Source organism: Pelobates fuscus, chromosome 3 (genome assembly GCF_036172605.1).
Source record: "Pelobates fuscus isolate aPelFus1 chromosome 3, aPelFus1.pri, whole genome shotgun sequence".
Classification (NCBI taxonomy): domain Eukaryota; kingdom Metazoa; phylum Chordata; class Amphibia; order Anura; family Pelobatidae; genus Pelobates; species Pelobates fuscus.
Genome location: NC_086319.1, coordinates 250631211 through 250703299, shown reverse-complemented (window position 1 = coordinate 250703299; position 72089 = coordinate 250631211). Strand labels below are relative to the sequence as shown.

At 40.2% G+C, this 72089-nt stretch overlaps 1 protein-coding gene across 1 annotated transcript; it reads left to right on the top strand.

The window, feature by feature from the left end:
- Positions 1–31976: 31976 nt before the first annotated feature.
- On the top strand, positions 31977–56476 carry SMO (smoothened, frizzled class receptor). The gene is made up of 12 exons (XM_063448321.1): positions 31977–33355; positions 38634–38839; positions 45343–45552; positions 46224–46396; positions 46573–46792; positions 47597–47720; positions 48440–48532; positions 49115–49223; positions 50449–50634; positions 51035–51183; positions 53154–53288; positions 54567–56476. Exons 1-12 carry the CDS (start codon positions 33106–33108, stop codon positions 55154–55156), a joined length of 2445 nt encoding a protein of 814 aa, XP_063304391.1. The 5' UTR covers positions 31977–33105; the 3' UTR covers positions 55157–56476.
- The last annotated feature ends 15613 nt before the right edge of the window (positions 56477–72089 follow it).

Sequence of the window (72089 nt, the reverse complement as noted above, 5' to 3'; positions counted from 1 at the left end):
ACCTCACTGGCCACCCATAGGGTAGAAATCCCCGGGCAAGACCCACTTAGGCAACTTCCCTACCGTATCCCCAAAGCTGTCAGAGAGGGGGTGAGATAGAAGAGATGTTAAGGCTAGGAGTCATTGAACCCTCTGATAGTCCCTGGGCATCCCCAGTAGTCCTGGTACCAAAGAAAGACGGGAGCACCCGGTTCTGCGTGGACTACCGGCGATTAAATGACAAGACAGTGACGGATGACTACCCGATGCCCAGAGTAGATGAGCTACTAGATCGCATCGCCAGGGGACGGTATCTGACCACCATTGACCTCTGTAAGGGATATTGGCAGATCCCCCTGGCAGAGGAAGCTATCCCCAAGTCGGCCTTTGTCACCCCGTTTGGCTTGTACCAATTTCGAGTCATGCCATTCGGGATGAAAAACACCCCAGCCACTTTCCAACGCTTGGTGGATAGACTTCTCGATGGCTTCCAGGATTTCGCCTGTGCATACCTGGACAACATTGCGATCTATAGCGAGTCCTGGGAGGAGCACTTGAGGCACGTAGGGACAGTACAGGATCAGATTTAGCCCACCGGCCTGACCCTGAAACCAGACAAATGTCATCTAGGCATGGCAGAAGTTCAGTATTTGGGCCACCGGGTAGGGTGTGGGAAGAGCCAGCCAAGGTCAAAGCGGTCGCTAACTGGCCCACACCCCGGACCAAGACCCAAGTCCTGGCCTTCCTAGGGACAGCCGGGTATTATAGACAGTTTGTACCAGACCACAGTCACCCTTGACTGACCTTACGAAAAATAATTTACCCCGACAAGTCCTGTGGTCTCCCACCTGTGAAATTGCCTTTCAAGCTTTAAAAGATGCCCTTGTACATGGCCCTGTCTTGGCTGCCCCAGTTCCTAACAAACGCTTTATCGTCCACACAGACGATTCCATATTCGGACTGGGGGCAGTCCTAAGCCAAGTTGGAGAGGATGGAGGAGAGCACCCTGTCGCCTACATCAGTCGAAAGTTACTACCTCGGAAGTGAGCTATTCGGCAGTTGAAAAAGAGTGCTTGGCTTTGGTGTGGGCCCTGAAAAAGCTCACCCATACTTATACGGGTGATAATTTACATTAATAACAGACCACAACCCATTGGTGTGGCTTAACCGGGTCGCAGGAGACAATGGACGATAACTGAGATGGAGCTTAGCGCTTCAACCCTATAATTTCAACATACAGTACCGCCCGGTAAGCTAAACGGTAATGCTGATGGGTTGTCCCGACCGACAGAACCTTGACATCCTCCAGTTGACCCGAAAAAGGTCAAACCGGGTCTGCCGGAGTTTTCCACAAGGAGGGAGCATTGTGACAGACCCTCTGTCCCTGATATTTGAAGTTTAAACATTTTGTTCATCTAACCGTGTATCAATTATACTGTTAAAGGGACTCTCCAGCCAAGCAGTTTTACTCACCTGGTTCCAGCGCCGGGAGCCTCGTGAAGCCGCGCCCCCTATTTAGTCAAAATGACGAAATAGGCGGGCGCGAGCAGGGAGCAATCAGACGCTTCCATTTGGAAGCGTCATTGCTCCCTTGTGCGCATGCGCGGCTTCGCCACACATGCGCACATACTTCAGAGGGAGGCATTCATGCCGTCCTCTGAAGTCCTGAGCGCACTACCGCGCATGCTCAGCTGACAGCTCAGCTCAGACTGACAGCTCAGCTCGCGGTCTTTGCCTGCCCCCTCTCCTCTCTGACAGGCTGGAGAGAGAAGGCGCGCACACAGTGCCTTCTCTCTCCTGCACACGTCAGACGTATTTTCAAACGTCTGACGTGTACAGGGCCTTTTTAGGGCCCTGCATGATAGGAAGTCCCTCTAGTGGCCGTCTGAGTGACGGCCACTGGAGGTATTCCTATCAATCAATGTAAACACTGTATTTTCTCTGAAAATACAGTGTTTACATTAGATTGCCTGCAGGGAGCTATAGATCTCACCTGAACAAATACAAAAAGCTGTAGTTGTTCAGGTGACTATAGTGTCCCTTTAATACCTTCCTTCCCACCCCTCCCGCACCCTGTTTCCTCTCCTGAAACTGCCATCAAAACGCTAAGTCTTCAGAAAAGACTATTCTACCAACCTACATTTCTACTCCTACCCTTACCTTGTGTCACTATACCCCACTCCCTAGCATGTAAGCTCACTGAGCAGGGCCATCAACCCTTCTGTTCTTGTGCGTCACTCATCTGGTTACAATTACGTGCTTGTTAGTCCACCCATTGTACAGCACTCCGGAATTTATTGGCGCTATATAAATAATAACAATAATTATTGCCGGACTTATTCCTAATTGAGTATTTGAATTGTCATTCAGCTCTAAGGTTTGAAAACATTTTGCAATTGATATTTGGGAGGTATTCTGGTATTAGAAGGCAGACATTATTTTAACATGTAAGCTTGCATAAGACGTTCTTTCAGACCAATTTCACCAAACACTTTCAAGAACTTTCTACATACTATCAAATGGATTCCCTGTGGTTTACACAGATCTCACCTGCCCCATACCTGAACATAATTGCAGTTCTCTATTCTACAGACCCATACCTTTTATTCTGATTACGTAAATACGTTTTTGCATGAAGGAGAAAAATGAGTCACTCCAGTTGAAGCTTGTCAGATAGTGGTGAAGGCTGGCAACGAGCTATGGGCAGGGTAAGACATGTTTTAAAAAACACAGTTGAGTGAAAACAAGAGTCCGATAAGTGTGCTTCAATTTTAGACTTAAACTTTTCAAAAATATTGCGGTCCATTGGCACGCTGCTTCTTTATTTATAAGGTATTTATTTATAGGATTATACGACAGAATTGTGTATTATGTCAGATACAACACCACTTGCACTATGGCACTGCCTCTTGCACTATCCATCCTTTAAACAGTCAGGGTTATTTAAAGTGCGAATTTGAAGTGAATTCAAAGTGAATTTAAAATTTAAGACCAGAGTAATTAAATGGAAAGCATAGCTGCAATGGAGATTTTTTTTCCAGTTCGGTTGAGGTCCCCGTCACTTCCTTATCTGTTTTAAGTAACTCATTAGTCATTAAAAAAGGTTCATAGTAATGAAGTGTGTCCATCAAGGGTGCTGTAGTGCTACTCATTATGTCCTGTTACAGCTGTATTTCAGGGCATGGAATTACCTATAAATGGGGACTTCTGCTATCTTGTGTGGCCAGAAGAGGAGACAGAGGCAGACAAGATGGGCACCTGGAGAGATAATTTCAGTTAAAAATATAACAGGCCTTTTCTAACAACTGAAATAGTTTGGGAACCCAAACAAAGAGCCCTGGTCTACACAGTAAACATTATTCTAATTTTTATTACACACCAGGCTTTCTTGAACACAAAGCATGGATCTAATATGGACATTAATTGTCCTGGTGAGCCTGGGGTTCTGAAATAACATTGTTATTTATGACCATATGTCCCATGTTGTCTATACTTCTAGCTATTTTTTTTTTTCCTGTAAGGGGGGTGTTTTGTTTATTTGTTTTTTTGTTTTTTTTCGAAGATTGCACACCTGGAACTTTGTAAAATAAGTTCATTGATAAGTTGTTATTCATTGGGTTCTTACTTCTACAAAACCCTCTCCCTGCAGAATTCCTGAGATTCCATCACTTTCTGTGAGGGTGAAAGTCTCCCTGAAGTGAATTTCTTTACGAGTTGGCAGATTTGGCCCGGTATCATGGGTGTTTTTCTTTTTCCCTTGGCTGCATTCTGCCAAGTTTGATCCAAACACAGAGGAGGATTAGGAGCTGGAGCAGGAGGCTGTGTGTGGTCCTGCTCTGCATCCTTTCCTTGTACCTCCTCCTGTCTCACAAGCAAAAAAAAAAAAACACCCACCCTCATAACTGAAGCAGCTTCAGCTATGGAATTTAACCCCTTTGCTGAAAGAAGATTTCTCTAAATATAGCGTTGCAGTAAGATGAAATCGAGAGAATAATATATTGTCTTAATAGTTTTTTAATCAATTGCTTTTTTAAAGTGAAGTTTGGAAAGACATGTTTATTCATAAAGGGTTACGCTGACCCATGAAAACTCCAAGTGATTTTTGCAAATGAGAAATAATAGATAACTTATCCCATATCTCCCAACTGTCCCTATCTATGAGGGACAGTCCCTATTGTGGCCCACATCCCTCTCTCGATCTTTTCTGTCATATTGTCCCTCTTTTCTAGGAGCTCTATATCAGTGTGTCTGAGTGTTTATCACAATGTCAAGGTAAGTATAACAATCCTACAGGCAATGCTTAAACTTATGCTATCCAAATGGAGAAACAAAGGACAGCAGTGTATTACTGAACCTAGCAATACCCGAGCTTATTGCCATGCCTTTAGTAGGCGAAATACCAAGGTCAAGGAACAAAGCAAGGTCATGGATTGCAACGGTTCACAATAACAAGAAGCCAGGTCTGGTCAAGGAGTACAGATAACAGGGTAGTCAGACAAGCCAAAAAAGAAAACGAGGAATTCACGGGATCACAAAGAAATCAGAACAGGGCACTGAACAGATAGAAGGTTGAGGTATTTACATTTCCTTAAAAAGTAATGCCCCCAAATTGTGAGTGGGTATCGGCAATGTTATGGTGATGCTATGACTAGTGATGTCATAAAAGGGGTGGGGCTGAAATATATGGCTCAAGTGTGTGATTGCAGTGGTGCTCTCTTGGATTACCCTAGGGGCAGCCAGAAACAGATTGAAAAGTCACCCCGACACTCTCAGTCTTTCACTGGCCACCCATCTCAAGTACAGCTTAAAATAATGTACGTAAAATTACACATGATGGGCAACCAATGATGGGCTGAAAGTGTCAGATAAAGTTTTGAGCCTATCACTGCCGCCCCTTTGCTGCTTGAGCAAAAGCTTCCACATTAGCCAAGCACCAGGGGAGAGACAATGGTATAGGCATCTGGGGACATTATTTCCTTAAAAGTAGACTTGAACAAAGGCTTTGCTAGGTTTAAAATAACACCTGGGGCTGATCACCTGATTTAGTATCAGCTGGAACTGGAAGAAGCACAGTAATAGATATAAACAGGAAATATGATAGAATGTCATATTCCCTGTATCGCTATCACTGCACTGCTTCCTCTCCTGACCGACTCCTATCATATTGTAGGGTGCACAGAGAACAGTGCAGCCGGTCAGGGCAAAAGGATACAGTGCCCTATATTCGAGGCTAAATTCCCCAGCCCTCCATTTGCGACAACCCTGGACTAGAAGATAAGATGTTTTCATAGGACTCCAGACACCATAACAACTTAAGTGTGATAAAGTGGTTATGGTGTTCGGAGTATTACTTTAATTTCTACTCTACTTATAGCCAATAGCTACGGCCAATGCCATGAGATTCTGTTATTTGGCAGTCTTTTTTATTTGCAACTTCTCCCTGATGTACAAAACAGGCCAATGATATTGTAAAAATACATGATGCTTAAACCCAATTCTTTGAAATATTTTTAAGAAGGTTGCTTTTTATTTGTGTCTCTCACATTTGTAAATGTACTTGTATTTGCTTTGGCCAGAATGTTCTTTTCCAAAAACTTTATTCTTGTTTGTTATGAGAGATATTTGTATGATGGCTATTATTATTACATTTACATTATTATTACATTATTATGTCATCATCATTAAGAGTATTGCATACAAGTTCTTGACAACTGCAGAGACAATGATGGATAACAGGAGAGGAACATTCACTAAAACCCCTTCATTATCTTCCCCATTAATAGAAATCTGGATTTGATTATGCTTCACATACGTATGCGTGAGAAATATTCCTGCTTATTCTAATTTACAAAAACAACAATATATGTGAACACAACCCAGTGAAAAAATGAATAGTTCAAAACAAACCAGGACTTCCCTTAATATTTTTTAGGTGAAGTTTTCCCGGTAAATCCCTGAAGACTTCCTCTTGTCTTCAATAGATATATGCACATAGAGTAGGGGAATATCTGCTAAATACAGACACAATGGAGAAACATAGCGTTTAACTGTGTAGGGGACAGATATTGGTATGTAATCACAATTGGTCACTCACAAATTTGTAGAATTAAAACAGCCTTAAGCAGTATCTTTTCTTTCAGTGTCCAATGTGGTGTTGTCCCTCCTCCCACGTTCATCGTAAAGTAGATGTATGTATCTCAAAAGAGAAGGATATATACAAAGATGTAGTGCACTTCTAGAGTAAAGTAAAAAAGTATTTAATGACTTACATTGAAATATAAAAACAAACAGCTTGTCACCATACGTCCTACGCGTTTCGTCCCAAGTCTGGACTTCCTCAGGGACTTGGTGCAGTAAAGTGCAGTGAAAAATAGCAGCATGCTGCTATGATGCTGCTATTTTTCACTGCACTTTACTGCACCAAGTCCCTGAGGAAGTCCAGACTTGGGACGAAACGCGTAGGACGTATGGTGACAAGCTGTTTGTTTTTATATTTCAATGTAAGTCATTAAATACTTTTTTACTTTACTCTGGAAGTGCACTACATCTTTGTATATATCCTTCTCTTTTGAGATACATACATCTACTTTACGATGAACGTGTGAGGAGGGACAACACCACATTGGACACTGAAAGAAAAGATACTGCTTAAGGCTGTTTTAATTCTACGAATTTGTGAGTGACCAATTGTGATTACATACCAATATCTGTCCCCTACACAGTTAAACGCTATGTTTCTCCATTGTGTCTGTATTTAGCAGATATTCCCCTACTCTATGTGCATATTCTAATTTACCTCTGTAAGTGTGAGCTCTGTTTGTACAGAAAAATCCATCTTCAGAGAAAAATAAATTATTATTTTTTAAATACATACTCATGCACATGCACACACCTCTCAGAAATGCAGACAATATTAGAAATCAGAAACTCAATAATGAACCTATTTAGATTATCTCAAGAGAAAACTAGATAAACTATAGTCCAAATAGTTCATCAGGAGAGATGGAAATTGGAAGAGATGAAAGTCAAGCACCAAGATTACCCAAATCCAATCTGAGTATTAGCAGAGGAAGCATCGTGGGTTTAACCAGGGCCAGACTGGGGATACAATAAAAGCAGCCCTGGAAAAAAACCTATGCCAGCCCCATAAATCACTGCGCCATGTATTGTCACATGTGTGTATATATATATATATATATATACTGAACAAAATTATAAATGCAACACTTTTGTTTTTGCCCCCATTTTTAATGAGCTGAACTCAAAGATCTAAGACTTTTTCTATGTACACAAAAGGCCTATTTCTCTCAAATATTGTTCACAAATCTGTCTAAATCTGTGTTCGTGAGCACTTCTCTTTTGCCGAGATAATCCATCACCCTCACAGGTGTGGCATATCAAGATGCTGATTAGACAGCATGATTATTGCAAGGGTGTGCCTTAGGCTGGCCACAATAAAAGGCCCTCTAAAATGTGCAGTTTTACTGTATTGGGAAGGTCCGGGTGGGGTTCCGAAAAACCAGTCAGTATCTGTTGTGACCTCCTTTTGCCTCATGCAGTGCAACACATCTCCTTCACATAGAGTTGATTAGGTTGTTAATTGTGGCCTGTTGGTCCACTCCTCTGCAAAGCTGTACGAAGTTGCTGGATATTGGCCTGGAACACGCTGTCACATACGCCGATTCAGAGCATCCCAAACATGCTCAATGGGTGACATTTCCGGTGAGTATGCTGGCCATGCAAGAACTGGGATGTTTTCAGTTTCCAGGAATTGTGTACAGATCCTTGCAACATGGGGCCGTGCATTATCATGCTGCAACATGAGGTGATGGTCATGGATGAATGGCACAACAATGGGCCTCAGGATCTCGTTACGGTATCTCTGTGCATTCAAAATGCCATTAACAAAATGCACCTGTGTTCGTTGTCCATAACATACGCCTGCCCATACCATAACCCCACCGCCACCATGGGCCACTCGATCCACAACGTTGACATCAGCAAACCGCTCACCCACACAACGCCACAACGCTGTCTGCCATCTGCCCTGTACAGTGAAAACCGGGATTCATCTGTGAAGAGAACACCTCTCCAAAGAGTCAGACGCCATCGAATGTGAATATCTGGATCTCGTGTGTATTGTATAAATTGGCCCCCAGCAGCACCCAATTTATGCATGTTAGGTGAGTGCACCCCCCTGGTTTCATATATATATATATATATATATATATATATATATATTTGGGAGTCTAGCCAACTCCTTGGTTTTGCACCCCTCCCTGTCACAGGTGCCTCATCCCACGGCCATATTTAGCTTTGTACTGCAAAGAGCCTCAGATGGATTTTTTTTCACCCAAGTAAGTGGGTTAATGTCATAAGAGCAGACATTACCCCCAGATAAGCTCACTGACACACACATGCTCCATACAGAAAAGCTCACTGACCCACACATGCTCACTACAGACAAGCTCACTGACACACATACATGCTCACTACAGACAAGCTCACTGACACACACATACAATCCCACTCACAAGCAGGCACACACACACACACACATAAACTTACTCACTAGCAGGCGCACACACACACAAGCTCACTCACTAGCAGGTGCACACATATGCACAAGCTCACTCACTAGCAGGCATACACACACAGAAGCTCACTCAGTAGCAGGCACACACACACACGCTCACTCACTTGTAGGCACACACACACAAGCTCACTTACTAGCAGGCACACACAACAGGCCACTCACTAGCAGGTGCACACACACACACACACACACACACACACAAGCTCACTCACTAGCAGGCATACACACACTATCTGGCTCACACACACACACACACAAACTCACTCACTAGCAGGCACACACACACAAGTTCACTTAAGAACAGGCACACACACACACACACAAGCTCACTCACTAGCAGGCACACACACACACAAGTTCATTCACTAGCAAGCACAAACACACAAGCTCACTCACTAGCAGGCACACATACACACACACACACAAACTCACTCACTAGCAGGCACACACACACACACAAGCTCACTAGCAGGCCCACACACACACACAAGCTTACCTGTCACTGGTAGGTGAAGTTGGCATTTTGTGTCCTCTTCCTAACAGCAAGGTCAGCAACGTGCATGGGGGCGAGGCTTGCGTGCGGGAGACAGGGTTTCATTCAGGAGGCCAGCTTACGTGTGGGGGCGGGGCATGCGTCCAAAATCAATTTACATTGTGCAGGGAGACTGACAGGTCTCCCTCTGGCTGCAGGCAGCCTAATTGTATCCGCACCAGGCCCAAGCTCCTCCCTCTTTACTTCTCTCGGACTGAAAGGCTGGTACAGCCCGAGTGAAAAATACTTTACTTACATGAACCTGATGATTTGGGCTATCTGCCAGGTGCTGCGGCCCACCGGGAAATTTCCCAGTATCCCAGTGGGCCAGTCCGGCCTGGGTTTAACGGTTCCCAGAGCGAGTCTCAGAATTCTGAGGGCTACCTGCAAGAGATACGGCTTGCTAAATACACTTAAAACAATTACTAAAACTAGTATCAGACTTATATAAACATGCGTATAGGGCAGTGTATTACTGAACCTAGCAATACCCGAGCTTATTGCCATGCCTTTAGTAGGCGAAATACCAAGGTCAAGGAACAAAGCAAGGTCATGGATTGCAACGGTTCACAATAACAAGAAGCCAGGTCTGGTCAAGGAGTACAGATAACAGGGTAGTCAGACAAGCCAAAAAAGAAAACGAGGAATTCACGGGATCACAAAGAAATCAGAACAGGGCACTGAACAGATAGAAGGTTCAGGTATTTACATTTCCTTAAAAAGTAATGCCCCCAAATTGTGAGTGGGTATCGGCAATGTTATGGTGATGCTATGACTAGTGATGTCATAAAAGGGGTGGGGCTGAAATATATGGCTCAAGTGTGTGATTGCAGTGGTGCTCTCTTGGATTACCCTAGGGGCAGCCAGAAACAGATTGAAAAGTCACCCCGACACTCTCAGTCTTTCACTGGCCACCCATCTCAAGTACAGCTTAAAATAATGTACGTAAAATTACACATGATGGGCAACCAATGATGGGCTGAAAGTGTCAGATAAAGTTTTGAGCCTATCACTGCCGCCCCTTTGCTGCTTGAGCAAAAGCTTCCACATTAGCCAAGCACCAGGGGAGAGACAATGGTATAGGCATCTGGGGACATTATTTCCTTAAAAGTAGACTTGAACAAAGGCTTTGCTAGGTTTAAAATAACACCTGGGGCTGATCACCTGATTTAGTATCAGCTGGAACTGGAAGAAGCACAGTAATAGATATAAACAGGAAATATGATAGAATGTCATATTCCCTGTATCGCTATCACTGCACTGCTTCCTCTCCTGACCGACTCCTATCATATTGTAGGGTGCACAGAGAACAGTGCAGCCGGTCAGGGCAAAAGGATACAGTGCCCTATATTCGAGGCTAAATTCCCCAGCCCTCCATTTGCGACAACCCTGGACTAGAAGATAAGATGTTTTCATAGGACTCCAGACACCATAACAACTTAAGTGTGATAAAGTGGTTATGGTGTTCGGAGTATTACTTTAATTTCTACTCTACTTATAGCCAATAGCTACGGCCAATGCCATGAGATTCTGTTATTTGGCAGTCTTTTTTATTTGCAACTTCTCCCTGATGTACAAAACAGGCCAATGATATTGTAAAAATACATGATGCTTAAACCCAATTCTTTGAAATATTTTTAAGAAGGTTGCTTTTTATTTGTGTCTCTCACATTTGTAAATGTACTTGTATTTGCTTTGGCCAGAATGTTCTTTTCCAAAAACTTTATTCTTGTTTGTTATGAGAGATATTTGTATGATGGCTATTATTATTACATTTACATTATTATTACATTATTATGTCATCATCATTAAGAGTATTGCATACAAGTTCTTGACAACTGCAGAGACAATGATGGATAACAGGAGAGGAACATTCACTAAAACCCCTTCATTATCTTCCCCATTAATAGAAATCTGGATTTGATTATGCTTCACATACGTATGCGTGAGAAATATTCCTGCTTATTCTAATTTACAAAAACAACAATATATGTGAACACAACCCAGTGAAAAAATGAATAGTTCAAAACAAACCAGGACTTCCCTTAATATTTTTTAGGTGAAGTTTTCCCGGTAAATCCCTGAAGACTTCCTCTTGTCTTCAATAGATATATGCACATAGAGTAGGGGAATATCTGCTAAATACAGACACAATGGAGAAACATAGCGTTTAACTGTGTAGGGGACAGATATTGGTATGTAATCACAATTGGTCACTCACAAATTTGTAGAATTAAAACAGCCTTAAGCAGAATCTTTTCTTTCAGTGTCCAATGTGGTGTTGTCCCTCCTCCCACGTTCATCGTAAAGTAGATGTATGTATCTCAAAAGAGAAGGATATATACAAAGATGTAGTGCACTTCTAGAGTAAAGTAAAAAAGTATTTAATGACTTACATTGAAATATAAAAACAAACAGCTTGTCACCATACGTCCTACGCGTTTCGTCCCAAGTCTGGACTTCCTCAGGGACTTGGTGCAGTAAAGTGCAGTGAAAAATAGCAGCATGCTGCTATGATGCTGCTATTTTTCACTGCACTTTACTGCACCAAGTCCCTGAGGAAGTCCAGACTTGGGACGAAACGCGTAGGACGTATGGTGACAAGCTGTTTGTTTTTATATTTCAATGTAAGTCATTAAATACTTTTTTACTTTACTCTGGAAGTGCACTACATCTTTGTATATATCCTTCTCTTTTGAGATACATACATCTACTTTACGATGAACGTGTGAGGAGGGACAACACCACATTGGACACTGAAAGAAAAGATACTGCTTAAGGCTGTTTTAATTCTACGAATTTGTGAGTGACCAATTGTGATTACATACCAATATCTGTCCCCTACACAGTTAAACGCTATGTTTCTCCATTGTGTCTGTATTTAGCAGATATTCCCCTACTCTATGTGCATATTCTAATTTACCTCTGTAAGTGTGAGCTCTGTTTGTACAGAAAAATCCATCTTCAGAGAAAAATAAATTATTATTTTTTAAATACATACTCATGCACATGCACACACCTCTCAGAAATGCAGACAATATTAGAAATCAGAAACTCAATAATGAACCTATTTAGATTATCTCAAGAGAAAACTAGATAAACTATAGTCCAAATAGTTCATCAGGAGAGATGGAAATTGGAAGAGATGAAAGTCAAGCACCAAGATTACCCAAATCCAATCTGAGTATTAGCAGAGGAAGCATCGTGGGTTTAACCAGGGCCAGACTGGGGATACAATAAAAGCAGCCCTGGAAAAAAACCTATGCCAGCCCCATAAATCACTGCGCCATGTATTGTCACATGTGTGTATATATATATATATATATACTGAACAAAATTATAAATGCAACACTTTTGTTTTTGCCCCCATTTTTAATGAGCTGAACTCAAAGATCTAAGACTTTTTCTATGTACACAAAAGGCCTATTTCTCTCAAATATTGTTCACAAATCTGTCTAAATCTGTGTTCGTGAGCACTTCTCTTTTGCCGAGATAATCCATCACCCTCACAGGTGTGGCATATCAAGATGCTGATTAGACAGCATGATTATTGCAAGGGTGTGCCTTAGGCTGGCCACAATAAAAGGCCCTCTAAAATGTGCAGTTTTACTGTATTGGGAAGGTCCGGGTGGGGTTCCGAAAAACCAGTCAGTATCTGTTGTGACCTCCTTTTGCCTCATGCAGTGCAACACATCTCCTTCACATAGAGTTGATTAGGTTGTTAATTGTGGCCTGTTGGTCCACTCCTCTGCAAAGCTGTACGAAGTTGCTGGATATTGGCCTGGAACACGCTGTCACATACGCCGATTCAGAGCATCCCAAACATGCTCAATGGGTGACATTTCCGGTGAGTATGCTGGCCATGCAAGAACTGGGATGTTTTCAGTTTCCAGGAATTGTGTACAGATCCTTGCAACATGGGGCCGTGCATTATCATGCTGCAACATGAGGTGATGGTCATGGATGAATGGCACAACAATGGGCCTCAGGATCTCGTTACGGTATCTCTGTGCATTCAAAATGCCATTAACAAAATGCACCTGTGTTCGTTGTCCATAACATACGCCTGCCCATACCATAACCCCACCGCCACCATGGGCCACTCGATCCACAACGTTGACATCAGCAAACCGCTCACCCACACAACGCCACAACGCTGTCTGCCATCTGCCCTGTACAGTGAAAACCGGGATTCATCTGTGAAGAGAACACCTCTCCAAAGAGTCAGACGCCATCGAATGTGAATATCTGGATCTCGTGTGTATTGTATAAATTGGCCCCCAGCAGCACCCAATTTATGCATGTTAGGTGAGTGCACCCCCCTGGTTTCATATATATATATATATATATATATATATATTTGGGAGTCTAGCCAACTCCTTGGTTTTGCACCCCTCCCTGTCACAGGTGCCTCATCCCACGGCCATATTTAGCTTTGTACTGCAAAGAGCCTCAGATGGATTTTTTTTCACCCAAGTAAGTGGGTTAATGTCATAAGAGCAGACATTACCCCCAGATAAGCTCACTGACACACACATGCTCCATACAGAAAAGCTCACTGACCCACACATGCTCACTACAGACAAGCTCACTGACACACATACATGCTCACTACAGACAAGCTCACTGACACACACATACAATCCCACTCACAAGCAGGCACACACACACACACACATAAACTTACTCACTAGCAGGCGCACACACACACAAGCTCACTCACTAGCAGGTGCACACATATGCACAAGCTCACTCACTAGCAGGCATACACACACAGAAGCTCACTCAGTAGCAGGCACACACACACACGCTCACTCACTTGTAGGCACACACACACAAGCTCACTTACTAGCAGGCACACACAACAGGCCACTCACTAGCAGGTGCACACACACACACACACACACACAAGCTCACTCACTAGCAGGCATACACACACTATCTGGCTCACACACACACACACACAAACTCACTCACTAGCAGGCACACACACACAAGTTCACTTAAGAACAGGCACACACACACACACACAAGCTCACTCACTAGCAGGCACACACACACACAAGTTCATTCACTAGCAAGCACAAACACACAAGCTCACTCACTAGCAGGCACACATACACACACACACACAAACTCACTCACTAGCAGGCACACACACACACACAAGCTCACTAGCAGGCCCACACACACACACAAGCTTACCTGTCACTGGTAGGTGAAGTTGGCATTTTGTGTCCTCTTCCTAACAGCAAGGTCAGCAACGTGCATGGGGGCGAGGCTTGCGTGCGGGAGACAGGGTTTCATTCAGGAGGCCAGCTTACGTGTGGGGGCGGGGCATGCGTCCAAAATCAATTTACATTGTGCAGGGAGACTGACAGGTCTCCCTCTGGCTGCAGGCAGCCTAATTGTATCCGCACCAGGCCCAAGCTCCTCCCTCTTTACTTCTCTCGGACTGAAAGGCTGGTACAGCCCGAGTGAAAAATACTTTACTTACATGAACCTGATGATTTGGGCTATCTGCCAGGTGCTGCGGCCCACCGGGAAATTTCCCAGTATCCCAGTGGGCCAGTCCGGCCTGGGTTTAACGGTTCCCAGAGCGAGTCTCAGAATTCTGAGGGCTACCTGCAAGAGATACGGCTTGCTAAATACACTTAAAACAATTACTAAAACTAGTATCAGACTTATATAAACATGCGTATAGGGCAGAAAAACAGAAGCAATTTACAGTGTAACATTTACCATTAATTTAAAGTAAATAAAATAAACAATCTAAAATAAATGTATAAAGCAGCAATCCAAGTCTAAAAAAGGATACACATACGTTTTTAACTCCAATTCGAGGACATGGGATGAATTTTCTCAGGCAACTTTTCATGGACAATAATAAAAAAAAAACTGAGTGCAGAAAGTTCTATGACTGCCTTCAGAATCTTCTTCCACCTTCTTTATCTGGCCTGCAACCTATCATACAACAGCAAGGCCTGACAGAAATTATTTGAATGTCCTGCAAAAAAGACAGAATGCAACATAATGGAGAGCACAGCAAAATAAACAATGGCTCAAACATGAATATAAAAATGGAACACAAGAATACTATAGTTATTTATATGAGAAAGAAATATACAAAAATAAACATAGTAATATAGTGATATACTTTGCTAAGGCCTCCTATAGTTTGTATGCAAACCGTTATGTTCCTTTCATTATGTTCTACACTTTTTTTAAATTGCAATGACAGTAACCATTTTCATTTGTTCTGGCTTTATAAAAACATTACATATTCAGGAGAATGTGGACGCCCGATTTTCAAACATTTTATTTTAAAACCATGGTTATTCATATGGAGTTGGCCCCCGCCCCCCTTTACTGTTATAGCAGCCGCCACTGCTCTGGAATATTTTCCACAAAATGAGAAAATTCCTGTTGGGACCTGCATATATTGAGGTAAATTAACATTACTGAGGTCACACATTGAAGTTTGATGATTACTCGGTGTTCCTACAGGTTTTTGATGAGGCAGACGTTGGTGTCTGTACTTGCCAGTAAACAACAGGAAAGGACCTTCTCCAAACTGTTGGACAACATGGGATCCATAGGCGCACTTAGATGTAATTTAATTGCTGAACCATTTGGGTATCCTCCATTTAAACATAATGGAAAACAGGCAAGACCCTTATTTCTCCATTCCCAAACTTTATACTCTGCTGTCAGACAGGAACCAATGGTGTCATGTAATTTTATAACTTGAGAGAACATGTTTTAATGTTTAATAGTGTAATTGTGGAGAGTTTTATACCACTTCTGTTACAGCTGGGCATTTGACATGTCGATTTCCATACTGATTTTTTTTCTTAGTTATGCCTTTCTGCATTATGTATGTGTGTAGCCCACCAACCCACTAATTATTTGATCCACTGTTATTTCTTCTAGAAGTGCCAACTGCGAAGCAACGGTATTTACAGTTGACAGAGGCAACTCTACCAGGTCAAAAATCTAAAAAAATTGATTTGTTGAGATCTTATGATGAAGCAAGTTTGAAGGTCACTGAGCTTTGTGTTTTAGGCTTAAACCAACAACATAGATACCGTACCTTGCACTTATAATACTTAACTGAAATGCATGTGGCATATAGTTTTTTGTTTTTTTTTAAATCTTTATTTTGTTTGTGCATGAGGAGTTACAGGCATATATCAAGTGCCAAAACAGCACACATGGATTAAGCACCAGTATTGACAATGTGGTACTCACAAAACTGCACTTTTTTTTTTTTTTTTGTACGTTGTAACAATCTAGTAACAATTTTGACATGTAGTAAAAATTATGTTAGGACAGTTAGCGCATCTGAGTTTCAAGCTAAATTCAAACACAGTATTTATGAGGTGCAATAAAAAGTTGATCGCAGGCGTGTTATATTTGCTTGTAGTCTCCTACATAACATATAGTGGAATGATCACCCGGAGAGCAGGGATAATAGGCGTAACATACAGGCTTATACTGCTGGAACAGGTCGCATAGTTGAACATTTCTGTGATTGCAAAACTTTCATCTGTACCCATCTAAGGTATGTAGTGCAAGACCTGAGCTGTTGCCGTTACAGTTAGACTGTGAGGTCGCTTGTCTGGTCTGTTTATGTCGCTTTAAAAGAGTGAGTAGGTCTACCGCTTAAGGTTAAGTAGTTCGTATGTAGTGCGGCATGTATGTCGCAAAAAGCATAGTGATGTGTTTAACCACGGTATCAGGCTAGTGAACGCAGCATCGCACTACGCTAGACAGGTGACAGTAGGTTAAGGTTCTGCCCGCTATTGGGCACGATTTACATAGTGTAGCTAACGTGTGCAAAAAAGAAAAAAAAAAAAAAAAAAAAAAGGAAAAGAAAAAAGGGTAACTGTGCCTGGACACTTCAGTTATTACTCTCTTGGCCACTAAACGCAGTGAGACATAGCAGGATGAAGCCCCCTGTCTTCAAGTTCACTGCGAGATGCAGTTAAGCAATATATTAAGTAAAATAAAAATTAAAACACATTGTGCCTGTACGGTACGCAGATTGTTATGCTCTATATGTGACATAAGGATTGCTATGGCTTCATACACCAAAAAAAACAAAATGGTACTGTTCTAAGCTAAAGATCGAAAACATAGCGAGGGTGGGTTGTCTTGTAAATCACAGGCTAAGTGACAGGCTGCGGGCATGCATTTTGGTTGATTATATAGCATATAACATATTCTTACATCCAGTTGTGCATTATGAAAAAGCAATTTTCGAATAGAGGAATACATGTTAGTTTTAGCATTTGTGCAAGAGTAGGTAACATTTATGCTATCTGAGTTATAGGTAAACATGCTATGCTATGGTAATAGGTCGTAAAGATTGCGATAGGAGTATACTGTGCATACAGGATACGAGACAGGCATGAAAACAAATCAAATTAAATAAGCATTTGTGTCTCTTGGCGTTTAGCTAATTGCAGCACTTTAAGAACGCCTGAAACTATCAGGTACATTTATGTGCTAGCCTACGGCTGTGGTCTCATGGGGACTGAGCGTGGAACATTCAAAGTAATATAATGCAGTTGTAACTATTAAAAAACAAACAAAAACAAAAAAAAAAAAACAGTCCACTGTCAGAAGAGGAATCACAATAAAAAAAAAGAAAAAGAAAAAAGGAGAAGAGTTCTATTCGAGCCAGGCAGTGATTAGACGGGCCCAGAAGGAAAGTCATTTGCAGTTCCTCACGTGTTGGCCATGCTTGCAGGCACTCTGGCCGGTAATCTGGGTACGAATTCCGCTGCCCTGGCCGGGTCCCAGGACGGTGGGTTCTTGGGTCTTTCCGCCTGTACTGGTAGCGGGTCCGTGGGTAGGTCCAGCTGCCTCAGAAGTGCCGGTGCCTCAGTTATACAGCGTGCTGAGAGTGTGGTGTCCCCCTTAGTGACCAGCAGGGTGTGTGCCGGGCCCCAACGGTAACGTATGTGGTGAGCCCGCAGGGTGGAAGTTAGCTGTTGGAAGGTCCTTCTCCATGCTAGGGTCGCCCCCGAGAGGTCTGCGTAGAAGGTAAGATGCATATCTTCGAAGAGGTAGGGTGAGTTGTTGCGGACGGCTGCCAGGACTGCAGCCCTGTCCCTGTAGGTCTGAAATTGTATCACGACGTCTCTCGTGGCAGCAGTCGGCGCTTTGGCGGGTTTTGGGACCCGGAAGATGCCGTCGATTGTTCCAGCTTTTACCATCTTTGGTTGTAGTAGGGCCGTGAGAAGCCGCCGGACGACATGAGGCAGCTCAGCTTCGGGTATGTTTTCACTGATGCCCCTGACCTTGAGGTGCTTTTGTCGTCGTTTATCTTCGAGTTCTGCAAATCGCATGTCACTCAGAGACATTTGTTGTCTTATCTCTTGTACCTCCTGCTGGAGCTGACAGAGTTGACCAGTGTGGGTGCTTGAAGTTGTTTCTACAGCTCCCAGTCGTCCAGTGAGGCCCCGCAGGGTGTCCCTAAGCGATGCGACGTCCGCTGAGATTTTGGCGTGGTGGTCCGCCATGAGGTCCCTGATGGCCTCCATGCTTACTGGCGTGGGTGCCGAGCTCGGCAACTGTTGTGTCTTCGCTGGCGGCGAGGGTCGGCTTGTCTGGATGTGTTCCCCCCCTTCCTCATCCGACGTCTCGGTATAGAAATCCGAGCATCCGCCGTGTAAGGACGCCATGTTTGAACCCGCGGCTCCTCGGGCCTGCCGCCACATCTCGTCGATGTTCATGCTGGCCGCAGGCTTCTCAGGTTTGAGCTTTTTGTTTTTCTTCCCCATTGGGAGCGTGTGGACTTAGTGATAGTTCTGGGGAGTTTCGAACCTTTAAAGGTGGGTATATTGGGTCAAATTCACTATCTTCGCTCAGAGCCGAGCCGACATGCGACCGCTCTCGTCCGTTGCTTAGCCGGTCCCCTCCATGTGGCATATAGTTATCCAAAAGATATAGAATATGCATACGTAAACTATATTTAGCAGAGCTCCTATTTCCTGGCTGGATATCTCCGCTGGAATTCTCTCTTAGCCGGAAGATGCTCTGGTTAGTGATCATATCCCCTTTTCCCCAGTAATCAGACGACACATGATTCTATTGACAACATTGCAGTATGTTATACATAGACCCCCAGCATGGGGTCCCCAACTCTGATTCATTAAAGTTGTTTGGATTTTACCAAGAAATACTTCTCCCTCCTTTTTATCCCCTTCTGTGTTTTTCCCAGCACACAGTTGATTTAGTACTGTGTTGCTTTCCCACCACCAATATCTTTATTTTGTTTTTTATTTTATCTTAATTAATTTTTATTTTTTATTTTTATTCCAGCTCTATTACATTTACTGTTTCTCAGTAAATTATATCATACTAACATAGGGACCACACTGCTGTGCATTATCTATATTCAGAGCTTAGTGTGTTTTTCCATATGCTACATTTTGTGGACAATTTTTATCTTGTTGGACTTTTAGACTGGTGTTTAATCTATGCAAATACTATTTGGACTATTTTATTCACTACTATTTTTGGAAGTATTTGAATTTGAGCTAGGTTTCATATGTTTTACTCTATATTTTAATTTTGCTAGTATTGGGATTTAATTTAGCTCCTGGAACCTCATCATCTTATATATTTATAAGTGACATTTGTGTATCTATTAACCTAGAGAGAATTGGTGACCCTCTTTCCAGTTTGAGAGCTAATTATTGAAAACTGTTATTACTTTTATTCACTGTGCATTTAAATTTTATGTACTTTTACTCCCTCTACCATCCGGCCTGACTACCTATTCTTGTGTTTTTAGCACTTTTTTACTTTGTGTTTTTAACATTCATATTTGTATTCTGTGCCTTTTTCTTTTTCAAAGTTCTGACTGACCGATATAAAAGTTCTGGCTGAAATGCGTTCCATAGTGTTTGCATCATTTGCCGGTCAAATAACGGAAGCTCCTGTGGGTTGAAAATGGGTGCACCCACTGGCTATACATCGTAGGTCTTCTGAGAGCTCTTTTGTGCGAGGCATCATTCACATCAGGCAATGCTTCTTGTGAAAAGCAAACCCAGAACTGGTGTGTGTTTTTTATAGGGCAGGGCAGCTGTAACCAACACCTCCAATCTCATCTCATTGATTGGACTCCAGTTGGCTGACATCTCACTCCAATTTGCTCTTGGAGATGTCATTAGTCTAGGGGTTCACATACTTTTTCCACCTGCACTGTGAATGTTTACATGGTGTGTTCAATAAAAACATGGCAACATTTCATTCTTTGTGTGTTATTAGTTTAAGCAGACTGTGATTGTCTATTGTTGTGACTTAGATGATGATCAGATCACATTTTATGACCAATTTGTGCAGAAATCCATATCATTCCAAAGTGTTCACATACTTTTTCTTGCAACTGTATCAGTTCAATTTGAACATCAGCTAATAACCCTAATCAAATTCTATTTGCATAAATCCAAAAGTGCAGTGTGAGTGCAATATCTTTATTATTTACGTGTTGTCCGTCAAGCCCTGACATATTGCACTATTAGGTTGCTTTGTCTTCTCTCTTTCCACATACGGAGACTGAAGACACTCAGACCTTCCACATCCCCCAAGAACTCAGAAACCACAGCTGCATCTACTTTCTAATAAGAGACACCTCATATGTGACATATTTTAATTTAGAAGGGTTGAGAGGGATCCCTTTCTTAGGGTTGCTGCCTTATTTTGCACCATTTCCTGTTATTTAGCGCTGACCCTTTGTGTGTTTTTATCTATAAATCCAAAAGCATTAAAAAAATAAAAAGTAAATAAATAAATTAAGTAATCTTTCACCATAGTCACGCAGAACACTACAGGTCTTCCATATCTGGCTCTTACAGTTCAGTTACGTGAGTCTGTTGCATACAAGGATTCTTCTGGTTACTGAAATTTAAAACATACTCTGAAAATAAAAACTTTTTTTTTAAAAAGGTTTGAGCAGCAATTTCATGATAAGAACAGAAAAAAGGTCTCTCGTGTATTGACAGGGTTCATGCATGTGGAACGTTCATACAAATAGTGATATTTATTGCTGCTTTTTTAGCTTGGTGAAGTTTTACTTGCTATGAGGGCTCAGATCAGTATTCCAATTCTTTAGATGAGTGCTTCCAAGACAACAGCAGTTTAAGATGTAGGGATGTCCCACTTCTGTTCCAAAGGAGATACTGATAAAACCATTGTCCTAGATTTTGTACTAGAGTATGTTTCCTTATATAAATCTGACCACAAATCAACTGCTGGTATAGGAGTCTCTATTTAGTTTAATAAAATGTAAGCGGCCTAACAGCAATCCCCAGTGGTAAAGGTCTGTGGAAAGCTTTGTTCGTGACTGAGATGATTTGAGCTATAGTGAGTTCAGTGTACGGGACAATCCTCAGCTGGCTGACAGTATCCTAAACAATATTATTACAGTCTAAACAAGTATTGTATGAAGGAAGCTGTGAATCACATGGACATATGTAATCTGGTTTAAGCACGCAAAAGGCATGTTTGTTAAATTCGAGATCACAGTTAAAGTGAACCTGTCATCAGTTTTTTTTAGATTGGCTCCAAATACATTGAATATATTGTATATAACACAGAGATACATGATGTGGTCAATGTAAAGTTTTCAGATACATTTACTTTACTTCTGATCCAGCCCTGTTATTTCTTCAGGTTCGTGGGTATTACTCTTCCGTAACACCCACCTCCGGTCCACCACTGATTCCTCCGGACTACACATTGTCTCTTCTATGATTATCCCTGCTTGGGAACAGAGCGCCGGCATATCAACGTGCCAATGTCTGAACAGAATAATGTCCGTCACTCCTTTCCTCTCTTCCATTTCCAGCACTAACAGCAGCTAGGGTGTTACCAGTGGCGTACACACAATTCATGGGGCCCCCGGTGCGAAACTGATCCATGGGCCCCCCCCCCCCTTGCCTCACGCCCCTTCCCTCTCTCCCCGATCCGTGGGACCCTTCCCCCCAACACATACATACAGACACACACACATACACATACATACATACATGCAGGCACATATATACACACAGACAAACATACATACAGAGACACAGACATACACACACAGACACACACACACATACAGAGACACAGACACACACACAGAGACAGACACACACAAAACAGGGACACACACACATACAAAGACACACACACATACATACAGAGACACAGACATACACATACATACAGAGACACATACACATACATATACAAAATGTTTCCTACATTTTGTGACTTTCCCTCGGGTCCAGTGGGGGGCTTAGCCTGATGGGAGTCAGAGTTCCCACTCTGACTCCCTCCTCCTTCCTCCCGCGCGGGCTCTGATAGCTGGGAGGAGTGACCGGGGAGTCACTTCCTCCTAGCAGTGATGTCATCACAGGGGGCCTGTTCGCACTGTTAAAGCGCCAGCGCTGACCTGGCTCCCTGATAATCCATATCCATCAGGTGGCCCTGACAGCATGGGCCACCTGATGGACCCCTTAACATGTTGCCCCAGAGGTTTGCCGCGCGGGGCAACCACTATGTGTGGCGAGCAGAAAATCTTACTAGTTTTGCTAAAAAAGAAATGGTTTTGGAGCTTTCTGAAGCATAGCGCCATACGTTTAGCCACACCCCTTTTTCCACAAAGAAACTTCCTTTTTAGACATATGTTGAGTGTAGTTTATGGGAGGGGAGTTCTACAACTTCTGGGGATTTACCTTTGGCCATGCTAGCTGTGTAATATGCATCAAAGTGAGGAAATTAGACCGTCAGTCACTTAAAGTGAAAATGTTTAAAGGCATACTCCATGTTAAAATAAAGCAATTCTTTTTTTAATGCATATGTTGAATAAACATTAAAAAAGAGTGCATTCAAAAGAACCTTACTACCCCCAAAGCTGCACAAAATGATTTAAGTTATGGCTGCAGGAGGCAGGCACCTTCCTATCTTCAGGGGTTAGAGGGACACTTCAAGCACCATGACCACTACAGAATGCTGCAGACAAATCCATTTAATGCACCTTCTTATGGGCAGTTCCCTAGTTCCTCAAATGTGGGTCAACAGGGCAGGACCCCAAAACAGGAATGGTCCTGGTTTGTTTGGAGGCATGGAACCTACTACTGCAGTCTACATTTCCTTCCATGGCAGAACTAACGTAGAGAGGGCCCTGGAGTTATAAAATTGTTAGGTCGTCCCTCTAGTGCAAGGATAGCCAGAATGTAGATCCTCAACTGTCCTAAATCTCCTACAATGCTTTTACTTCCTATCTATGAAGGGGGTACAATGATGCGTTATTTACTGGGAATATTCAAGTGATTCCACAATTTTTTGATAGCTACTTAATTAACTGGGTTAGTAGTTTAGCAAACATGTTAATATTTTTAATGTACCAACTAACTTATTAACACATTTACTATACTATTTATTATACTATTTACATTTACAATACTATTTATATTTACTATACTACTTACATTTACTTTATTAGCTATATTTACAAAACTTATGGTGCGCATAGTAACCTGCACTTGTTTTCCATGCTGAGAGTGGCTTATACCCATATATAGCCATAAATCTGTCCTCTTGCCTTTCAGATGTGAGATTATGAATTATTACTTACTCATTTGCCATTAGAGATCTGTTCAACTTGTGCTTGGAAAGTCTGAACCTCACACATGTGTGGTTGGTAGCTATGTAAATCACTGCACTCAAAAAATTAAATTGGGAATCAGACTGTGAATAGGCATTAGCAGAAGCATGGCTTCTATGCACTTAGTGAACAGTTCCACAAATAAACTAAACATCCTATAAACTCCCTTGGAACAGAGGTTTATGGAGTAAGACAAAAGTAATCTTTAAATATAAGTAAATATTTTTTTCTCTTATTAGTTTAGTTTATTTTTGGATTCTTTTTTAATGCATTAAAAGATGCCTGCCTATGGTGTCCCTTTAAACATACATTGTTGTTAGTATTGCTGTTATTGGAGCTCTGTGAAACATCTATAAACAATATTAGATTTGTGCAATGTGGAAAAAAAATCGATTAATCAGCAAAAAAAAAAAAAAAAAAAATTCAAATCGACACAAAGCCAGCACCAAACTAATAAACACAAGATATTAATGAACAGTGGAATAATCACCTGTATATGAAACAAAAGTCCTGTATTGTTTACAATGTATCCAGCATGTACTTTACAGATGGTACAGTAAAATCTTTATATAAATGAGTAGCTGGCTCTGGTTTTATGTCAGACAAATTTAATACAACTAATGGCACCAGAAAGGGGTGGCCATTATCCCCTTTCCTCTATGTTTTGGCTGTGGACCTTTGGCTGTTCTGATCAAGGAGGACTTGAATGTTCATGTGGTACACATTGGTTAGCAGGAGGACAAAATTAACATGTTTGCAGAATACGTGCTCCGGACGACTACACAACCATTAATTTCAATCCTTAATCTTCCTAAATTGATATTAGAATATAGCACTTTTTCCTATTATAAAGTTAAACGCAAGCAATGACGCTGGGATTAGATAAGGCTCTGGTTGATAAGCTCAGGGAGGCCTTTGACTTTGAATGGAGGGAGCACTTCCTCACCTATTTGGGTGTTAAAGTGACAACGCAACCCAAAGATTTATTTCATGCTAACTACATTAAAATAGGTATAGAGATAACCATGGCTTTGGAAAGGTGGAGGGGGAAGTATGCTTCATAGCTGGGAAGAATATCAGCAGTGAAAATACTACTGTCCCTAAATTACAATACTTGTTCCAATCTCTACCTACGAGATGGGTTCACCTAAGCCCCACTCTCTCAGATAATTGTTGGAGGTGTCTCTCCATGGCAGGGAAACTTTGGTCCCATGTATGGTGGACCTGCCCAATGATACAGCCCTATTAGGTGACCATAAAACAACTGATGACTAATATCTAATATGTCATACCAAAACAACAAAAAAAAACCACACGGATACTTGTAATGCACAGGCACGTGGGGACTGCTCCTCCCTGACTATTTGATAGCCATACTCCAGATTATTCCAGCCCTCTGCTCCAACACTAACTACTGAGTCCTGCTTCTCTATCTTTTTCTACGTCCTTTGCTGTTTTCTTCTTTGAAACCACCCATTCTTTTTATTTTTTTATTGTAAAACTTTGGTAATGCAGTTTATGTATACTTACTTTCAATCGGTTTGTATGTTACGATAGACCAGGGGTAGGCAACCTTTTAGCAGCACTGTGCCGATATAGGATTGTGATGTCCCGTAGCGTGTCGGTCCAGTTTTTTTAAATTGAGGTCTGTATGCTGCCGTATTCTGCTTGTGTTATTTATACTGTAATTGCTTTGTATCGTTGTATTTGTGCGTATATGAGCTATTATATTGCATATGTTCATGAGTAGTTTGTGGTATCGTGTATGATACCTATGAATGTGGGATGTGTATGAGGGCTGCTTGTGGAATTGTGTGTGTGGATGGCAATGTCACATTGTGTGTTTGGTAGTGTGTGTATGTGTGGGGGCTGTTTGGGGTATTGCATGTGAGAGGCTGCACGTGGGGTTGTGTGCATGTATGTGGATTGTTAGCGGGTTACGTTTGTGCGGATTGTATGTATGTTTGTTTGTGGGCTGTTCGTATTATGTGTATGAGGGGAGGGTTTTTGTGCATTTCTGTGTATATCTAGCAGTGTGGGTGGCTTCCCTAGGTTCCAGTGGGGACCAGGCTGGCCAGGTACAGGTTAAGGACAGGAGCTGCAGGCTGCTCTACTACAGTGTGGATTCCCATTCACAAGTGCTGGGAGGAAGTTATCTGAGATCACTTCATCTATGTGCTGCAATGCTTAAATTGAGGATTGTCCTTCACCACCTTTTCGTATTAGCAGATATCTGAAGATTCACTGGGACTCCTGATAGGCCAGAGCCTGTTTGGCTTTAGCAGCCTTGAGTGCCGTGCAAAGACACCTTGAGTGCTGTGCATGGCACTAGTGCCGTAGGTTGCCTACCCCTGCGATAGACTAATCCGTTTTCACTGTTATCATCAGACTGAATTTGAACCAGGCTGGCAGTCAAGTGATGCACTTGCATGTGCATATATAATTGTATATGTTATATCATGTTACATTACCAATAAAAACGTACAATATAAAAATAAAATCTTCATGTAATCGATAACCACCTTCATTTAATACGATTCTTTGATGTTAAATAAAAGTGTTGCTTGCAGACAGTTTAGACCGTGTCCCTCAAAAGAAATCATAGAGATCTCATAGAGTTGCACTGCAAGTTTATCACTATAAGAATAAAAAGAGTATTACACTGTATTACACTGTAAAATGTGATATTTTTTACAGACTCACGTATATTGCTTTATTGCACGGGTGGGCAATCTGCAGCCCTCCAGGTATTTTGTACTACATCTCCCATAATGCTCTTAGGGCCATAATGCTAGCAAAGCATCAAGGGAGATGTAGTCCAAAACATCTGGAGGGCCGCAGATTGCCCACCCCCGCTCTAATGCATTGACAATGAGCTGGATTTTACCGTCCAACAATCAGTCAGCTATTGCCAAACTGGAGAAGAAACCACTCCTTGCAATAGAACGCCAGTAGATTCTCTCACCCACTTGTCTCTCACCATGTCAGTCACAGTTACGTTTATTTACGAATTTCATCCAAATGATGGTCTTTTTTAAGTTCCCCGTTATATTCACTTAAAGGTATACCGGTTTATAAAACAAGTATGTTATTTCAAAACTGTTACTGTCCTGTTTTTCCCATATAGAGATATATAATTGCATTAAAATAAAGTGCCGTCCATAAATAGTCATAATTTACTCAGAAAACAAGTGTAAAAAAATTAATTTGCATAATAAAAAAGCACATCTGGCATTACACTTGCACATATAGCACATAATTGTTAAGCAATGGTATATAAAACAAACACCACTCTACACATCAGTTAATAAAATGAAATTAGTGGACATCAAAATATAAAAAAATGAGAGAATGACGCTCTGATATCCCCAGACTTTATTAAGCGAGTTTCACCATGATGCAGCAGCAATAGTGGGCACTTGGATTTCCCTGACATAACGGGAGTTACCAAGAGCTCCTCAGCTGAGTTACAAATAGCGGCACTAGCCTCCACACCATGTGTAAAGCAAGATGGCACCTTCTGATCAGACAAAATTAATTTAATATCTATTTTGTACACAGCAGACGACCTAGCAGCAGGTGGGTCAATACAGTGCACAATTTAAATGGAGCTTTGAAAGCAAATATTTAAATTCCACACACGAAAGAAGATTAGCACTACAAGAAGCTATAACAACAAAAGCCCAAATTTTATTTTTTTCAAGAGATGCACTTCAAGAGGGGAAACACACCAACATTTTGCACATCCCAATTCTCCACCCACTATCATGCCTGTTACAGCTCAAGGAAGTGGAGCTTCTGTACAACTTCTGTACAACTGATTATGTCCACCAGGTCAGCTTCCTCTTTCCTACCAGGGACTCTGTGCACTTCAGACCCAGTTGCCAAAGCTTGACTGGGGTCTGTGAGGACCTCTTCCACCAGTCCAGGCTGCAGTCCCCTCCTTCCAGGCAGTTTGCCTCTTCTGTTCCTCTACCAGGCAGTGTTCGACACCTCTGCTTATGCGGTCTGCAAAAGCCTTTACAAAAGCACTTGTGGCTCTCAGTCCTAGCTCTTTTCTAACTCATCCTGGGGATCAAGGACCAGTGCAGCCAGCCAACAGGCCAAAAAACTCTGTTACTTGGGTTCCTGCACAAACCAGACAGTACACACAGTTCCCAATGGAATTAACACACAATATGTTATTTACACTCAGGACTAGCTCCTATTCACATTACATTACTCATACAGTGACACACTCAATTACATGCATAAAACATAATAATATGGAGAATCATACAGGCACTCAAATACAACAATACAAATATTTGTAAAGGGGTGGGGAAGACAAACACTGACAAGAAATACATTGATTGCCTGCCTAAACCAAATATGCAAATCTATCTGAATATGCAAATTAATATGCCTCCCATTCGGGTAGTGCACATAACTGCTTCAAGGTCCTCACAACCCACAGATGGTGCTGTGCAGGCTTGCAAGATCATTAACAACAAACAAGTGGCAATGCACATACTACACAGCCAAATCAACCAAGTTGGTAGAGACTAGAGAGCATCAGCAGGACAGGAGAGCACATAAAACATTAACAAATAACAATAATAAAAACAACACTGCACTTATAATAAGCACAGAGTGTCTTAAACATAAGCAACATCTGTAAAATCTGTAAAACCAATAGCACACCCAGTCACACATAATGCCAGCCCACGGTGGAGCAACACTGGGGAAAATGGAGACCAACCGTTACTAAAATAGCTGCCAGAGGGGGCAGAGTTTATATGGACCCAGTGATGGTGACTGCTGGCATAACTTTTCACTAGTATCTGAAATAGTAGATAGAGAGGATTGATATTTAAAGGGACACTATAGTCACCAAAACAACTACAGTTTATTGAATTTGTTCTGGTGAGTAGAATCATTACCTTCAGGCTTTTTGCTGGAAACACTGTCTTTTCAGAGAAAATGCAGTGTTTACATTACAGCCTAGTGATAGCTTCACTGGCCACTCCTTAGATGGCTGTTAGAGATCCTTCCTGGGTCATGGCTGCCTAAAATGCATCCAAACATTCAGTGTCTCCTCCCTCTGCATGCAGACACTGAACTTTCCTCATAGAGATTTATTGATTCAATCTCTATGAGGAGATGCTGGTTGGCCAGGGCTGTGTTTGAATCATGCTTGCTCAGCCTCTGATCTGCCTCCTTGAATGTCTCAGGCAATCCTATGGGAAAGCATTGTGATTGGATCAGGCTACCACTTCTGATTATGTCAGCAGACTGCTTGTTTTTTCTGAGGTAAACAGCATGCAGATCTAGAGCTTCAGGCTTGAATACAGTAAGATTTTGCTATATTTATGGAGGCATGAGGGGCCCAGGGGGGCTAGATGGGAGTTTTAACACTATAGGGTCAGGAATACATGTTTGTGTTCCTGACCCTATAGTGAGCTTTTAATTATAAAATGTCAAGACTTTTGGCAAGGATGCTGCAGAATAAATGGAGATTGCACCATGTTCATGAGATCAAATCTCTGGGACAGAGAAAGACCAGATACCCCGCTGAAATTTTGCAGGCATTTTAATCCTTCTATAGTGAGCTTTATAATCTTGCATAGTTAAACCACGGTAAAGCTTCTCAGCAGCATCGGTGTATGGTTTTGGAGTTTCCCACTCTGAATATTGCCCGTGTACTGACGTCGGAGATGGTGGATGATCTCGAATCGGGTGATGGTGGTCCGCATATAAGGTGGAGGTTGGGGTCGCTTAAGGTATTGGGACCGGCATGATGTATTTCACTACATTAAAGGAGATCTTGGAGGTTATGTCGGATCGGATAAGTGGTCATTATGTCAGTCTACAAGGATAACTGATGTTGATGGGGAGCAAGGCTTTGACACCAATAGTAGGCATGTACATGTAGTGGTCTCAAGGGAACTGACTAGGCTATCACAGGGTTTACTGTTTGCATGATGGTTTCACCCTTGGGGATTACGTAGTCCCACCTGGCACCAGGATGGTGGACTCCTAAATATGAAACAACTGACTATACTGATGCTTTCCAGCAAGGGAGACATGATGACATGGATGGGGCAGAGGCCGCTTTTTCAGTGTGGGATGAGTAGGGTTCCTGTGTGGGCCCCTTGTCATATAGTCTCATCTTAGCCCTGGACCAATCTGGGACGGGGTCATCCATGATGAGGAGGATAGGAAATTTGATAGGAGAACTGACTGGTGGGAATGACTGTCCTGTATTTAGGGGATGAGTGCACGGGTGCTGGGGTGGGGGGGTGGGGTCTGGTGCGGGAATGCCTGCTATAGGGGAGTTTCCCCCCTGTCATATTACTAATGTCTCAGGTTCAGGGTTCACGTTTGTGCCGGTGTCTCACTGCTGTGTTGGGCTATCTTCCCAGGATATTTGATTGCATTTTGCTGTTGTAAATGGTGGATCTCCTCAATTATTATACTATTGTTATATATTTTCCTACTGTACGCCTCTGTTACGTGAGCTGAGCGCAGGCGGTAGCTATTCTAAGTTATACAAAGTATGGTTTCTGTGGGCAGCCTAGTACCTTGTGTGACAGACTCGTACTGCATATTTGGAGATACAGGAGCAGGTAGAGGAGACTGGTCTTTATCATCCAATCACGTGTCTTGGTTACATTTTGTATATAAATTCTCCTTGATGTAACTTTCCTTGGTCTCTTTCCCTCACTACCACTCCCCCCCTTTTTTTTCTCTCTTTTTAGCCACATACGACATGACAACTGGTTTTCAACCTACTCCCTTACAGATCTGAACTAACAATGCAAGGGTCTTAACATTACTGAACTACGCACACAACTGTTGGGGACGTTAGGGACATATAGAGTCTCCATTGAGTTCCTACAGGAAATGCACTTTAAGGAAGGAGGTGCTCCAGCACTTAGTGACCGGCACTATTCCACAGAAAACCTTGTGGTTTGCAATGCTAAAACTTGTGTATACACAATTCTAGGTTATGTATGCATACCCTTGGAATTGGGTATACACGAGTACTGGATGTGGCTGTGACTATTGCCTGGTGGACCCCAGTTAAGTTGTCAAACGGTTTGACTATTTACCCTGACACTATAACAAATACAGTGTGTTGTTGTGGTTATGGTGATGGGAGAGTCCTTTTAATAAAGCTTGGGGTAGGCTTGCACTGTGTTGCTAAAACAAACTTTTATATTGTCCTGTGACAAAAATTACATAAATTTGATTAAGCTACATCCAGTTTTTATTTTATTCTACTTCAACTGGTGCGTCAGGTAATTGCAACCATGAGGAAAAAGTCTAAGTGACAGGGTATCTGTGAGATTGCAAAATATTATTATTAAGCGGTAATACATTTTGCAGCACTGTAGAAAAGGTGGACTAACCTATAAGTACTTACCACAAGGCCAGCTAGACGCACAGGAACAGAGGGTGTTGTAGGGTGTTGTAAATAACTTATTTCTCTGTCCAACATGCCAAGGGAACCAACGCAATGCACACTAACCTCCTCTGACAACCAGTCCCTGGATACCCTGGTTGATATTCCTTTAACAGGTGGCCTAATTAATGCATAGATAATGCCTTGAGATGAAAATCATGTTGTTTATAAACCAACTTTTGAGACATATTCGGTAAGTATTTGCCATCGATATCACAGTTGAGTAGGAAGAAATGTAGATGACAGAGGGAAGGAAATTAACCAATGATTGAAGACAAATGGGAAAAAAATGATCTAGAGATCATGGTATAAAGTAGCCCTTACAATGAAGGGGTTAATAAACAATCTTGGAAGGATTTTTGCTATTTATTAGCTATAAACGTTTGCCAGTCAATTGTCTGTTTACTGTGTAGGGAATAAACTAGATTATCTGTAAACACTACAACTTTCTTTTAATTGGATTTGTTTTTCAATTTTCAATAATTATCTTCTGAGTCCATGTAATAACATCACAAGCTAACAGGACAGCCACTGGCTAAATAAAGGGTGCCTGCCATTGCTGTGGGTGATTCCCTCATTGGTCAGGAAGGGAAGTTGAGGATCCCATGGTTGAGGATGGCAGGGAGATATGATGTAGTGTGAGATCAGCATATTGTTCTGCCAATCAGCATGTTTCTCCTTGTCTTGGCTTTTTTTGGGGGGGGGAGGGGAAACTGGGAAACTTTGTTCTTTTTTTTGCCTGCCTCTTTCAGAAGCCACATTCCTGCTCTGTTCTCCTTGCAGAATCCTAAATATTGCTTTTGATTGTTCACTACAAATCATCCATTAGGACTGCATTGCTTCTGTTCACAAAGAGGACAATAGTTTACAAGGCGGATTTTATATTTTAAAGCCAAATATCTGCATCCCCCTGTCTAACTTTTTGCAGCCCGCACAACCTCCACGTTATAGTATTTGAGAAGAAAAGATTGGGAGCGATCATAGATCCAGCTCTGGGTTACTGGATACTGAAATACAACCTCGAAAACTCTGCTGACCCAAACAGATTGAGGACGTGATTCCCAGACTTTGGAAATAAGTAAATACGCATCTGGGCTACAAAGTCCACACAGAAAAAAGTACTTAACTTCCATCTGTATTCTAATCGTTATGCTGACGGATAGAGTGAGGAGAATTCGACATTCTGACTAGACGTTTCTTTTCTGCACGCAGCACATGTATGTTTGTGTCCCGGGGTAAAGAAGGAAACATTGTTACTGGCAGAGGGGAGGAACATGGTGGTCGCCATTGGGAGTTGTAGCAGGACGATTTATGCAGCATTTTAGTTTGTGTTTTATTACTGCAGGAGATAATACAGAGAACATAAGGAGACCTCTTTGTGCCCAAGCAGAGAGGGGACAAAAAAAAGAAGTTAGTTTTCCAAGTGTGAATTAAAGTGAGATGCAAAAACTGGGAGACAGTGAGAGGTGGGGGTGGAGGAGCCAGCAGAGCCTGGATCAGATTACATTCTTACACTCCTCTCTCCCTCTCTTCAAATCCCTTCCATGAAAGTTTTTGTTAGGGACAGCAGTGAGCTGGTTTAACTTAAAACCCAAACAAGTTGCGTGCATATGTTAGACCGGACTGTGATTTGTGTGGGTGGGTACTTGGAGGAGGGGGTCTTTGTTGGGAGAAGGATTTTGGGCATCGAGAAATAGAGGAAACTAAAAGTGCCTGGAACTAGAGGAATCATCAAGTAAAATGGAGGAGGGCAATGAGAAGAAGCACAGAGGGCTAGGAGTAGCCTGAGTGTTACAAGGAGTGAGTTTGATGACCTCTTAGCACTGTGTACTTGAGGGGAGACAATTTGGCTGAGGCCTTCTCCATCCCTCCTTGTTAAGATGTCTTCCCTGGAGCCTTGGAGCAGCTGGCTTGTGAAGTTGTGTTTCTTTTTCTGTGTCCTTGGGACAGGAAGGACTCAGTTCAATGAGACCATCTATCTGGATCGATGTAAGAAGAGCACAACTTGTGAAGCCTTAAAATACAACATCTGCCTGGGATCTGTTTTACCCTATGCATATACATCAATAGTGCTGGCTGAGGACTCCAACTCCCAGGAAGTAGTTCGCGAAAAGTTGACTCTTTGGACTGGTGAGTATGATATAACAGTTTTCTTTATTACACAGAAAAAAAAATATCATTACTTTGTAAGCTGCAGTGATATCTACTTTTATTGTCCAAATTCCCCGAAAATATGTTTTGTGTGTGTTCGTATAATAATCAAAATCCAGCACACTGATTAGGTAAAGTGAGAAGACTTTATTGGAGCGACGTTTCAACTCTGCTACAGAGCCTTCTTCAAGCAAGAGAGTGTTGGTTCAGTGAGATCCTGATCAGCTCATTTATTTCTGCCCTTCTATGTACTACGTTTTTGGTATTTTTTTTATTTTTTTTATAAGCTTAGAAATATTTATTGACTGAACGTATCTGAGATTATTCTCTCTCTCTGGTCATTCTTTCACTTTATACAGTAATTCAGAATTTGGGACCTTACCAGTTGGCCTATTTGCACAGTAGTCACCATAACTAGTGGCATAATATTCACATCCAGTAAAGACTATAGGCACCCAGACCACTTCAGCTCATTGAAGTGGTCTGGGTGCAGTGTCCCTTTTGCACTTAGTGCTGCAATGTAAAACATTGCAGTTCTAGAGAAACTGCAATGTTTACATTGTAGAACTAAGTCTGCCTCCAGTGGCTGTCTAACAGCCACTGGGAGCGCTTCCTGGATCAAAACGGACCTTTGGTCCAGTATCTGACACTGGAAGTCCTCACGCTCTGCATGAGGACATCCAGCGTCAGATTAATCCTTTCCTATGGGGAGGCATTTGCCGCGCATGCACATTAGCGCCAGCTCATTGCGGGAAGTAAGAGTAGGCGGAGCGTCGACCCAGTGCCAAGGGACATCAGCGCTGGGTTAAGGTAAAAAAAACAAGATTTTCTTTTCACATTTTTCCAAGAGATCTACTACCGCTTTTGGTTCCTAGATATCAACCAGGAACTGGCTATGATATTATATTCAATCCCTGGCCTCTCATTGACTTGCATGGAAGAATTAGCGAGCATGTGCATATGTTTGACATCATATATACTTTTTCTTATTAATTTCTCATGCAAGGAAATAGAGGAGCTTCTTTCTTTTTTTTTCAATGTATCATATTTATTGTTTTTTATCATGGAAATGTAAACAAAGGGGTACAGACATAAAATGGGGTGAGGGTAAATGGTTACACATAATCAGACCACATTGTCCAGTACAAAAATATTTGTTATTTTTATACATTTTGTGTAAGACACATGGTATGGTTACTTTGTTGTTCGAACAAGTTATGGGTTAGAGTGAGCACAGACAGAGTAGCTATTATGACACTACTTTTTGAGGCTTGAAGGGTACATAATTTTTTTTTGCGTCCATGTCATTGGAGGCCGCAGACACAGCGAGTACAACGAGGCTGCAGCAGAGATCCAGCACACAGTGGTACCGATGCTGCTGTGGCATACAGGACAAGATTTTATCCTGAATAACGCTGTGGAGCAACAACGATACACAGGTGTGACACCAGATTCACAACCAGAAACAGTAGGCTTGTACAGACAACCCCTGAGCACAGTCGCCGCTCTCATTGAGGGTCGTAGTATAACTCTTACTGTGTCACGCAGGCCTCCGACTTAGTATAAAAAGGGGGGTATTATAGTGGCTGTTGTGCGGCGCTAACAGTGAGGTCGCCCACCAGACAGATTTATAACTACAACATTGTCTGCGTGGGTATTTGCCGGAGGTAATTGAGGGAGGGGGGAATAACAACCGGGTAAAGGTAAGGGTAGGGGGAAAGGCTGAGATGACTCTGCACCATGTTGGGTTTTGTGATGGTCCGCTGAACCACAATTCTCCAGCTGCCGCTGCTTATATGGGGATTAGATTAAGCGGGCTTCCCTGTATGTCATTTTCCTCGTACAGAGGAGTTTTTTTTTTACCTACAGTTGTGCTCAAAATGTTGCATACCCTGGCAGAAATTGTGAAATTTTGGCATTGATTTTGAAAATATGACTGATCGTGCAAAAAAGTTATTTTATTGAAGGATAGTGAACATATGAAGCCATTTATCATATAGTTGTTTGGTTCCTTTTTTAAATCAAAGTGATAACAGAAATTACCCAAATGGCCCTAATCAAAAGTTTACATACCCTTGAATGTTTGGCCTTGTTACAGAGACACAAAGTGGCACACACAGGTTAAAATGGCCATTAAATGTTCATTTCCCACACATGTGGCTTTTTGAATTGCAATTAGTGTCTGTGTAGAAATAGTCAATGTGTTTGTTAGCTCTCACGTGAATGCACTGAGCAGGCTAAATACTGAGCCATGGGGAGCAGAAAGGAACTGTCAATAGACCTGCGTAACAAGGTAATAGGAGTTTATAAAGATGGATAAGGATATAAAAAGATATCCAAAACTTTGAAAATGCCATTCAGTACTTAATAAGAACTGAGAAATTCAGGGATCTCTTAATACCAAGCTAAGGTCAGTTAGACCAGGAAAGATTTCAGCCACAACTGCCAGAAGAATTGTTCGGGATACAAACAAAAAAACACAGGTAACCTCAGGAGAAATACAGGCTGCTCTGGAAAAAGACAATGTAGTTGTTTCAAGGAGCACAATACGACAATACTTGAACAAAAATTAGCTGCATGGTCAAGTTGCCAGAAAGAAGCCTTTACTGCGCCAATCCCACAAAAAAGCCCAGTTACAATCTGCCAGACAACACCTTGAAACACCTCACAGCTTCTGGCACATTGTAATTTGGAGGGACGAGACCACAACCAACAAGGTCTATTGTGAAAAGAATACCATCCCCACTGTGAAGAATGATGGTGGCTCACTGATGTTTTTGGGGGGGGGGAGGGGGGGGGGAGCTCTAAAGGCACGGGGAATCTTGTGAAAATTGATGGCAGCATGTTATCAGAAAATACAGGCAATACAGACAATTTGCATTCTTCTGCACGAAGGCTTCGCATGGGACATTCTTGGACTTTCCAGCCTGACAATGACCCTAAGCACAAGGACAGGTTGATCCTCCAGTGGTTACAATAGAAAAAGGTGAAGGTTTTGGAGTGGCCATCACAGACTCCTGACCTTAATATCTCTGAGGAGATTTCAAACGTGCGGTTCATGCAAGACGACCAAAGATTTTGCTTGACCTGGAGGCATTTTGCCAAGACGAATGGACAGCTATACCACCTGCAAGAATTAGGGGCCCCATTGACAACTATTACAAAAGACTGCATGCTGTCATTGATGCTAAAGGGGACCATACACAGTATTAAGAACTACGGGTATGCAGACTTTTGCACAGGGGTCATTTCATTTTTTTTCTTTGTTGCCATATTTTGTTTTATGATTGTGCCATTCTGTTATGACCTACAGTTGAATATGAATCAGATTTAAGAAAAAAAATAAAAAAAATATTTGTTTTCTTTAAAAATGGTACATTTATTACCAATTCTCCAAGGGTATGCAAACTTTCGAGCACAACTGTTAGTGCCCTTTGAATGAACGCCAACATTAAAGGGACACTATAGTCACCAAAACAATTTTAGCTTAATGAAGATCATGCCTCTGAAGTTACATTGCTCAGTGTTTGTGACTAAGTGGCTACTAAAAAAGACTGGACATACCCCACTTGCAATACCTTGGTTTGTCTACTTTTGCAAATGGTATGCCATCATGGGGGTAACTCTCATTCCTGGGCTACCACACGGTGTCAAAGGTAACATTACTAATCTGGCAAATTTCAATCTGAAAGAAATGGAATGTGCTATATTTGACCCTGTAACTTTCCAAAACACTGTTACCAAAAGTACTGTTGTACTCGTGAGACGTTGCTGAATACAAATATGTGCATTTTATTGCAGTAAAAGCTAACAGTATTATGACATTTACAGCTAAAATGTCAGGCGGAACTACACATTTAAAAAAAAAAAAAAAAAATCTTAATTTCTCACAGTATTTTTTTTTATTTTATTCATATTAAATTATGTGTCATATATGAATAGTTCATGAGATATTATAGCCCTGTTTCTCCTGAATAAAATGATATATAATAAGTGTGGGTGCACTTAATATGAAAGAGGTGAATTACGGTTGAACAGACATATAGCGCAAATTCCCGTTTTTGTTACATTTTGTTTTGATCTGAACGTGTACAATTGACGCAGTCCTGAAGGGGTTAATATATAGCGGACTTTTGGGATTTTAGCAATGCTGCTACGTGTGTGTGTATGTAGTATGTCAGTATGTGTCAGTATGTGTCTGTATGTATGTCTGTGTGTGTGTGTATGTATCTGTTGTCTGTGTGTGTGTGTATGTCTGTCTGTTTATGTATGTATGTATGTCAGTATATGTGTGTGTATTTATGTCCTTATGCGTGTGTGTGCAGTGTGCATAGGAATTCGTTAATATTTTTTTTATAGTCCGACCGTGAACTGACCCCCTTTTTAAAAAGTTTGAGGACCCCTGCTCTATGACAATAGTCTCATTATGAAACAAATTATCCAGATGAACGCAGTGGGAGGGGGCTTGAGTCCTATTAATTAGGTCTAGTTAGAAGTTAATCGTGTTTGGCTTGTAAAGTTCAATGAGGACTATAAACACTGTAAAACATTTTTATCACCAACTGGAAAATATTCTTTCTTTTTAAAGAAAATTCAAGTAATAGATCACTTTAGGGATAAAAAAGGTTTGCTTCTGAAAGTACCTTTGTCATCATGAGGTGCAATTAATAAGATATATCTAAAAATAACTGGATTGTTCGCAAAGTGGACTATTGACTCGAGTATAAGCCGCGGCTCTCGCGAGACTTACAGTGTGAGCTGACAGAGGGAGCTGACCGGACGGCGCGGAGGAGGAGAGAGCTGACAGGAGCTGCAGGAAAGGTAAGTAACATCTCTGCAGCCCCCAGTCTGTATTATGGCAATGAAAATTGCCATAATACAGACTATTGACTCGAGTATAAGCCGAGTTGGGGTTTTTCAGCACAAAAAATGTGCTGAAAAACTCGGCTTATACTCGAGTATATATGGTAACTTAGCAGCCATGTTGGGTCAGAGAGTTCTGTTATCTGACAAGTACAAGTGAGCAGTATCTTTCTCGCAATGTCCCTCTTTTTTGAGACATGAATGGGAAGTACAAAATAATAGGAAAAATCAATATATGACCAAGGTTTCTTGGATTTTATTGACATGTGCAGCAAGATTGATCTGTGACCACATTCTTAACATGTTCTTTTCATAACCGTACAAATATCATAAAATTTTCTACAAAGTAGCTGCTATATAATTTAAGGTTAACCCTTTGTGTGTCTCTGTGCAGGAATACGAAATGTACCCCGCTGCTGGGAGGCTATCCAGCCCTTGTTGTGTGCTGTCTACATGCCAAAGTGTGAAGGAGGTAAAGTAGAACTGCCCAGCCAAGGACTCTGTCAGGCCACACGGGGGCCTTGTGCTATCGTGGCACGTGAAAGAGGTTGGCCTGACTTCCTGAAGTGTTCTACGGACCGGTTTCCTGAAGGCTGCCCGGTAAGAGAACACACACTGCGTTATTGTATGCCACCAAAACCAAAAACTCAATATAGATTCACTAATTAATCCCGATTGTGAAAATTCTCAATATATCTAGGATTTCAGTAAATTTTGGGAAGTAATAGAACAAATACTGCAAGGAGTGAATTATAATTTTAAAGCTAAACCTTTGCAAAATTTGACTTGCTCGGATTACAATTTTTAGAGTTGTCCTTGCTTGTCCCTCTTCAATCTGGCTTCCATTCCCTCCACTATACTGAAATGGCCCTCGTCAAAGTGACTAAAGACTTAATCTATGCCGGATCTAAAGGTAATTTCTGTCTTAATTCTCCTAACCTCTGTGCTGCTTTTAATACTCATGGCCACTCTTATCTTTTTCAAACCCTTCACAACCTTGGACTCTGTGAAACAGTTTTTTACTGGTTTTCATCCTAAAAAATATTAGGATCCTGTAAAGTAGTAATTGTGTATATATATTTCTATATTTGCATTCTGCTAGAGTTCTCAGGAATGATGATACCCCACCTGTATAACTTTGTCTGGAGTTTGAGGAACTTGTATGGTCAAATAACAGTACTGCCCTTACTTGGATATGACTCTTATCTTACTTAAAGTGACACTATAACTACCAAAACAACTTTAGCTTAATGAAGCAGTATTGGTGTATAGATCATGCCCCTGCAGTCTCACTGTTCAATTAGCTGGCATTTAGGAGTTTAATCACTTTGTTTATACAGCCTTAGTCACACCTCTCTGCATGTGACTTGCATAGCCTTCCTAAACACTTCCTGTAAACAGTCATCTAATGTTTACATTTCCTTTATTGCAATTCTGTTTTAATTTTTTTTTTTATCTCCTGCTCTGTTAATAGATTGCTCTACCCGCAGTAGCCTCCTGTGTGTAATTAAAGTTCAATTTACAGAATAGGAGATAAAAACTTTTAAAGTAAATTACTTTTGATTGAAAATTAAGCCATTTTCTTTTCATGCAGAATCTGTGATCACAGCCAGTGAGGTGTGGCTGCATAAACAGAATCAAAAGTCATTTAACTCCTAAACGTCAGTTAATTGAGCAGTGAAGCTTCAGAAGCATGATCTCTGCACCAAAGCTGCTTCATTAAGCTGAAGTTGTTTTGCTGACTATAGTGTCCCTTTAATAGGGATGTGATTTGGTAATTTGGTGCTATTTCTTAATTTAATCCTACCTCTAACACCAAGGCTATGCCTAACCATAAAACAACTAATGCTAACCCTTCCCTTAACAGGAACCCTATGACTAACTCTAACCCTACCATAGGCATACCCTCTCTGGCATCACTACTGATATCAGTAGAGACATTTCCCAGCTTATACAGTGCAGAGCGCTCTGTGAGCCATCTGTACTGTGTGATTGCAGCATAACTGGGAGATCCCCCTCTCATGCTGTAGCTCCTGCATTCACACAGTTGATCCCAACGCTGATGACTGTTGACAGGGAGACCCTTCAAGGATTTTTTTCAGAACATGGAGGTTTTAGTCTGTCTCCCTCAAGCCAAGATTCCTCTAGAATTATGAACAAATAATGTAGTTGTACAGCAGCTGTGATTTAAAGGGCTGAGTGCAGTCATGGTGAATTAAAGGGCTGTATGCAGCTCTCACTTGTGTAAAAGCCCTGCCCTGCATGATAGTATAGACTATCATGTGGTCCTTGAAGGGTTTCATTTTAATTATTGTTTTTCTTTAGAATACTGCCACTGCCCTTTTCAAAATTATAAAAATACAAAAAAAAGCTATTAAACTTGGCTGTCACCTCTGACAAATGTAAACATTGCCATATATCTGATGTTTTACATTGTCAGAGAAAAGGGACAGGTTCTGTTCACCAAAACCAGTATATTAAAGGGACACTCCAGGCATCCAGACCACTTCTGCCCATTGGAGTGGTCTGGGTGCCATCTCCCATCACTTTTAACCCTGCAAGTGTAATTATTGCAGTTTTTGTAAACTGCGATAATTACCTTGCAGGGTTAATTCCTCCTCTAGTGGCTGTTATCAGACAGCCACTAGAGGGACTTCCGGCTTCTGAGAACACGAAAAGTGTTTTAAATGACGCTGGACGTTCTCAAGCTATGCATGAGGACCTCCAGCGTTGCCGGAATCCCCATAGGAAAGCATTAATTAATGCTTTCCTATGGGGGGGGGGGGGGGGCTAATGCGCACTGCGGTATCCTGCAGTGCCAGGAAAACGGGTTTGTTTTCCTGGCACTGGAGAGTCCCTTTAAGATAAGGTATATAGCGTGTCCTTTTAACAAGTGACAATTTCCTATCTGGAAATGTTTACATTAATTCCAGACTTTGTGACAGATTGCTATTGAACAAAATGGCATATTAATAATTGTTTAAAAGTGCACTCGAAGCACCATAACCTACATCTCAGTGTAGTGCTTATAGTGCAGAGAGGCTATTGGTGCTATCTCATGTTTGGGTTGGGGGGTAGTCTACCTCTTTTAAGAATCAGTTTTCTATTTTAAAAAAAAAAAGGCTCTCTCTGGTAGATGCAGCCATACCCTCTCTATCAGCAATGTTAATGCAAAATTAATACTTCATATTGCCAGTATCAACGCTGTTCAACCCAGGTGCAGTGATAGATTTGGATCATTTATCTAACCTGTGTTGATTGGACAGAAATTATTGGTAATTAAGAAGGATACATTTGGAATTACCAATGTGGCTGATAAGGGGTCAGGCCTATGGTTACTAGGAAAGGCCTTGGTTTTTGCTCTAGTGGTGTTTCCTGTAGTGATTATGGTGTGCAGAGTGAGCCTTTAAATTATAATTTTGGAACAGCTATTTTACATTTATTTCTACATATCAATCTAAGTTCAAGTGCCTTACAGTCTATTTAAAACTGTCTTAGTCTTGTCTCCCTCGTAGACACCTTATATTAATAAATGTGGGGCCTTCTAGTGACACTCTCTTTGAGAGAAGTGGGACACTGGTTTTATGAAATGTCCCTGAGAAAGGACGCACTGTGAACAAGTTTAAGAAATCAGGCTTTTATTCAACCATAGAACACCAAAATATCTACTTGCGTAAACAAGCAAATAAATGAACACATCTCTAGTGTAAAATGTATCCAGACTTGAAGTGAATATTAAATAGACAGACTTTTGCTCCAAGTCTCTGAAAGGAGAATATTAGAACCAGCCACAAGTAAAAACGGTACAGATGAGATTGCAGATTGTCAAGAACCGATAAGGGAATTTCAACAATTAGTTCAAAATAGATGCGTTGGAAACTAGCTGAGCTGTATAGTATTTCCCAAATTTTGATTTCTCTTGTTCGTTCCCAAAAATGCAGGATTAGTGAATAATTCTGGCAGTCCTTCTTGTAGAAGTGATGTAGTGAATTTAGTGATGGCAGAATCATATGCAGAAACCCCAAACATTTTATATATATATATATACACACAAGACTACTGAAGATCACTGGGCCGCTACCACAAGACAGCATGCTAGCTGCAGTTAATGAAGCATTGTCCACAATCCCAACCTGCACCATCACAGAGACCAACAGGCTCATGTATGCCACAGCATTAGTGGTCCTCCAGCTACTTGACTACAAGATCAGGCTCAAAGAGAAACAATGCCCACCATGGAGACTACGAGTGGAAGCCAAGATAAAGACAGCACGGAAGGAAGTTAGTTAGCTGGATCAACTTAACAGAGGTGGGAAGATCAGAGATAGAACCTGGCTGCTGCGGAAGTACAAGAATATGCCCATACCGAATGCACTGGAAACAGCTAAGCACTGGCAGCTTAGCTTAGCAACCAGACTGAGCAGATACACAAGAGAAGCAGAAGCAGTGAGGGCCCCAGCAGAGGTGAGCGCACACCCTGATTTTCTTACTATCTGGCAAGATCCAGTGAGCAGCAGAAGCAATGATGATGGAGGAAGCAACTGTTTCCATCTGCTCTGGGTGTAGCGTTGGGTCTGCAGCACAGGAAGGATGGAGAAGGTTCATAGACAGGCAAATGTGGCAAAATGTACTTTGGGCAAGGAGGGGGTTTATTGTAAGGGAAATTAGGCAGTCTAAATTGTGGAAGGAAAAGGTGAATTGGCATTAAAGGACCACTATAGTGCCAGGAAAACAAACTCGTTTTCCTGGCACTATAGTTTTAACAGGTTCCCACCCTCATGGCCCCCCTCCCGCTGGGCTCTAGGGGGAGGAAGGGGTTAAAGGCTTACCTTTCTCCAGTGCCGGGCGCTCCCTCTCAATGCTTTCCTATGGACGCTGGCGTCTTCTCACTGTGAAAATCACAGTGAGAAGTGCGGAAGCGGCTCTAGCGACTGTCAATGAGACAGCCAATAGAGGCTGGATTAACCCTAATCTAAACATAGCAGTTTCTCTGAAACTGCTATGTTTACAGCAGGCAGGGTAACCCTAGATGGACCTGGCACCCAGACCACTTCATTGAGCTGAAGTGGTCTGGGTGCCTATAGTGGTCCTTTAAGGATGTAGGACTCTAGAGTTGTTTATTTGGCAGTGGGGAATTGGAGGTCAATTGTTTGGAGTGGTAGGGGGGCATAGAAGTCTTGTACCAGTGAGCCCTTAGTTCCACTACTGGTATAGTGTGTGTTTTGAAATTAGTTTGTTTACTTAAGTCCTGTTTAAGCCCGTTTTTACTTATATAGAGAGCTAGTAGTCGCCTAAATATTCTGTAATCCCACACTCCTCAAACGTTTTGCCATTTGAATAGTTGGGAGCCTTGGGAAAGGAAAAAGCATCAGAGATGCCTGCAATTATACTTGGTCCACACTTAATTCTGTTTCATTTCTTTAATGGATTTAGAAAAGTTCAGAAAGGAATCATGTTTCTGTGAGAGAGAGAGAAGTGCAAGGTGGGAGGACGGCAAACTCAGTGGAAATTGGAAGGAACTTAACTTTACAGGAGGGGTAGCAGGTTCATGGAAAATCTCCCAACAGCAGGATAAGCAGTTATAGAATTTACCAAGCTGGATACATTGATGGACATCTACGTCTTCTAAGAATGTATCTCTTCCTCACTACATCCCTTGCTTTCTTATCACTCATTTGTTTTTTTTTCTTTTCAGTCTCCACCCATACCCTTCTGCAGTTTGTTTTTTTCATTTTAGATTGTAATCTCATATGGGTAGGGCCCTCTTCACCTACTGTTTCAGTAAGTCAAACATGTTGTGTTAGAATTTAGTGTTTGGTTTGTTTACCTATTGTACAGCACTGTGGAATATGTTGTATTTCATGATCTTCTTTGCTTCACTTTGCGTTATTTTCCGTGCCCTGTTATTCTACTTGCTGTGTGTGTATCACCAGGCAATGCTTGCTTTGGCTTCTGTAAAGTGACAGCTTGCTACGACTGTCCTGAAATAAGTCCTGAAATAAAAGAATTTTATGCCATACCCCCTTGTCGCCACACCAGGGGGTTAAATTGACAGGGGCATAAAAACTGCATTTAATTTTTGATGCTTTAAACAGTGATCTCATTACCTGTCTTTTGTCTGCCAGCCTTTCTTGCCCATGTGTCTTCCTGCCAGGAATAGTTATGCCAGGAGTGAGATCATGTGATTTCTGTGTATGTAGGATAGAATGTTAAACTGGAAAAATTCCTGTGAAGCAAGGAGCCATAATATTCTAAATCAGACTATCTGTGCTAATATTTTTGAATGTTATACAGCTCAGTACAAATGCAATTTTCCTTGACTCTATACAAATATAATTTTTCTTGGCTTATATCTGTTTAAATATGGCATGTGTATTGCTTGCTTCAAATTCTTCTTAACTAGGCCACCCAAGTGCTAAAATGTTACACCCAGCACGCACAAATTAGTCATGATGCTTGCTTGATAGTATATTTTTTGCAAGAGATAACTGTTAATTACTGTTAATAGTAAAGCTATTCAGCTGCTAACAAATGCTAAAAAAGTATATTACAGCTTACTCTAATACCTTTTAACTTTTTCACGTTATAAAAAAAAAAATTTATAATGCCCTATTGCCCCCTAACTACCCATTTTTATTTTTATTTTTTCGAGTGAAAAAAACATTCATTTTGTTTTAAACTTTCCTTTATTTCAGCACCAGGCAAAACTTTTCATGCCCTGCCTGTCATCACTAAAAGCAGAAATGGTCAAGAGGTTGGAGTAACCATTTAAATGTCATAAAATACATATTTACATGAGATATTAATAAATCTCTTTGCTTTAGACATTTTAACATTTAATCCCATAATTTTCAAAATACATATATATACATTTCAGTATCTCCTAGTTTGCTTTGAGAAGTCCCATAACTGCTGCTATTCAGCTTCAATTGACAGAAGATTCAGGTGTCTGTTATAAAATGAATGATTTGCTGTTACGTTTCATGTAAGTGCATTTTGAACTTCACTGCTTTCGGCCAGACTGGTGGCTATTCTTCTAAACCACATGAAACAAAGGTGTACTGGAATGTTATGTTTTGGATTATAAATTTTGTTTATTTCAGAATGAAGTGCAGAACATCAAGTTCAACAGCTCGGGACAATGTGAATCACCTCTAGTCCGGACAGACAATCCCAAGAGTTGGTATGAGGATGTAGAAGGTTGTGGCATCCAATGTGAGAATCCTCTCTTCACAAAGACGGAACACCGCGAGATGCACGTCTACATTGCTATTTTCAGCTCGGTCACCATTTTCTGCACATTTTTCACTCTGGTTAGTGTTCGTCTGTTCAAAAATAGATTAAAAAAAATTAATGGGTTCAAGAATACAAAACTTCATTTTTAATGCTATAGTGTCTCTCTGTTGCTTTGCAGTATGTAAAATTCAGAAAAAGGTGCATAAGATTAAGTAATTCGGCAATTCAGAATCCTGCAAAATGTGCATTATACATACTGCAGGTCAAATCTTTTCATCTGTTTTCATAAATATGACAAAATTATGTGTCCCTGAAAACATGGTGAATCTGATAACCCTAGTTTTATTGATTAACCCTGCTAGAGAACAATAGAAAAAACACAAAATGTTCATACATGTATAAACCTGCTGCAATCCCACCATTCACAGAAAATAAAAGAAGATAGACAGGTTCTTGCTGTTGTGCAGTCTAACAAATAACTGAATATTTGATAAAACAGGAAGAGTGCAATTTTATTTACTAATGAATATAACACGTTCCTCTTTTTCAGGATTCCTTTCACTTTTATCACTAATGAATTATGCTTTTTAAACTCTATGAATAAAGTCTTTAACGCACAGAGTATAGGAGTAAATCACGTTTCCTAATTAAAATTAAATAAAATTGATGTCTATTTGTTTTCAATCATCTTCTGGAATACATAAATTACTAAAGGCTGAAGTTTTATGTCTTCTCCCCCTTTTTTTAGGCCACCTTCGTCTCAGACTGGAAAAACTCTAACCGCTATCCTGCAGTTATCCTCTTCTATGTGAATGCTTGCTTTTTTGTGGGCAGTATAGGATGGCTTGCCCAGTTCATGGATGGTGCCCGTGAGGATATTGTGTGTCGTGGGGATGGCACAATGAGGCTGGGAGAGCCAACGTGAGTCCTTATTGTGTGTTGGTGTCAGTACTGGTGGTGACTTTTTTTTTTTGCATTTCTACAATGGGGTGCTACATGTCAAAGATGTCTTTATTTTTGTACTTTCATAAGTTATGAAACTTTTTTTTTTGTGATTTTATTTTTAATCTTACATATCACCATTATTTCTTTTCTAGGTCCAATGAGACGCTGTCCTGTGTAATTATTTTTGTCATAGTGTATTATTCCATGATGTCAGGCGTTATTTGGTTTGTCATGCTCACATACGCCTGGCACACATCCTTTAGGGCTCTGGGTACCACTCACCAGCCCCTCTCTGGGAAGACTTCCTATTTTCATCTTGTCACCTGGTCAATCCCCTTCGTACTCACTGTCGCAATACTCGCAGTTGCTCAGGTAACACATCTCACTACATATTGTCAAGTACAATGTATTTGATATATTTTTTGTATATTTTTTTTTGTATATTAAGTATAAATAAGATCATGCATAATTCAGGGTGATATTTACCTCTAAGATTACTACTAAAAGGAAGTAGACAATTCGTGCAAGACCCTCAAAGGATAAGTGTCAGTAATTATTTAGACAGGTACACATTAACACATAGTCACCTAGAATCGCACACACACAAGATGGTGGTTTGCCTTTAAGCCACATCATTGATATATAGCTAATGGTAAATGTAGTATACTAATTGGGGGGTTCAACATTTTAGAGATTTTACGATATCCTGTATCTTGCAATGGCAGCCAGCATCTGAAAAATATGTTCTCTCTGGTTGGTTCAATGCAGCCATAAAGTTTGTCCTGCAGAGTTTGCTGTAAAATGTAGAAGAGGGAATGCATTGTTACTAAATGGAGCCTTTCTCTGACCCGAACTTTTCCCCTTTAGCACTGGTTCAAAGGGGGAAAGATGTGTGACATTTTAAAGTTTGCCCACATGTACATGAACTTGTGAAGGAAAAGGGTTAATTATTGCAGGACTGAAAAATATGATTTTGGATGGATCGACTTAGCCCAATCATTTTCTTACATACTTCTTAATGAGACATTATGTGTTTTAGTGCTGCACTGCACATTTTTCAGCAGCTATAAAGAGGGTGTGTTTGCACAGAACGGTGTAGATGTTGCACAAATCTTGGGGCAAACTATGGTATATTTTTTTTGAGTGGTTTAGAAATCTTGAACTTCCATTTGACAGGTGGATGGGGACTCTGTGAGTGGGATCTGCTTTGTTGGATATAAGAACTATCGTTATAGAGCCGGCTTTGTCTTGGCTCCCATCGGGCTTGTGCTGATCATCGGTGGTTACTTCTTAATACGAGGTGAGCTGTTTAACGTGATCAGAGTCCTGTTTAAAATAAATAAATAAAGCGCTGCATTATTAAACATCAAAGATATCGCCTGAAAAAAAAATCTACTATTACCATGGGAAAAAAATGTGAGCTACAATTATATCTATTTTAACTACCCCCATTTGATGAGCCTTGTCAGTGCCGGCTTTCAAATCTTCCAAATCTTATTAAAAGTGAAAAAAACATTGATTTAAACTGATTTTATAGCTTTGTGTGCTTTTTCCCTCAGCATTAGAACACCGTCCCCATCTTATGAGTTCATAATGTACTAAGTTTGCTTTAAGTATAAAAAATTTCCAAGGGAAATTTGCTCTCAAAAAAGGGAGGACCTGCAGTTAAAATAATACATATGGTCCCTAAACACCACCCAGATCTTCCCACATCCCTTCTGGAACCTGATGGTATTTCTTGGTATGCAGCTTCTTAAATATGGCCACAATCTGAAAATAATGTCTCATTTGTGGGCATGAATCAAAAAAGGTTTCTGTAAGTGTGTGAGAGGAGCGATGGTGTTATTTACAGTCCCTCTGCAGAGCCCTGGTACAGATTACATTTTTTCAGCAGCGTACAAACCAGCACTGAGACAAACTAAACTTACAATCAGTGCTGGGAGGATATCAGTTTCACTCTAACATTCACAGTAGCCATGTTTATTTCAATATGATTTTTATTTTTTTTTTCATTTAAAGGTGTAATGACACTGTTTTCAATCAAAAGCAATCACCCAGGCCTCCTAAGCGAGAAGGCAGCAAGTAAAATCAATGAAACCATGCTGCGATTAGGTAATGCACTTATTTGTTTATATTTTGTTGGTTTGTGTCCTTACAAGAATAAGTATAGAGAAGAGAGCAAAACAAATAATGTATTTTCATATTTGCAATGTGTTTTAAAGGAGCAATATAAGCTCCATAATTACTACATCTCATCTGCTCCCCCATCACTTTTAGCCAGTTTGGATAAGTTTGCAATTGTTAACCCAGAGTGCAGTTTCCTTATTATCAGAGGAACTGAACAGGGCTTGGACTCTGAATGCCAGAGAGAGCTATGGATTTTGTTAAACCGCTCCAAGAAAGTATAACAGTAAAACCATGGGATGGCATTGTTAGACTCCAGAGCACTATAACCTCTACAGTGTTCTGTAGTGGTTATGGTGCTTTGCATGTCCCTTTTAATAAGCACATTATGTTTCCAGTGCACCAGTCGAAAACATTAGTGCTGTCTTACTGAATTTGGTGCAAGATAACATAGAATGTACTTTCGTTCAGACTCTTGGCAAAGTTGAGTAACCTAAGCTTTTTTTTAATACAAGAAGTGAAAAGGTGTGATACTGTCAATATATATAACAATGCATCTGTTTTATTCAGGAATATTTGGATTCTTGGCATTTGGCTTTGTGCTTATCACCTTTACCTGCCATTTCTACGATTTCTTCAATCAGGCTGAGTGGGAGAGAAGCTTCCGGGAATATGTTCTGTGAGTAGTGCTGTAAACGGAATGATCCAAACTAAACACATTGCTGATAATACCTGCATGGAACCTGGCTCTGTTCCTCTTAGAATAAAAAATAAATAAAAAACGGAATAATTGGTATGTAACTTTATTTTGTAACCTTTACGAATTTAATATTATGCTGCCGGTTAGTGTACAGTAACATGGGTGATTATCTTTTTTTAAAACATATTTATATTTATTCATTAAATTCCAGATTGTATCAAATTAAAAATGTGTCTGAAATAGCTGATATGGAAATAGTCTCCAACGTAACTTGTGAATTTGAGTTTGAATGCAAAAATAGCTGAATTGGAAAAAATCCCTCAAGTCAGCTAACCTTTCAGTTTGGCTGCATTAACCTTACATTTTAATTTCCTTCTTAATTACTTTTAGTGAATAACCCTGAAAGTGAATTTTAGGCCATAGTAGCTGAGAAGGAAACGTTTTCCAAGTCTGCTATGTTTTCACTGTTTTGGCCTACAATTTGAGAGCAACTCTCACACTTTTAACCTTGGCTTCTTTTAAAGTGATTTATTAATACTTGTTTTTATAGCAAAGGAATTAGACACTTTATAAACTCCATACAAAAAAGTGTTTTCATAAAATACTGTTTTTGATTAGAGTAACTATTACTGTGTAGGACCCCTTCCCCCGCACCCAAAATTAAAACATATAATGAATATAAAGCTTACCTCTTGTCAGTCGCCAAAGCCAAGTTCCTCCTGAAGTCCGATCCTTCTTTGCTGATGTCACTCCCCCTTGTTGGTGGAGGAAGTATGTCAAGGAGGGTAAGCTGAGGGTAGGAGATGAAGGGGTGCCGTGTCACCATTGGATGGATGTGTAAGGATGCTGATGTCAGAGGTCCAATGTTCACATAATTAACATAAACCACACAGAAGTGTGGCTAATGATGCCCCAAATACGCTGCCAGAGGTGGAGTTACATTTTTCATAGGCGGTGATAAACTCTGTGTTTGCAGCATTTCTTAGTAAAATGCTGCATATACTGAAGTCACTGAAATCACTGAAGTATTCATGGTGCTTGCAGTAAATCTTTAAGCTACCATTACAAGGCTTGTTTTTATGCCTTTTCTATATTTGTGTAGCTGCTTAGTAACTTCTAGTTCTTTTGTTTGTAGTAACAATTTTCTTTGTAGTGTTTCTACCTTAACCTTATTGGCTTCTTGACACCTTTTGTCATCCTCCAGCTGTGAAGCCAATGTGACTATCGCAGCCCAGACTAACAAGCCGATCCCAGATTGTGAAATCAAGAACAAACCTAGCCTCCTGGTAGAAAAGATCAATCTGTTTGCTATGTTTGGCACAGGCATAGCCATGAGTACATGGGTGTGGACGAAGGCCACCATTATAATCTGGAAGAGGGCATGGTGCAGGTGAGACTTGAGATTTATAAATGAGGCTATAAATACGATAAATATGTGTGTGTGTGTATATATATATTAATATATACGCATAAACAAAGAGCTATAAAATACAAGAAATGTAAATTATGTACATTTTATTACATTTAAAAATGTTATAAATCTGGTATAACACAGTTGTGTCTTTAGACTATATTTTCTCTTCCTATGATGTAAAATTGAAGGGACGTATAATATAGATCTACAGAATTATTTTAAAGGGTCTCTTGGTAAAATTTTGATTGAACACCTCTACAATACATGAAAAGACAGCAATTTTTCAAATTTTGCAGCAGATCACTACTTTTAGATGATCTTCCATTCCCAATAGCAGTAACATATTTATCTAACTCTTAACACGTTCCTCCTGAAGGATTCTGGGACGCAGCGACGATGAACCAAAGAGAATCAAGAAGAGTAAAATGATTGCAAAAGCTTTTTCAAAGCGAAAGGAATTGCGGAACAACCCAGAAAGGGAGCTTTCCTTCAGCCTTCACACTGTGTCCCATGAAGGACCTGTGGGTGAGTCTAGCCTGCTTTATATGATGTCTGATGAACAACAATTTATGGTCTCTTTTAAACATAATTTTGTTGAAGATTAGATACTTAAAGGGAACTTCAGACCTCTAAAGCACTTCAGCTTTCTTATGTGTGAAGAGTGTCCTCTTTTTTTCATTTCACAAAAAAATGCACATTTTATTTGAAATTATACCCTTTTATAAATTAACCTTGTTATACCCCCCCTAGTTGTCAATTAGACAACTGATCATGTTACTTACTGCTTTCATTAGCTCAGTGAAGCTAAACTCAAGAGGCAGCAATCACTCAGAGCACCTGCCTTACAAAGACTTCTCATTGAGCTGCATTGGGAAGTCTGTGATTGGACAGCCACAGAAAGTCTGGGCAGGGTTAGATGGAGATGGCTTGTAAAGACTTTAGACAAGAAACCTGCAACATTTGCAAGCTGTTTTATAGATACCCACAACAACAAAAATGCATAATTAAATGCATGCATGTTTATTTTGAGGGTATATCTGCTAAACAGTGATTTTTAGTTATGGTTTTATTTTTAGTTTGGCAATGGCATGTCCCTTTAGTAAAGAAAGAAAATAATAAGTCATGCATGTGTTCATTAAAGAAATGGTTTCGCAATTCCTTAAGCTCCCAAGACAATGGAGGGTTGTATCTTGCAAGTTCGTCATTAACCTCTTGTTGTTAGCAGTTGTAATAGTTTCTTTCATGTGTTGTCATATCCTCATATTATCCCCTTAATGACATACAACGTATAGTGTACATTGTTGTCAGTGGAGCACTTTTGGTAACAAACCCTGAAAACTAACAGGTTCTACTTTTTACAAATATATATTTTTGTGTTGTGCGTTTTAGATTCAGAGACTGCTGTTGAGGTTATAGTCTCAGCAGACCCAATTTTGCAAGGGTTTAGCAATAATTCAGTTATTAATTTGTTGCAGTATTTGTCCTATAACTTAAAAAAAAATTAAATTCATTTTCACAATAAGGACTAATGAATTATTCTATTTGGAGTTATTTGTATAAGTAGTTGCACTAGTTAAAAAATATTGCAAAAAAATATAAGCAAACAGTGACAAAAAAAATCCCTTTTTTAATATTTTATCCTTGCTTACAAGGACACTCTAAGCACAGCTTAATTTATTTGTTCTGGGTCAAAAAGATTTCTGCTGACTCAGCAGTGTTTACATTGCTGCCTAATGCCACCTTTAGTGGCTGTCACTCGGGCAGCCACAAGAGAGTCTTCCTGGTTGCAGTCCTGCAAAGATTGAAGGGCAGATGAGTCAATGCATCTCTGTGAGGAGATTCTTATTGGCGCAACAAGGCGATTGCCGCTCATGCATACTAGCTTCCCTGCTGTATATAAATCCCTATATAAAAGAAATGTTCCTATATAATGTTCCATTTGTTTTGCTTAGAGACACTCCAGATCCCTAAACCTCTAGCTTGCTGAAGTGGTTAATATGTGAAAAGTGCGTCCATTTTTTTTCATTTCTTGCTTAGCCCCAATAACAATTGCAAGCAGAATGATAACAGGCAAACTAAGCATGACATGGGAAACAAATAGACAGCACAATTTTTTAGTTTATGATGATAGTAGGGATACACAGCAATCCTATTTCTTTATGTATTTAATCTGAAAATGTATGTTGCCTTTTTCTTTGTCACAGAATCTCTGCAAACCATTTATAACAGTGTAGCCATGTTCGAATTATGTAATGTTGTTGGAGTTATGTAAGAAAGTCGACCTAGTCGTGTTTTAATTTCTGTGTTTGTTTGTTTTTTTGGAAATTTTGTAAGGGGTTCCTGAGCTTACATACTAACAAATAATATTATAAATATATGGAACAGTATGTCTCTACTATGGTTAAAAAAATTTATTTTTTTGTTATAACTTTCCAAACTGTCTACTTATTGTACATAATCAGGCTAATCACAATGTTTATCCCCATTGCTTTTAGCTGGACTGAACTTTGACATTAACGAGCCATCAGCTGACATGTCATCAGCATGGGCACAGCATGTCACAAAGATGGTTGCCAGGAGAGGTGCTATTTTACCTCAAGACGTGTCTGTCACTCCTGTGGCAACTCCAGGTAATATACACTAATCCTCATGCAGTCACAGGTTTGTGTATCATAAAGTGCAGCAGTTGTTTGCTTTTGGGACGGGTGGGTGCCATTGGTAGTTGGTAGATGTGAGGGCTTGAAATACATATGGGAATCAGGAACATGTATCCTATTCTGTAAAAATCCTACTGACTGACCAACTCCATTGTGTGATTCCGCATGCAATAGAGTAAGTTAATGTGAAGCTCAAGCTTCCTGTAGTTTAATAGGAATCAGCACTGTAGCTAATAGTATGTCTGGATCCCATGACTCCAGGAATGAGAAGAGCAGGGCTCTTGCACTCTCTCGTCACGTAGGGTGTAGGAAGGAGAGCTTCATCATGCAGGAGCCTGGAAAGCTGCATAAAAAGGCTACTTCTGTTTATAAAAACATGGTGCATAGTTTTTGGGTTTTTTTTACATTTTCAATCAGATGTTAACTTGCTTTAGAAGTTCGCATCTTGTGCTTTGTAAATTTAACAAAGTCTAAAAGGCTATTAAAAGAGAAGGAGATAAGAAATTCTAAATTAAACAGACTGTCCAATAAAGTAAGTTTAAACATTAGATCTCTCTTTATAGGAAGTGTTTAGGAAGGCTGTGCAAGTCACATGCAGGGAGATGTGACAAGCTGTATAAACAAAGTGATTTAACTCCTAGATGGCAGAGAACTGAGCAATGAGAATGCAGAGGCATGATCCATACACTAAAACTGCTCCACAAGAAGTGTTCAGGGAGGTGTGACTAGGGGTGTATAAACAAAATTATTTAACTCCTTAATGACAGAATTGAGCAGTGGGACTGCAGAGACATGATCTATACACCAAAACTGCTTCATTAAATTAAAATTATTTGGTGCCTATAGTGTCCCTTTAAAATTGCTATTTGTGAAACCTGTTAACATAGGCCAACTTGAAGAGTCTGGTTTTAACTAAACTAACATATTTTTTCCCAATTGACTTGACTTTAAAAATCGGTTAATAAGTTATATTTTTTGTTTTGTTTTTTCTAAAGACTCCCTAGTGTCCTTTTGATAGAATAGGTTTATCTCCATGAAACTTTGTGCTGACATTAGCTTATGTACATTTAACAATAAATAACTGAGCTCATTTGTCCCTAACAATAAAATCTTGATTTGGTTTAAAAGTTGAACTATTTTGAAGCTGAATGTTTCTTATAGCATTAGTAATGAATGTTTCATAGTAACCTCAATTTTTCGATCTATTAATAATTCTGAAGAGGAATAACCTTAAATGTTGTTGCCTTTCAGTACCTCCTGAAGAAAGAGAGAGCATGTGGTTGGTAGAGGGAGACGTGGCTCATAGGTTAGAGAAAAAAATGATGAAGAAGAAAAAGAGGAGGAGGAAGAAAGAAATACGCCCTGTTGAAGAAACCAGGGGCATCGGTAATCTGTCTGCCCGTGGATCTACTGCTGTACCACGGCTTCCTAAGTTGCCTGCAAAGCCGGGCCTAATTAGTAAAGCAAGAGAGGCACCTGACATGGAAGAGGCACTCCCAGGATTATACAGGGAGTACAGAAGGTGGCCACCAATCCAAGGAAATTTGTATCTAGGCGAGAACATGGATAATAATGTGGGATACAGAAGATACCATCATAGCAATGCCATATCTCATCCTTATGCCACTGATGAGACTCCAGATCAGAGCAGCATTCGGTTCATCCCTCCCCCTAGGCGAGATGGTGTGTTCCAGTATGCAAATAGAACACCTCAATCACATCACGTGGGACCCACAACCCATAATGTAAGAACTCAATCGAGAAGGACAGTTGGTCCCCCGAAAAATTCCAGGGCAAACCTTATGGATGCAGAGCTAATGGATACAGATTCAGATTTTTAGTGATCATGAACACATATTGGATGGGCTCATATGTTTGATGGGAAGCTAGTCAAGAATTGCGACTTAGTCTTCAGATTTTTAGATGTCATGTTACTGGCAATCAGGATGTCCTTAAAATATCTAGAGAGATCCTTGTGGATACATGTTAGTGTTGAAGTATTTTCCAGCTGTTGCTTTGGTTTGTTTGATTTTTAATATGGATAAAAACCACAAACTGATGACCAGAGCCGGGAAAACAAAATAATGTCCTTCTTAGGGCTTCATGAGTTTGTAATCCTAGTCATTACTGCTGTGCAGTACTCACTCCTATGGTTCTCTCTGTCCATTACGCAGAGGTATTTTGTTAAATATGATGTCGCAGACATATATATGTATACATATAAATGAGATTTCCCTTGTGTGCCTTTTGACAATTGGCTATGGCAGAATTCGTGTTGTCTCCTCCTGGATTCCACTTTTAAGCTGTTTCCATGAGAACTTTAAATGTGCCTTGGAGCTGGGAGTCAGTCTGTATCTTGGGATAGCTTTGCCTTGCTGCATAGTATCTCACTAAATTGCGAAGCCTCCAATTCAGAACATGTCATTACCTTATTTTGTATTTAAACAAGGACTTTCAAAGGCCTTAATTGAGATGAATCCTGTCCACCTCTTACCTGGACAGAGCGTTTACAAATGTAGGAATTGTTTCACCTTGTAAATTTTTTTGAAGTCGTAAATTCCAGTGTGTAAATGGTTATATCAAGATATGGTTTTCATTAGTTCTGGATTCCAGTTCTGCTGTTTGCAGTGTTCATTCAATGTTATCATGTTTACGAGAACAAAAGGCTTTGGGTGAAGTTAGAATACCAAGTCTTACTGTTTTTGTTGTTACTTTTTTAACTTTAATATATTCTGTAAATGTGATTCGAGTTATAAACTCCCTTTTTTTTTGTTAAGGTTCTTCATTTAGATCTAAGACTGTCTCCCATTGTTGAGCACAAATATCAGTTTAAATGTCCTGTAGTGTTAAATGTCCAGTAGTGTGCAACTAAACTCAAAGGTCAATTGCCTATTAGTGCATTCAATTAGTTATGTCCAGTGCCAGACCTATACCCTTTGAGTGTTAGAAATGTGGGCAGCTGATTGTTTTTCATATTAAAGAAAAAAATTAGTCCGAAACGTACATGACAGAATTAACATAACACATAAAAACATCTGGGAAGCCCAAACTGAAGACTAAGGACCCAGTGGTTATAATAACCAAGTACATTTATGAAACCTAAAATATCCATCCATACAGTATAGCACAAGAGCTGGAAGGCAACGTGATACAATAACCACTGAGCTAAGGAAGCATTTTAGTAGTTCATTTTTTTAAGGGGGCATTACTCTGAGTGCATGTGCCTGGTATCCATACTATAGATGAGTAAACTCTTTTCCACATCTGGCATAGCGGTTCTGGGACTTTTTTTTTTTTTATCTCTATCCTCTATTGCCATGTATGCATACATTAAGGTATGCTATGCTTATTACATTTACACTGAGATACTTGGTAACTGGATTACTCTTTCTGCGTCTGGATATCTGATCTCTTTTGTCCGTCACCATAGAATGGGATAGAATCTAACCTGCCAGATATCCGTTCTTCTCTCCTCTGTCCCTTCCTGCATGTTGGTTGTTTCATTTTGGACATTTGAAAGCTCATAGAGAATTCTACATTAGCATTGTGTATGCCTGTTTTTATTCCATTTCAACTGTCTGGATTGGCTCCTTTTCATTATATTCATTACAGCCTGAGATTAGTTTGTGTTCTTTAAGCGTTTTGTGATGGCCAGTTTATTTTATTTAAATATTTGTACTCTTTTGCATGTTTTTGTAAATATATATTTCTACAGATAGGCACACATGAATCTGTTTCTATATTTCCTTTGCAAGGTTTAGGATACTTTTCATTTGCTGCTTGATAGACTGTAGGATGCAATGTAAAAACCCATGTGGTGTAATAGTGGTGCAGTGCATCTCATCACATTGTTTGATTTATTTTTATATGCGTTTATCTACAGGATACTAGTCATCTTCCTCACATTCAAAGGCAGAAATCTTTACACTGCACAATAAGATATATCCATAATGTTTACAATATACGGGAAAGTTTGTTTAACCCCTTAAGGACGGAGTCAATAGTGTGAGCTATGACCAAACCAAAACCTAGAATTTGAGATATATTATTGTTCAACCGTAATTTATCAGTTCCGTGTTAAGCACACCCACACCTATTATATATCATTCTGTTCAAGAGAAAGAGCACTTTCATTGCACATCAAATATTTATATATGAAAGATAATGTAATATGCCTAAAATCTAAAACTAAGTGTGGCAAATTAAGAAATGTTATTTTCCAACGTGTGCATGGCATTTTAACTATGAATGTCATAATACTGTTAGCGTTTACTGCAATAAAATACACATATTTGTATGCTGTCATGTTCCACTGGTACAGCAGTACCCCCATGTACAGAATGCATGCTGTTATGGAAAAATCCAGGGTCAAATATAGGGCTTGCAAATTAAATTCTCTGAACTCGCTGCGTGAGTTGTAATCCAGCATTACATGTTTGTAATAATACATTATATGTATTATTTTTTTCAGTGTATTTATATATTTTTCGATAATTATGTTGGAGGATCTGCCTAACAACCCAGACAGTCCCCCTACATGTAATGTTGTAATCCAGCCGATATCCGAGTCATGTGATTGCGGTGTCATCGTGATTGCATGACGCAGATGGGTGAGATTTGCTGCAAGGGGACTGTATTGGTTGTTAGGCTCCCCTATCGCATCAGGTGAGGAAAGTGAGTATTGTTGCTGCCGTGAGGGCCAGATTGTTAAGGTGTGCTATGCCGCTCTACTGGCGTTAAAGCCCTCCTTTTGTAGGACGGCATAGCACGCCCTAACATCGTTAAGGGGTTAAACGTCTCCGCTGATAGCATGGTCCCATGTCACCTTTAGCATCTGCCCAACATTTTCTAAATAAAACAGACAATGTAGTTGCTGATAAAGGTTAGCACCAATGTCACATGCTATGATGCTACTCCGGGCTTTTGAAGAGGCATCATGGACAATTTGAAATGTACTTTGTAAACATATAAGCGCTGTGGAATCTGTTGGCGCTATATAAATGGCAATAATAATCTACTATCCAGTGGTGTTGCAGTTAATCAGATTCCATTAGCATCCAATCTATTGCATAGAGATTAACAATAAATTAAAACACCTGCAGCTACCATAGTGCTATCATAGTTACATAGTTACATAGCTGAAAAGAGACTTGCGTCCATCAAGTTCAGCCTTCCTCACATATGCTTTTGCTGTTGATCCAAAATAAATCAAAAAACCCAGTCTGAAGCGCTTCCAATTTTGCAACAAACTAGGAAAAAATTCCTTCTTGACCCCAAAATAGCAGTCAGATGTCTCCTTGGATCAAGCAGCTATTACCCCACTAATTATAAATTATATCCCTGTATGTTATGTTTTTGCAAGTATTTATCCGATTGCAGTTTAAACATCTGTATAGACTCTGACAAAACCACCTCTTCAGGCAAAGAATTCCATCTCCTTTCTTCAAGCCTAAATGTGTGACCTCGTGTCCTATGTATAGCCCTGTTTATGAATAGATTTCCAGATAATGGTTTGTACTGGCCCCGAATATATTTGTATAATGTTATCATATCCCCTCTCAGGCGCCGTTTTTCCAAACTAAAGAGATTTACATTTTTTAACCTTTCTTCATAACTAAAATGCTCCATTCCTTTTATCAATTTTGTAGCTCGTCTCTGCACTTTTTCTAGTGCCATGATATCTTTCTTTAGAACAGGTGCCCAAAATTGCACAGCATATTCAAGGTGTGGTCTTACCAGCGATTTATAAAGAGGCAAAATTATATTTCATCTCGAGAATTTCTGCCCCTATTTATACATGACAAAACCTTACTGGCCTTAGCAACGGCAGATTGACATTGCATATTGCTACCTAATTTATTGTCTATAACAATTCCCAAATCCTTCTCGTGTGTGGTTATCCCTAATTCACTACCATTTAGGGTGTAAGTTGCTTGTGCATTCTTAACCCTGAAGTGCATAACTTTGCATTTTTCTACGTTAAATTTCATCTGCCATTTTAGTGCCCAGTCCCCCAATCTATACAAATCCCTCTGCAGCAAGGCAATATCCTGCTCACATTTTATTACTTTACAAGTACTAGTCCTAGGACTAAATGTTCTCCATAATCAATATAGACATGGTGATGGTCCAATATGGGGTTTGTATTTTTTTTATGTAACTCCTATAATTTCTGTAAGAAAAAAAAATGTATGCTTATAGCTTGTTAAAACAGGACTATTGTGTATAATTGCTCTACCAATTCAAATTATAAGAATTACTTTACAGTATTAGGGTTATTCACTAATGTGAGAATTGTCAGGAATTTAAAGTGAATTCAACATGAGCTTCACATTTAAAACAAAAGTAGCAGAACTGGAAACTTCTGACTTGGAGAATGTCTCTAGTTTTTTTTTTTTTTTGGGGGGGGGGGGGGGTTGGCCTTAAATTTTAATTCCAGACAATTCTCAATTTAATAAATAACTGTCAGAATAAAATTTCATCTGGACATATACCATTGTTAAAAAATAAAATAAAAATCAATACTGTTGTTTGCGAACTCGTGTAAATGCCTGTAGTGTGTATGTTTTGTGAATATATGCATATCGGTTTATTATAAGGCTTTATATTATACATTGCAGGATGTAAACATCGAACAATTCCAGTTTTCACCAGTAGGTGTCACTGTTAATAAACAAATTGCACCCTTTAAAGCCATTTTTATATTAGGGTACTTTTAAATCGCATCAAACACATCATTATATTAAAAACTCAACAGGTTAATATGAATTTTATTATTAAGCATTAGTCCATCCAATAACTATTGGATTTATTGTCCAGATTTTTTTATATAAAGCTAATTGAAATACATGTAAGTATATTTATTTTAGAGTTATACAGGAAGTTATTTTTTTTAGCTTCAAATTATTTGTTTAGTTTGTTTTCCAGTGTTAAGATTATGCCACTTTTTTTTGGAGGGGGAAGGGGGGGGTCCCTTGTTGTGTTTTTTTTTTTTTTGGTTTTTTTTTAATTTTGAACATGACGTGACTTTAAACTTTAATTCTATGTGATTAGGCATTATGATAATATCCAATATTTAAAGTGAACAGAGGTCACAGGAAAAGCAAGAAATGTAATTAATCTTAAAAATCAATTTTAGAATTTTCACAATGCTTTTTTAAAATCCTTCTATAAAGTTCTTTAATTTAACGCATGTTACAGAAACTGGTACAAAATGTAATATGTTTTATAAATTCTTTCACCTGTATGCTAAGAAATTCACTGTTACATGTAAGCACTGTCATGAGTTCGATCAGTGAAGTCTTACACATCTTTTCAAAAACAACTGAGGGGGTTGATTTACTGAAAATGAGAACACATTGCATTTTTAATCACGTATTGTTTAAAAAAAAAATTATGTTTTGAAATAATTAAATAGGTGCTATTTTATGCCCGCTTTACTTATGGTTCCTTTTTAACACTTAATGATGGATACACCACAACCACATTAAAGACAATCTGCAATAAAGATCCTACATAGTTTTAAAGTTAAATTGTGTAAACGGTCATAATTTTTATTAGTGTTTAAAATGAGTATGTGTATACTATATAAGTTGATACACTAAAAATATGTATCTTCAATGTTACCTACACTTTAAAGGGACACTATAGTCACCAGAACAACTACAGCTTATTGCATTTGTTCTGGTTAGTAGAATCATTACCTTCAGGCTTTTTGCTGTAAACACTGTCTTTTCAGAGAAAATGCAGTGTTTACATTACAGCCTAGTGATAACTTCACTGGCCACTCCTCAGATGGCTGTTAGAGATTCTTCCTGGGTCATGGCTGCCTAAAATGCATCCAAACATGTATCTCCTCCCTCTGCATGCAGACACTGAACTTTCCTCATAGAGATTGTCGATGCTGATTGGCCAGGGCTGCGTTTGAATCATGCTGGCTCTGCCTCCTTGTCAGTCTCAGCCAATCCTATAGGGAAGCATTGTGATTGGATCAGGCTACCACTTCTGATGATGTCAGCAGACTGATTGTTTTTCTGAGGCAAACAGCATGCAGAGTTACAGCTTCTAGCTGGAATACAGTAAGATTTTGCTATATTTATGGAGGCATGAGGGGCCATGGGGAGGGCTAGATGGTGGTTTTAACACTATAGGGCCAGGAATACATGTTTGCGTTCCTGACCCTATAGTGATCCTTTAAGGGAGCAGTCATCTTTAAAGAGGATCTGTCACACACCTCAAAATTTGTATTTCAGAATGATAGTCTTAATGAAATGCTCACATAGACTGTTGAAATGTAATTGATATTCTAATGCAGTTTAAAGATCTAAATGCATCATAAGAAGAATTAGGGACTGCTTTGTTTTATGCATTTTCCCTCCCGCCATCAATTTTTTTTCAATTCCCCAAGCTGTCACTAGTGACGGCTGTGAGGAAACAAGCATTGTCTATGGAGGCTCCCGCGAGACATCAGCACTGACATGGGCTCCTAGAAGATGAAGCACCAGGAGCTGAAGAGGGATGGACATGTCGCTGCCCACACAGATTAAAGTTAGTAAAATCTACCTTCCACTGCATCCCAAGGCCAATGCGGCAATATCAACCATTGTGGGTCTTTGCAAGATATCCTGCTTATCTGCCAAAACTGTGCAAGTAAGCAATAGCTAGTGTGCATTTATGAGTCCTGACATAATACGCAACCATCAGGAATCTCAAAACTGCACTCTGACTCTCATGGTCTTTGCAGATAATTGCTATTTCTGACCAGAGAAGACTACCCTTGGAGCACGGGTAAGCCAGGAAATGCCATAAAAGAGTTATTAGCTAATATGTATCCCTAACAAAATAAGTCTGTATAAAAACGGGAGTTTTTCTTGAAGCATCTGCCCCTTTTTGGTGTTTATTCATACAGTTATCCTGTAGTAATAAGATGCTGTCATTATAGTGTATTTTGTCCCCTAGCGGTCTAATGCTGTAATCACCTAGACACATGCAAATTTAGGAAACCCGGGCTTGTGTATGGTTTATTCTTTTTATATATTGCTTGCCATTTAACCATTTATTTGCAGTGATATGTGTTTAATTTTCAAATGGCATATGCGTTCAGAAACAGCTTCAGCCATTTGTTTTCAGTAGCCAGATGTTGGCTTACTTCTATTGTATGTTTTTGCTGGGCTTAATCTGTAAACTGGTATCTGGCACTGTACTTATAATGCAATGTAGGAACATTTCAACAACAATTGCTACGTATTTTGAAGCCTCAAAATGTAGAGATTAATGAGCCCTTGCCAAAATTACTTTGTATTTTTGTACCTGTAAATATAAATAAAGAGTGTCCAGTTTGATTTATGCTGTCTGCATGAGTTTTGTATAACACTGTTTGGGCCAATCCATACTCATCAGGATTCCAGCCTATTTACCGTAGTCTATTAACAATAAAGAATATGTTGGGTGTGGACACCTGGGCCATATAGCATATGTGCAGAGGAAGTTAGGGACTGTAGTGTATGCGGGGAATGGACTGTTGTTTGTGCACAAGGAGGAAAGGGAAAGTAGTATGTGTAGGGGGTATAGATGATGCCGGAGAGGGATAGGGGTGGCCATGGGTGATGTAGTGATACATGCTGAAGTGGGTGCAGAGGGGGATAATGGCGTGTAGGGAAGGGAAAGTGACTAGTGGGAGCAAAGGGTATAGGAGCTGTTGTGGGTGTATGTTGTAACAGGGGTTGTAGTAGATTAAGAGAGGAATATGGGATGTATTGGGTGGAGAAGGTTATAGGGGCAGTAGTCAGGGGGTATTCAGCTGTAGTGGGTGCAAAGGGTATAGGGATGAGATGAAGTGGTCTGGGCGCCTATTGTGTTCCTTTAAGGACACACTACTGTGACTATTATTGCTGTGGAGCTGGTATACACTCCGATACACCAACAAGAAGGATGTGGGCCCAAAATAGGGACAGTTCTTCCTAAATAGTTACATTTGGGAAGTGTGGTTTTAATCATGCAACTTCAATTAGCACACCTCAAAGATTTCTTCATATAAGATTGCTGTAACTACTCTATGTGAGGTGTGGATGCTGGTAGAGCTTACAGTACCAGGAGCACTGGTAAATCAATTAATATTAACCAATATGCCAGCAGAGTTATGTAACCTTTTTGTGTTGCTGTACAGCTTAATGATTATGTATTTATACCAGCGTCATTGTAAAGGCTGTTTTGAGCTATGTGCAGTACTACGTCTATGAAAAACCAAGTAAAGAATTACAATTTACGTAATCCTTTATTCCTTTCATGACTAGAGCCATTACAGGATTCATACAATGACAAAGCTGTTCAGCTGTTCTAGATAAAACCCTCAAGATTCCTCCTCTTGAAGGCTTAACTGCTTTGTGCTCAATCATTATTGCTGGAGTAATGCAGATCAATTTTTCATTATTACAGATTCTATCAATCATCCTGGAACCACACTTTTTAAAGATGCATATTTAAAGTCAATGTCAACCTATTGAGTTTGTCAGTGTTTGTACCTGTGTGTCTGTATCTGTATATGCGTTGTTGATTTTATCTATGTATCTGCATGTGTGTCAGTGTGTGGCATTGTTTATATTTGTGTGTCTTATTTATCTTCATGTGTGGCAATGGTTGTTTCTGTGTGTCTGTACATCTGTATGTGTGTCAGGGTTTGCATCGGTGTGTCTGTGTATCATCATGGGTGGCAGTGTTTGTGTCTATCTGTATTTGTGTCAGTGTTTCTGTGTGCTGGTATCTATGTATGTCTGTGTTTGTATCTGTATATCTTCATGTGTGTCAGTGTTTTTGTCTGTGTGTCTGGGCAGCTGTATGTGTGGCAGTGTGTGTATCTTCATGTGTGGCAGTATGTGTACCAGTGTGTCTGTGCAACTGTATGTATGTCTGTGTATCTGCAGGTGTGGCAGTATTTGTATCAGTGTCTGTACATCTGTGTGTATCAGTGTGTCCGTGCAGCTGTATGTGTATCTTCATATGTGGCAGGGTTTGTATCTGTGTCTCTGTCCTTCTGTATGTGTGTCAGTGTGTGTGTCTGTGTATCTTTATGTGTGTAAGTCTCTTTATCTACACTGTGAGAAGCCGGGGGAGCCTGGGGCAGAGGAGAAGCAGCGGTAGCCTGTGGCAGAGGAGAATCAAGGAAAGCCTGGGGCAGAGATACCCGCAAAGAAAATATGCTTTTATTTTTGCAGCATGTTTTCCTTCAAGGCCCTAGTCTATGCCAGGTAATACTCCAATCAGAGGCTTCTCATTGAGAAGTAGCCTCTGTGCTGGAGCTGCAAGGAAGTGCATGCACTATTGATCATGGCTTTACTATGTTTCCCATTAAAGGGACACTATAGTCACCTGAACAACTTTAGCTTAATGAAGCAGTTTTTGTGTATAGAACATGCCCCTGCAGCCTCACTGCTCAATCCTCTGCCATTTATGAGTTAAATCCCTTTGTTTATGAACCCTAGTCACACCTCCCTGCATGTGACTTGCACAGCCTTCCATAAACCCTTCCTGTAAAGAGAGCCCTATTTAGGCTTTCTTTATTGCAAGTTCTGTTTAATTAAGATTTTCTTATCCCCTGCTATGTTAATAGCTTGCTAGACCCTGCAAGAGCCTCCTGTATGTTATTAAAGTTCAATTTAGAGATTGAGATACAATTATTTATGGTAAATTACATCTGTTTGAAAGTGAAACCATTTTTTTTTTTCATGCAGGCTCTGTCAATCATAGCCAGGGGAGGTGTGGCTAGGGCTGCATAAACAGAAACAAAGTGATTAACTCCTAAATGGCAGTGAATTGAGCAGTGAAATTGCAGGGGAATGATCTATACACTAAAACTGCTTTATTTAGCTAAAGTAATTTAGGTGACTATAGTGTTCCTTTAACCCCTTAAGGACACATGCCATGTGTGACATGTCATGATTCCCTTTTATTCCTGAAGTTTGGTCCTTAAGGGGTTAAGCTCTAGTTCAGCTCACTGAGAAAGGTGGAAGGCAGGCACACACTAGTACAGCCAGTCTTGCTCTTCTGTTCGCTCAGTGGAACTAAAGGAAGGGGAAGAAATCCTTCCTGGCTGCCTAAATGACAGACAGGGAGGTGTTTCTGCCCCAATAATAAAAGGGTTGATTTCTATTGAAATCTTGCTTGTGCATTCTTCAATCCAAAGTGCATAACTTTGCATTTATCTACATTAAATGTCATGTGCCATTTGAGTCCTCTATCTAAACCCTAAGTAATATTCTGCTCATATTGTATTCTCTTACCTAGTTTTGTGTCATCTGACACATGACTTTCAAAACCTATTTCAAGATCATTTATAAATATGTAGAATAGAAGTGTGTCTCAAAACAGACCCCTAAAGGAACACCACTTTCCACTTTTGTCCAGCTTGCAAATTTAGGTCTTTCAATAAAGTCCAGATCAAACAAACAAAAAGTACTGTTTCAGATAAAGAACAGTCTATTTCTAATAGCATGAAGAAAAAAAAAAATTCCTGGTTTACAATGTTGGAATAAAATCAATCTAATTTGTGTTTCCCCCATAGGGAATTAAAATCACGAGTTCAAAACCAAAAGAAACCAAGCAATAACAGTATATAAGCAAAAATAGTAAAGACTTGCGAGACAGCAACTTGCCAATGATGTGGGCAAATGTTTGTTGAAATATATATTCCCAGTAATGAGGTAACATAATTTACATGGAATATAAAGTAAGCTTCGCTGAAGAACTATTATATTTAACACAGTTGAGCCGTCATTGTCAGATTACACTGTTTATAAATATATCTACTGTAATACAAGTTTATATGGAGATTGGAGACAGTGCTATTCAATTCAAGAGGTAGTTAAACCTGAAAACACTTAAAAAGCTCAATTCTCAGTACAAGAGACTTTGATTACGGAGATTTAGAATGTACATGTGCTTCAAAAAGGATTGATGGTGACATATGACTTTTCCCATATGGCTTCCCACAAATCCTGTAATCAGCTTGCTCCTAATTAACATTCTAATGTTTCCTTTAATCACCTGATACTCCATAACTAGGGTAGTGCTTTGTGTCACATTTTCCTTTAGCAGTGATAGTGTGTGGCGTCATCTCAAAGCGCAACTCCCAAGCCTTAACACCATTAAATTACTCTATTGTCACTTAGGAAATTAGTCACTAAGGACCTGTTTCCAATGTGGTTGATTAATATCAACCGTAAGCTGTTGTAAACAGCCAGTTGATATTTGTGACTAAAATATACTGACGAGTTTCCAACCTATTAACCCATCATTTCAGCACCATTACGGCCAACCTCACCCTATCCCGTTAAAAGGTGTTTCTCCCTGTTTTTTCTATACAGTCACTAATTAACATTTAGCTGTGGTTCTACACATACTATTTTCATCATGGAGCCAATATTATGCCTCAAAATCCCAAACTTTGCCGTTTGTTCATATACTTATTTTCATGAACAACTCGGAACAATGCTACGTGTTTGCATTTACGTTTGTGCTCTGAATGGTGACTAAAATAAAATACAATAAAATAAAGAATGAAAAATAGCTGATTTGGAAAAAAAAATCCAATTCATCTACTTTTACAACTTAACAATACTGGCCAACAATTGGAAATTCCCTGCTCAATTTCATATCTTGTGCAAAACTTTATTTATAGTTTCGCTAAAACTTTAGAGCAAGTTTCCTATCAACTGTATTTATGAACATGAAAAATAATACAGGGAGTGCAGAATTATTAGGCAAGTTGTATTTTTGAGGATTCATTTTATTATTGAACAACAACCATGTTCTCAATGAACCCAAAAACTCATTAATATCAAAGCTGAATATTTTTGGAAGTAGTTTTTAGTTTGTTTTTAGTTATAGCTATTTTAGGGGGATATATGTGTTTGTGCAGGTGACTATTACTGTGCATAATTATTAGGCAACTTAACAAAAAACAAATATATACCCATTTCAATTATTTATTTTTACCAGTGAAACCAATATAACATCTCAACATTCACAAATATACATTTCTGACATTCAAAAACAAAACAAAAACAAATCAGTGACCAATATAGCCACCTTTCTTTGCAAGGACACTCAAAAGCCTGCCATCCATGGATTCTGTCAGTGTTTTGATCTGTTCACCATCAACATTGCGTGCAGCAGCAACCACAGCCTCCCAGACACTGTTCAGAGAGGTGTACTGTTTTCCCTCCTTGTAAATCTCACATTTGATGATGGACCACAGGTTCTCAATGGGGTTCAGATCAGGTGAACAAGGAGGCCATGTCATTAGATTTTCTTCTTTTATACCCTTTCTTGCCAGCCACGCTGTGGAGTACTTGGACGCGTGTGATGGAGCATTGTCCTGCATGAAAATCATGTTTTTCTTGAAGGATGCAGACTTCTTCCTGTACCACTGCTTGAAGAAGGTGTCTTCCAGAAACTGGCAGTAGGACTGGGAGTTGAGCTTGACTCCATCCTCAACCCGAAAAGGCCCCACAAGCTCATCTGTGATGATACCAGCCCAAACCAGTACTCCACCTCCACCTTGCTGGTGTCTGAGTCGGACTGGAGCTCTCTGCCCTTTACCAATCCAGCCACGGGCCCATCCATCTGGCCCATCAAGACTCACTCTCATTTCATCAGTCCATAAAACCTTAGAAAAATCAGTCTTGAGATATTTCTTGGCCCAGTCTTGACGTTTTAGCTTGTGTGTCTTGTTCAGTGGTGGTCGTCTTTCAGCCTTTCTTACCTTGGCCATGTCTCTGAGTATTGCACACCTTGTGCTTTTGGGCACTCCAGTGATGTTGCAGCTCTGAAATATGGCCAAACTGGTGGCAAGTGGCATCTTGGCAGCTGCACGCTTGACTTTTCTCAGTTCATGGGCAGTTATTTTGCGCCTTGGTTTTTCCACACGCTTCTTGCGACCCTGTTGACTATTTTGAATGAAACGCTTGATTGTTCGATGATCACGCTTCAGAAGCTTTGCAATTTTAAGAGTGCTGCATCCCTCTGCAAGATATCTCACTATTTTTGACTTTTCTGAGCCTGTCAAGTCCTTCTTTTGACCCATTTTGCCAAAGGAAAGGAAGTTGCCTAATAATTATGCACACCTGATATAGGGTGTTGATGTCATTAGACCACACCCCTTCTCATTACAGAGATGCACATCACCTAATATGCTTAATTGGTAGTAGGCTTTCGAGCCTATACAGCTTGGAGTAAGACAACATGCATAAAGAGGATGATGTGGTCAAAATACTCATTTGCCTAATAATTCTGCACTCCCTGTAGATTTTTCATGCAAAAGTGAAATTTTTAGATTTCGTCATGAAAACACTAATTCCTAAAAGACAACCACCACTTATATTTTGTGGTATTTGTGTTATCCGGTAAATTAATCACATAGCGTTATTCTGCTGAGAATTGCAGAGAATTCAACGTGAATTCAAAATGAATTTTCAAATTTGTCAATTATTCTTCTAGTTTGTACATTCGTACAAATTCAGTTTGAATTCCAGACATTTCTCAAGTTAGTGAATAACCCTGAATGTAGCCCAGTTCAGTAGATCAGCTCCTAAATAGTGTGATAACTCTGTCTAGCGGTCATGTTCGGTTGGCATTCAGTACAGCCAAACTAATACGCAAGGGACCATAAATCAGAGCAGAATGGAAGCGGACATTATCAGCAATTCATGGATTCAAATCTTAGCAGGGTTTTGTAATAAAGATAGGGTTATATATTGTGAACACCAGATGGCGCTACCATATTGCAATAAACAAGTCTCCTAACTCGAATATCACAGCATGACCAGACTAAATGAATATACTTTTTGTTACAATTACAATAATTTATACAGTGCCAACATATCAGCAGTGCTGTACAATGGGAAGCCAGACAAATCTGTAAATCTAACAAAACTGTATAACACGTAGGGACAGCAGGGGAAGAGCTGCCTGCCCAAACAAGCTCACAATTCTATGTTTTTTTTTTTTATATTTCATAGACTTAAAAACTACATTGTAAATCAATTCATGCACTTTTTGTAAACATGCATTGAATGAACCGTCTACTAATTGTGTCGGCTACATTGCATTACCATTTTTGTACAAATAAATAGGTTTAATGTCAAAAGTGACCTGGATGTCAGAGTGACCTTGCATAAAACTGAAGTAAATACTAAATAGTACACCATATTAGCAATCCCACACATGAATAAAAGTATCGTAATAAATCAATGATGGCGGACATTTTTTACTTAAACTGCCAAATCTTCCAAAACCAGATAACAGGATTAAACATTGCCAGGCCCATTTATTTTTTTTTTATTTTTTTTTACCCATCTTCCCTTCCTGTTACTCCAATGTCTATAATCTCCATTAAGACCCAGATTTCTCTGTATTTGTGCTTATTTTCCTTCTTCCTATATCTTAGTCCTCCATCTATATCTGTTTTTCTCCTCCCCGCATCATAATCCCATATCCCCCAACGTTTCAAAAGTAAAATAGGGACAGTTTGATGTTCGTTGTGAGATTGGAGACGTGGCATGGGCAGGGCTGTTCTTAGACATTTTAGGTGACTTACTAATAACCACATACACAATGTATATTAGAACATGAACAATGTAACCTATTTATACAAACTGATTTCTAAACACATTTATTCAGAGGCATGCCTAGAGTATTTGGCACGTGTGGCAGAGTAAAACTACAGGAACGCATTGGATTGGCTGGGATTATCGACCTCAATGGACCTAAGCCAAGGAGACGGAATGGCAGCAGGGAGACTGGGTCTGCAAGAGAGTGCTTTTACCTCCTTACAAGGGGGGGCTGGGGAGCTAAACATTTAACAGGAAACTATTTCCTAACGTAATTGTGTTCCGCAGGCATAGGCAACCTTCGGCACTCCACATGTTTTTGACTGCACCGCCCATGATGCTTTGCCAGCATTATGGGTCTAAGAGCATTATGGGAGATGTAGTCCAAAACATCTGGAGTGCTGAAGGTTGCCTATCCCTGCAGAGGTACTGAGCCCAGTAATGGACATTAGCAAGTGATGCAGAATAATAACTGTTTTCCTCCAACAGATCTGCAGAGCACTTGCTAACTATTACACAGTACACAACAAAGAGTAACAATCACCCACTAATAAATAAATATGAAAATACTGCTCTGGCCCCCAGGATCTAGATGCACTTTCTTACTTATTTTGTATATATTTAGGGCCAAGTATCTCTAATCCTCTTAGCGCTAATAATATGTCACCTGCATTGATGAAACAAATAGGGCATGTTAAATCCTTACTGCCCAATCCCTACTTCATACAATATATTGATGATGCACATGCCTGACACATAAGCAATTATTACTGAGTTATTGGACATCCATTGTCCTTTCATCATATGGAAGGAAAAGTATTACACAGTTACATAGCTGAAAAGAGACTTGTGTCCATCAAGTTCAGCCTTCCTCACATATGTTTTTGCTGTTGATCCAAAAGAAGTCTGAAGCGCTTCCAATTTTGCAACAAACTATGAAAAAATTCCTTCTTGATCCGAAAATGGCAGCTAGGTATCTCCTTAGATCAAGAAGCTATATTCCCCCCCCCCCCTAATTAAAATGTATATCACTGTATATTATGCTTTTGCAAGTATTTATCCAATTGCTGTTTAAACATGTGCATAGATTCTGATAAAACCACCTCTTCAGGCAGAAAATTCCATATCCTTATTGTCCTTACTGTAAAAAAAACACCTTTCTTTTCCTTAGACTAAATTTCCTTTCTTCCAGTCTAAATGTGTGACCTTGTGTCCTATGTATAATCCTATTTATTAATAGATTTCCAGACAGTGGTTTGTATTGGCCCTGAATATATTTGTATAACGCTATCATGGGCGTAGGAACCGGGGGGATGTTGGGGACGCATCTCCCCCAGCAAATCATGCGGGGGGGGAACAGGTTATAGGGAAATCCCCCCAGCTCCGCCGGCCCCCCTCATGCTGCAGCCGCCCGAGCGCTCTGCAGAGAGCCTCAGGTGGCTGCAGCTTTGCCCGGGCTGGTGCGTCCATGAGGGCGCACCGCCCGGGCGCAGCATGAGGAGAGGGGCTCACAGGAGGGAAGCATCTGTCTCCTGTACTCGGCCGGACTAACAGGAAGTGCACACTGAGTGTGCACTTCCTGTTAGTCCGGCCGGGTACAGGAAACAAAATCTCCCTGTACCCGCGGACCATACAGGGCTCGGCCACGCTACAACAGAGGTAGGGGAGGGTGGGGGGATAAATTGACGGAGGGGAGGGTGGGGGAGGAAGAAATTGAAGGGGGGAGGGAGGGGGAGGAAGAAATTGAAGGGGGGAGGAAGAAATTGACAGGGGAGGGAGGGGGAGGAAGAAATTGAAGGGGAGGAGGAATAAATTGACAGGGGATGGGATAAAGAAATTGACAGGGATGAGGGTGGGAGAAAGAAATTGACAGGGATGGGGGGAGGAAGAAATTGACAGGGATGGGGGGGAGGAAGAAATTGACAGGGATGGGGGGGAGGAAGAAATTGACAGGGATGGGGAGGAAGAAATTGACAGGGATGGGGGAGGAAGAAACTGACAGGGATGGGGGGAGGAATAAATTGACAGGGATGGGGGGGAGGAAGAAATTGACAGGGAGTGGGGGGAAGAAATTGACAGGGATGGGGGGGAGTAAGAAATTGACAGGGATGGGGGGAGGAAGAAATTGACAGGAATGGGGAGGAAGAAATTGACAGGGATGGGGGAGGAA

Coding starts and splice junctions, on each gene's coding strand:
- SMO (XM_063448321.1), top strand. CDS start 33,106: ATGTCTTCCCTGGAGCCTTGGAGCAGCTGGCTTGTGAAGTTGTGTTTC. Junction 46,793..47,596: donor CAATACTCGCAGTTGCTCAG/GTAACACATCTC, acceptor TCCATTTGACAG/GTGGATGGGGACTCTGTGAG. Junction 48,533..49,114: donor TGAAACCATGCTGCGATTAG/GTAATGCACTTA, acceptor TGTTTTATTCAG/GAATATTTGGATTCTTGGCA.